The following is a 70,517-nucleotide window of genomic DNA, read 5'->3' as shown; positions in this document are numbered from 1 at the left end:
TCCCTCCAGTACAGGCAGCCTACAGTGTTATGTCCTGCACCGCTGCGATGAGCGTGGGGCTGTGCACAGGACACAGTGCCCTGCAGCGCTTTCATCAGTGAATCACCTACCCTAAGTGCTAGTTAGTCACAAATCATTAATGGCCTAAAAGTGCTGGAATAAGCTAGCTTGGCAGCTGTGGAAGTGCAGGTTGTGTCTTTTTTCAGGAGTCATGGGAAACCCTCCTTAAGCCTGTTTTCAAACTTCTTGCTTTTGCTTCCGAGTAATGGCACTGACTCCATTTTCTAAAGGTCACAGGAGAATTCTCTTCTCCAAACAGCATGACAAATGTTCCTCTAACAAACTAACGAATCACTCAACACAATGCACTTAGCAATTACCTTGCCATAAAGGTATTTACAACAGGTACAGTAAGATAAACCAGTTTGTTTCCTATTGTTTTTTCAAAAGGGAAAAAAAAACCAAAAAGCTGTAGCCTTTTGTGCTGAGTTTGAGGCATAAATATAATTTGATGTCTCTACTCCATGTTTTCATGGGTCTTAAAAGATGTTTTAATAGGCTTAAAAGTCTATTTATAGACTATGCCTTCTAAGATATTGCAAAACATGCACCTGTATGCTGTGTACCTATTTAAATTGCATCCACGTTTAAAGCTGTCCGTAAAACACTAATTCAGCACGTTTTTCTGGGTGCTCCTTCACATGTAGTCTTTATTTACACAATCCTAGGCTATTTTCTCCCCAGTATCATTCAGCCTCCTGCATGAATGGGGTTTTTTTCCCCATTTCAGGCTTAAATTCTTTTCCAAGATGGTGGGCAAAGGAGTCAGCCATGCAAAAAAATTAGAAGCAAAGTCTACAACATGTTACTGAAAATGAATCTGTTATTAGCACAAATCTGGGTCCATTTGGCAGGAGGGAAACAAAGCCTGCACCAGCAGCAGAGTGCTTGCTGGCTTAGGGGTTGGAAACACAGCGTTACTGCAGATCTGGTTAGACCAGTGTGCACCTGCCTTCCTGACCTCTTCCACTTTGGCAGCCTTTTCTTTTTTTGTCTGAGAGGCTCATGTGGGAGTGAACAGTGGAAGCCAAACTGCCCCTCCAGCCCTCAAACTGGTCCCAGTACATCCTGGTGCACTGGCTAGGTGAGGTGAAGGAGAGGTTTCATCACTCTGACATGTTGGTAAGTACAGTCTGGTTCAATCAGCCAAGTGTTTTTCACCAGCATGAAATAAAAATGAGGAGAACAGGGAGACATAGCCACATTTGATGTAAAGGATGTCTGTGGCTCTGTAATGGGCAGATGATCGTATCTACTTTTGTTGCAGAAGAGGAGGCAGAGGAAGTGTAACAGCACTTTGGAGGTCATATCCCAGGGAAAGAATCCTTTTTTTTCTTGGGGGTGGGGACTCAGAAGTAGCCCCAGGCCAAAGTCAAAATATGCACACAGGACTTCCACTTCAGTTCGAAAGTCTGGGTGACCTTCAGTGCTTCTGCTATGCCTGTGCAAGCAAAGCTGCCCTCTGTTAGCTTTCTTTGGTTCACAAACAACTAACAAGAGGGAAGGTGTTGGTAAAGCATCAGAAACGAGTGCAAAGGAGAAAGGATCAGTGGCTCTGCCACCAACTTCTTGTGCAGTCTCGTGCATCCATTTGGAACCCAGGATGTGGAAACAGCAGTACTTTGCCTCACCCATGCACTGTTGTCTTAAATCTTCCAAGGGATAAAACTGCCTATATCCAGGTTAATATTACAGAGTGTAGCCCCACAGGGCACTTTTTCCTCTTGCTTGTTTCCTGACGTTGCATCCAGGATTTGCAATGACTGTTCATGCAGGGTAAACCATGACATCTTTGTGTTACGTGCATTTGTGTCCAACCTTTAAATGTTATTTCATTCCCTGGGGGGTGTGTGTGCTGTTATCAGGTGAATGAAATGTCCCTGTCCCCTGGTAATTATTCATTAGGTAAGAATTAATGTGTGTGTGCGTGCAGGGCTGGCAGCTGCAAGCGGATCTCACAGGAGAGCTCTGTGAGCCAGGCTTATGTCAGCTAGGGATGAGTGATTAACTGGAGTAAAAATAACAAAGAGCTAAGATTGGTAGCCCAAAACATAACCCAAAACCTTTTCTGCTCATCCCAAGGCCAAAGTTACCATTCGGATCAGAAGTCTATGAGTGGATTTGCACCTATGTCTTGACCAAATCACAGATCTGCACTAAGGCAGATCAGCCCTATTTGGAACCCAAATCCAGCTGCTCCTGCTGACTGTTCTACCATACTCCCCCAAGGGCTGAAGAATGATTTCAGCTTCTTGTGTTTCTTACACATTTGCTTCCTGTTTGGTACCTGCTCAGAAAACTGTCTCTGCAGTATTTCCTGGCTGAGTGGAGTGGCAGCTATGGATTCACCAGTTCTGACTGAAGAGCATCTGGAAGTCCAAGTGATTATGGGAACAAGCTAAACAACAGCACAGAAACACATGGTGGACATTATAACAAAGAAATCAAGGGAGTGGAAAGATATATGGCTGACAGCTAAGAGTGGGTGATTGGTGAGACCCACAAATCTGAGACAAAACTCTGTTCCTCTGGGCGTCCAGGCCTGTCCTAAGCAGGTTGATGTCCTGAGCTACCTTGGCACTGGTGGGATAGGCTGCACTTTGAGGCTTATTTAAAATGTGTCTGATACAGTACAGGTGCAGAACGGAGCTGCTTGGGGTTGCGCAACCCCTTTCTTGCAAGCTCCAGCAGCAGAGACAAAAGCAAAGAACACTGATGACACTGGAGCAATCAGGGCTCCTGAAATTCCACCTGTTGGGCTTTTCTTGCTTTCCTCCACTTCTGTTCAATTCGTCTTTGTTGGTCACCCTCATAATTATGTAAGATATTATCAGCTAAAACTACATCTGCCTCCTTAATAGATGGCTCATTATCTAGGGAGGGAAACAGAAAGGGCAAAAGCTTTTATGTGCCAACAGCACTGCTGAGATGCTCATGTGTGTTGTAGAAGGAAAGGGTGTAACCTGGCTGCCCTAATTGATTGTCAGATAGGCTGAAAGGGTCAAGGTGTAATGAAGGTCAGTGTGGCTGGGAATGGGGTGAAGGCCATCCAAGGTTACTCTCCTGAAACAGAAGCAATTAATTTTCCAATAATGTCCCTCTGATGAAGCAGAGCAGAGTGAGGCAGTTGTCTTTGTTATTTAACACAGCTTTGATCCTTCCCTCTTTTCTGGAAATGTAAGCCAGCAAAGAGGGTCTGGCTGTGTCAGGGATGATGTATTGAGCCATGTGGTGCTGGCCATGCAAAGAGGTGTAGCCCAGGCTGCTGTTCTCCATCCTGCATCATTCTGGGAAAGGCTCTGAATAGTGTGGTTACTGCTGTGATGCTGGGTACCCTGGCAGCTCAGGAATGCCATTTCATCACTCTTTCTCATAACCATGGCCTTTGTTCACTTTTGGCCATTCAAGATATTCCACTATGAGTGAAAAATTAAACAGCAAATGAGAAAGAACAAGGTCTCCTAGGAAAACTCCATTTCTAAGGACCTTAAAATGTAGACATATATAACCACACTAGCTGGAAAGCAACCCTTCAACCCTGGATATTCTTCAAGTGTCAGATACATCTCATCCAAATCAGTATCTTGTGGCAACCAATGCTAGGTAATTTTTTTCTCTTACTGATGTTTAAAACAAACACTTGTTTTGAACTCAGGCCAGAGCTGTACTGGTGTCAGGTACCAGGCCCAGTTTCAGCAGAGCTTGTGGCAGATATGTACAGATCTAACTGTGTGCTGGTGGGTTTCATGCTGCTGCCTATGCTAGCAGGAGACCAAAATGTTGCTTTGGGGTCCTTTGGTCATAAACATCCATGAGGTTTGGCAGCTGTGGTTTCATTTCACTCTTACTAATCTTTTTCTCACTTCATTTTGTGCATTTCCAGCAGACAAAAGCTAAGATTCCAAGCTTCATTTTGAGATAGTTTTAAGATTAACTTCTCCATTTACGTGAGATGACCCTGGGTTTTGGTAGTAAAATGTGCCAGGTTGGAGGGAGAGGGAAAGAGAAGACTTCTCAGCAGGGGGTGAGTGCTGATGACTTTAACAAAGTCAGGGTATAATATGCTGTTCTGCTGACTTCTTCCTTCTTTAATTACCTTCTCAATTCAGAAAAGCTGAACCGTGCCTCACCAGCTCATTATGTCCCCCAGAGTTTGCTCTCCCCAACAAATAGGTGCTTTCCCTGCAGCCTCTGGAGGCTCTTTGTTGCTGCTCTGATACATCAGATGTGTTTGTTTTGCACATTGATGTTTGTGTTTTCCGCACTGCTTGTGTTTTCCAATTCCTAGGAGCAGTGATGCTGCTGCTGAATTGTCAGAATCGTGGTAGGCTGCTGACTTGAGGTTACTGTCAATGGCCTCATTATGTTAACAAGGGATATTTTAGGAAATACAAAAGATGTGGCATTTACTTTCTTGAGAGAGGAGGGAAGAGAAAGAAAATGTGTGTAGATGAACTGATTTACACTGCAGATCTCCCCTACTGTTCAGGTTAGAAACGACTGAATGGCTCTCTCCACAATATTTGCTAGCAAGAGCAATGATGGCTTCTGGTTCATATTCCAGTGTGCTTGGCTCACTTGATATGCAAGGCAATGGCACTCTTCATATTGAAGAGCTCCTCATCTCTGTCATGGGACATCTTGGTACCTGAGCCTTTACAGGCACAGCAATAGGATATGAAGCATCACAGCCTCTTCATGCAGTTGTAAGTCAGGGCTGTTGTGGTCTTGCTCCCTCCTTAAAGCTGGCATTAGCATTGGTGTGGCTGGACTGCGAGTCAGTTTGGGAAAGTGAGCTGGGAGAGAAGTGATACAGTGAGAAAAAGCTAATCCATACCTCATACACTTGCCTTCTGGAGGAACATAGCTAAGCGGGGCCAAGACTAAGAAGAATTTGCACCCTAGTCTTCTCTCCTCAGATTGGCTTTCTCCCTCCCAGTATTCTTGAGAGAGAATATCAAAGAGGAGGATATTGCCTGCAAATCTGTCTTAAGTGAAATGGAGACCTGTGCACAGTCCACACCTCTGAATCAAAGGAGCAAGTTCATTCTCTTCCTCTCCGTAGTCAGGGTAGTTGGCATAGGCATTATCAAAGGAAATGTGGTCCTTTCCTTAAGCTTGTCAGCTCAGTGGTGTTGTGTAAACACAGATCAATAAGGTGACACAAATCCTATCCTATTACCAGTATTCAGGAGCAAATGAAGCCCCTTTATGCTTAGCATATTATCATTTCATGCATTTACAATTAAAGTCTTAGATAACATCAACTCCTTTCAAGGTCATTCTTAAAATTGTCTCTTTTTAAGAGTTTGCTAGCAGTGCAGTGTGGCTTTGTCACTAAGAGAAACTGCAGGTTAACAATTGGACAGAATATTTCCCTTAAGAGAAAAATAATCTCTTAGGCACACTGAATACTGACAATGAAGCTGATAGTGAACTGAGCACAACTGGGATTTTTACTTTGTTCTTATTGCTCAAAATGTATTTTAGGTACCCTGTGCTTCCAGAGACACTGAGTAGATGACAGCAGCAAAATTACAACAGTGAAGAACCATACATGCTGAATGGAGTGGCCAGATTTCAGTACCTGTCTTTGACAGACTTTTTTTACATACAAAATGCTGAGAGAAGCAGAAAGAAAGGAAACTTGAGATTTTACCACAAAACATCACCTGTGATGTTATTTATTTATTTGTTACTTTGCCTTATGCCCAGCTGTCAAGAGACCAGCTGGATCCAACAGGAATGCTGTCCCCTCAACCGCTGGAGGGCTTGCAAAGCTAAACCAGCACTCTGCAAGGAAGGGGATGCAGAGTTGGGTCCCCTTTCGCTGGAGTAGGTGCCACTGCCTGAGAGCTCATTGACTCCTGCTCTGCCGAGGAGTGGACGGGCCCCTTTGATCTGCTGTCACCTGTATGCCTCAACCACAGCTTGGTCAGAATGGCTAAATGGATTATATGCTTGTGCCTGACCTTACAATATACAGACCAAGAAGCATTATCTTTAATGGTACATCCTAATTCATCCCACAAGGGACAATAATTTCTATTTTTCTTTTCCAAGGCAGCATGCAGGCAGTTGATTAGTACTCACCATAACACCAGTCACTGTGCCTGGGAGTTACAGCACAAGCAAGAAAAAGCCCTTAGCTATGTCCTCAAAACACAAAAAAGCTGAGATTTCAGGGGCTTTTGGTGAGTGGCCTGTTTCTGAATACTAAGGCTTCCTACTGCCCACGTTTTTCAGTCCTGTCAACTAGAAACTTGTGCTTTTACTTTTGGTATTAACTTTTTAGGGTCTTAGATATTGTTCTGACTCCCAAGAAGATAGGCTTCCTGGAAAACACCTTATATCACGACATCTGTGGTAGAAACATTGTTTAAGCAACTGAATGACAGTGCAGAAAACCACAGGAGTTAGGTGGGAAATGTTGCAACACCCCCGTAATCCTTTCCCGTTTTCTAACAAGCTCTCATTTGCTCCCTGGTTACAAGATCATGAAGCAGTTTTCTTCTTACTTCTGAAATATCAGCAAACCCTCCTCCACAGAGCTGAAAATGTTTTGAATAATAAAATGAAGGGTGGTATTTTTCAAACTTGTCTGAGAGAACAGAAAAACTCATCCCCAAGGCAATGAAAAGGGACTGGATCTCTACATCACCTGGGCAGCATCTGCTGGGATGTTATAGCTGGGAATTTTCAGGCCATCACATGCCAATTGAGAGCCTTCCTGGGAATTCTCCATCCTTGTAGTAGGCTTTTAGGTTACTTTCGCTCAGGTTTTGGAGGGGCCTCTTTGGCATTTGTGCAGCTTTTCTGTGACTCAGTCTGCCTTCAAGCCATCCAAGCAGTGGTCAGGTTAGCAAAGACCATCACAGAACTCAAAAGATAACTGTCATTGCTGTATGAAGACAACCCCACTGAGTCATCAGATATCAAAATATGGCTGGCAAGTGGGCACCCCAGGACAGAATTCAAACAAGGTCTTGCCTGTACAGTTATGTTTGCTGTCAATGTCTGCACATATATAAGAAGGATATTGAGGTGCTAGAGTGGGTCCAGAGAAGAGCAATGAGACTGGCAAGGGGGCTGGAGGGAAAGTCTGATGAGGAGAGGTTAGGGGAGCTGGGGGTGTTCACCCTGGAGGAGACTTAAAGGGGACCTTATCACTGTCTACAGCTACCTAAAAGGAAGCTGCAGTCAGGTGTGGGTCAGGCTCTTCTCCCAGACAACTTGTGACAGGAGAAGAGGGCATGGTCTGAAGCTGTGCCAGGGGAGGCTTAGGTTGGCTATTAGGAAACACTTCCGCATGGAAAGGATAATGAGGCACTGGAATGGACTGCCCAGGAAGATGGTGGAGTCACCACCCCTGGAAGCCTTTAAGAAAAGAATGGATGTGGCACTTGGTGGCATGGTTTAGCTGATGTTGTGGTGCTGGGTCATGGGCTGGACTTGATGATCTCAGGGATTTTTTCAAGTCTCGATGATTCTGGTTCTGTGATGTTAGCTGAACCAGGAGCCTTGATGGTGAGGAAGGTTTTAAGCAGTCCAAATATAAAGCGTATCCTTGGGGCCCTGGCAAGGATGCAAACTTCTCTCCCACACAACCTCACTCACTCTTGAAAAGCCAAGTTCTTGCATTTTAAAAGGCAGAAATATTAGAGCAACAGCAACAACAAACATTAAAATCAGATGTTAAATGATTACTAATGATGTTAGCAATGTGTTGTTTAATTAGGAGGGAGAAAGGAGCACTCAGCACTCCACTTTTTAAACCATTCAATGATTATTGATGGGACCAAAGCAAACTAACAAAAGGGTTTTGCAGAGAGGTTTCTACTTTATAATAGAGAAGGCATTGTGGTGTTAGGAGGAGGAAGGCAAATGACTCCTGCAGTACAAAAGAAGCCAAAGTAGGAATCAAGTACCATCATATTTTGAAAGGTCATGGCAGACTGGTGAAGTTCCTGCTGACTGGAAAAGGGCAAACATAATGCCCATCTTCAAGAGGAGAAAAAAGGATGATCCCTGGGAGCTACAGACCAGTCACTCTCACCTCTGTGCCTGGCAAGATCATGGAGCAGACCCTCCTGAAGGCTCTGCTAAGGCAAATGGAAAACAAAGCAGAGGTCATTGATGGTAACCAGCATGGCTTCACCAAGGGCAAATCATGCCTGACACATTTAGTGGCTTTTTATGATGAAGTCTGTGCTAGTTTGAGGCAATTTGGAATATTTTAATGAGAAATTATAGGCTCTGAAAAGGAAACAATGGTGATATATACTTTATTTGTTGGCTTACTGAGATGTATAAAACCAAGAACACAAAACATAGATAGGACAGAGCAGGGGTGTCAGTGTGTGTGTGTCTGTGTCATAGTGGGTGCCTGTGGTGGAGGGTAGCAGAGCCCTCTTGCAAAACCCTCATTTGGACAGAATTGTGGCTCAAGGCCTTCCATCGCAGGCTTCTTCTGTGTAACTAATCCTTCTGCTTTCTCACCCCCCTTGCCGATCCCCCAAACTCACCTTGCACATAAGGCAGGCTCTGGGATAAGGTAGAGGGGCAGAAAGAAGAAGGGTGGTTGGGAGCCCCTCCTAGGGACTCTGATTTCTGGGAGGGGTGTTGTGTTTCTGTATTACACTTAAGTTGTGTATTTCTGTATATAGCTGTAAATGTTGTAAATATCTGCTTGTATATTGTGTTAAGCTGTAAATATAAAGCTTCATTCTTTAACTTCTAGCCGGCTGAGTCTAGCCTGGGTGATTTTGTAAGAGTAGGGGGGCAGGTAATTCCCAAACCATCACAAAGTCACAGCAACAGTGGACAAGGGAAAGGCAACTGACATCATCTACCTGGCTTTTGACTCTGTCCCACATGACATCCTGGTCACCAAACTGGAAAAACACAGACTTGATGGGTGGACCACTCGCTGGACAAGGAATTGGCTGGATGTTTGCACACAGAGTGGTGATCAAGGACACAATGTCCACCTGGAGACAAGTTACAAGTGGCATCCCTCAGGGGTCAGTGCTGGGACCAGTGCTGTTTAACATCTTTGTCAGTGATATGGACAGAGGAATTGAGTGCACCCTCAGCAAGTTTGCAGATGACACCAAGCTGTGTGGCACAGCTGACTTGCTAGAAGGTAGGTATGCCATCCAGAGGGACCTGGACAGGCTGAAGAAGTGAGCCCAGCCAACCTCATAAAATTCAACAAAGCCAAGTGTAAAGTCTTGCACCTGGATTGGTGCAATCCCAAGCACAAACCCAGGCTTGGTGGTGAATGGCTGGAGAGCAGCCCTGAGGAAAAGGACCTGGGGGTCTGGGTTGATGATGAGCTCCACATGAGCTGGCAGTATGCACATGCAGCCCAGACAGCAAGCGGGTGCTGGGCTACATCAAGAGAAGTGTGGCCAGCAGGGCAAGGGAGCTGATTCTCCCCCTTTGCTCTCATCAGAACCCCACCTGGAGTACTGTGTGAAGTTCTGGAGCCCCCAACACAAGAAGGACATGAGCTGTTAAGAGTGAGTCCAGAGGAAGACCACAAAGATGCTCAGAGGGCTGGAGGAGCCCTGCTATGAGGACAAGCTCGAGAGTTGGGGCTTTTCAGCCTGGAGAAGAGAAAGCTTCAAGGAGACCTTATAGTAGTATTCCAGTATGTGAAGCCTACAGGAAGGCTGGAGAGGGACTGTTTACAAGGTCTTGTAGTAACAGGATGAGGAGTAGTGGGTTTAAACTGGAAGAGGGGAGATTCAAACTAGATGTCAAGAAAGGGTTCTTTACAGTGAGGGTGGTGAGACATTGGAACAGGTTGTCCAGGGAGGCTGTGGATGCTTTCTCCCTGGAGGTGTTCAAGGCGAGGCTGGATGAGGCCTTGAGTGACTTGTTTTAGTGGGAGGTGTCCCTGTCTATGGTGGGGAGTTGGAACTGGATGATCTTTGAGGTCTCTTCCAACCTAAACCATTCTATGATCTGTGGAAACACAGCCTCTGCCTGGGCAGATGATTTTAGTTTTTTTCTTAGAACCCAAATGCCTGGAGGTTCTTACAGCAGAGTAAAATGTGTACTGGTGGGCATCCCAGTGCAGTACCCTTGGGGTGGACACTGGCAGTGGCCACTCCACTAGCAGTGCTCCTGTGCAGGTACCTGCCGTGTGCTCTGCTGGAGCAAGCAGAGATGTGACCACCACGTGAACATGTTACAGAGGCTGTGTACATTCAAGTCTCCAGAAGTGATCCGGAGAACTGATGAGACATTGGGAGACATAGCTGCTGTGGTAGCCCAGGTGGGGCGCAGGGTATTTGTAGGTGACACAGATGCAGCTGGGAAATTGGAGCAATTGGTGCTACCTCTGTGCAACAGAACCAGAGCACAGACCCCACCAGTGCGTGTGCTACTGGAGCTGTCTGTGAAAAGCACTGGACCTAGGTGGTTATTTAACTCAGTTGTGAACTTCATCCTTAACCTTTCTGAAAAAGTCCATATTTTACTCTTCCATTGGGAAGCATGAAAAATGCAAGTCCCCCTTTCTCACGCCACTGCAAGTCTCCTTGTGCATCACTGTGTCAATTTACTTAACTCTGCTCCCAAATATTAAGATTTTCAGGCATTTTTTTCCTTTTACTCTGCTCTTTGACAGTCTTAGTGGTCAGTTTTTGTTGAAAATTCAAAGGTTGGCAAAGGTCCAGTGAAGCAAGTAGGGAGGGAATCACTGATTCTGGGATTCTGTGGTTTACTGGGAAAGCCACATGCAGCCACTAAATGCACGTATTTAGGCAGTAATTAAAGTAGACTTTAGAAATTACAGAATCACACAGAAACATCCAGGTTGGATCAAGATCATCAAGTCCAATCTTCAACCCTACTCTACAAGATTCACCTTAAACCATATCACTAAGCATCACATCCAAACAACCCTTAAACACATCCAGGGTGGGTGACTCTACCAGCTCTCTGGGCAGCTCATTCCAGTGCCTGACCACTCTCTCTGTGAAAAACTTTTTCCTAATGTCCAGTCTAAACCTCCCCAGTCTCAGCTTGAGGCCATTCCCCTTTGTTCTGTCTCAATTTACCTGTGAGAAGAGACCACCAGCAGCCTCTCCACAATGTCCCTTCAGGTAGTTGTAGACAGCAATGAGATCTCCCTTCAGCTTCCTCTTTTTCAAACTAACCATCTCCAGCTCCCTCAGTCAGTCTTCATAAGATTTATTCCCTAGGCCCTTCCCCAGCTTCTTTGCCCTCCTCTGGACCTGCTCCAGCACCTCCACATCTCTCTTGTATTGCGGTGCCCCAAACTGAACACAACACTCGAGCTGTGGCCTCACCAAAGCTGAGTCCAAGGGGACAATCACCTTCCTACTCCTGCTGGCCACAGCATTTTAAATACAAGCCAGGATGCCTTTGGCCTTCTTGGAAGTCACTTTACTACATTGTGTGTGCTCCTCTAGGTCTGACTTGTTTCCTTCTGCTGTTAAGAAGAAATCATGCCTTATTTGCTGCAAAAAAAACAGGCTCGTTTGGGATCGTTCCACAGGTGGTGCGTCCAGGCCACCACTGCTTCCTTAAGAGATGAAGCTGTGTAGTGCTCTAGCCCTGAGCCTCGTTCTCACCTTGCCCGCCCCGCTGCTGTGCCGTCCCCACGCTGCGCAGGGCAGCTGTGCTCCGACCACAGCTGCTGAAATCACCAGAGGGCTTTATAAGGTTTTAGAGTGGTTTAACCTGGACTCACAGGTTGTCTCAGCGACGGGAGAAAACCCGCGCAAGGCAAACAGGTCCTTTTCTGCTGTATTAACGAGTTAATTTAGGTCTTAGGAACCCCATAGCCAACACAAAGGAGGCAACGGGAACCTCTCCTTTGAGTGGGGATGGGGACAGGGACAAGCAGGGGGTAGTAGTGTGAAAAATAGTACCCGTGTCAATTAGAGAATGGCAAAGCAGAATGTAAGAATATGAGAATGTGTCACTAGGAGAATGGCAGGGCAGAGTGTGTTGGAGCTAACTAAGCTGGAGACGTTGGAACCTACGAGCGATAACAGAAAGCACTGTGAAGAGATAGCCCCCTGTGAATAGGGGACATGAACAAAACAGGGGGTGCAGAGCTAACTGAGCAAGGCTAGGGATGAACGACAGCAGAAAACGCCATGAGCGTGGCAGGTAAGAGACCGTAAAGCAGGCGACTGTGAAGACGCAAATAGCCGAGTCACAAAGACACCTGAGGAAGACTCGTTCCTTCAGCCTCACGGCCACCAGAGAGACCCCCAGGAGGATTAGCAGGCATGCACAACAGCTCCAGGTAACTCCACAAACTCCTCGGAAGTGTTTGTGTTATTAAGCTGCTTTGTGAGTATGTGTCTGAGCGGGAAATAAAAACGCTGCAGCTGCATGTGCACAGTGCGCAGCTGCGCAGCTAAACTCCCCTGCGCCCAGCGCTGCTGCTTGCTTGCCAAAATAAAACTCCTTAAACTTATCCCTACGTTTTTGGTGGCTTAGTTTTAGCAGTAGGAGGAAGGGCATTTCCTGCCCTCACTTGCAGCAGCTCTGCGGTGCCGTGTCTGTCGTGCTGCTGGGGCTGAAAATAGCCCTGCTGAGCAAACGGGCTGTGGTTTGGGTTTGGATGTGTGCGCCAGCCTGGATCAGCGCCGGGGCACAGTCCCACCGCCGCTTGCACCGACCTCAGCAGAGGAGGCGATTTTGGGCTGGAGGAAGCAAAGGGCGACGGAGCTGGCTGGCAGGGGGGTGTTGAGCAGCCGGGAGGAGGGGAATTCCTCACCTCCCCCTGTCAAAGAGTCCTGACATCAGTGATGGCGTACAGACCACCTTCCTGCCGCGGAAGCCTGCGGGCCGCCTCGGCGCGCCCTCGCCGGGGCCAGAGGTGCTTTGTGTCCGCAGCCGCAGGGTGTGACGCAGCCGTTGCGTTCTCCCGGCCCGGCCGCGCTATTGCGGCGGCAGCCTGCGGCGTGCCCTGCCTGGCGGCTCGGCTCCGCCGCCGCCGTGACGGAGACAACGCAGACGCTGATGCGAGCCGGGCTGCAAAGCGTGTGGCTGCCTCTGGCAAGTGCAGGCAATGTCCTCCTCCTCGAGTGACAAGTGCAGGGACCCGAGCCGGGCCGCCGCCTCCCCGCTCACAGAGAGCGGGCGCGACCCTTCACACCAGCGGTAGGGACTCGTTCGGTACATTAAGCCGCCACTTTCTGGAGGCTGTGCTTTAGTCAGTCTCAAGCTGCAAGGCTTGAGAGAAAACACTGGGTTATGCATTACAGCTTACACCCTACAGGAGACCACATTAATGATCTGACAGGCTGCTTGCCTTCAACACGAGGCTGCCAAGAGAGTCTGCCACGAGGTAGCCAAGAGAGCCAGTGGCATCCTGGCCTGCATCAGGAATGGTGTGGCCAGCAGGAGCAGGGAGGTCATTCTGCCCCTGTACTCTGCACTGGTCAGACCACACCTTGAGTACTGTGTTCAGTTCTGGGCCCCCCAGTTTAGAAGGGACATTGAGATGCTTGAGCGTGTCCAGAGAAGGGCGACGAGGCTGGGGAGAGGCCTCGAGCAGAAGTCCTACGAGGAGAGGCTGAGGGAGCTGGGATTGTTTAGCCTGGAGAAGAGGAGGCTCAGGGGTGACCTTATTGCTGTCTACAACTACCTGAGGGGTGGTTGTGGCCAGGAGGAGGTTGCTCTCTTCTCTCAGGTGGCCAGCGCCAGAACGAGAGGACACAGCCTCAGGCTGTGCCAGGGGAAATTTAGGCTGGAGGTGAGGAGAAAGTTCTTCACTGAGAGAGTCACTGGACACTGGAATGGGCTCCCCGGGGAGGTGGTGGAGTCGCCGTCCCTGGGGCTGTTCAAGGCAAGGTTGGACGTGGCACTTGGTGCCATGGTCTAGCCTTGAGCTCTGTGGTAAAGGGTTGGACTTGATGATCTGTGAGGTCTCTTCCAACCCTGATGATGATACTGTGATACTGATACTGTGATACTGCCTTCAACTCAAGTCTGCTGGCCTTCAACTGGGATGTGGGAGCAAGCAGAGTGTTTTATTGACTGCTGGTTGCCACAGTGACCTGTCCCCAAAGTGTTTCTGTCACAGCCCTCCTTGCCATTCAGGCATTGAGGCAACTGAAGTTTGAAGACATTTGACCCTACTTTGCTGCTAAAAATGATGTTGAATTCTAATTTGTGATTCTTGGCACTACTACCAGTCCTTGGTCCTTAATACCTAAATGCAGTATCAGAATGGTTTTGGCTTTGTTTGTGAGAGAGGGGAATCCTTTCCACCCAATTTGATTGGGAAATGGAGGCATAGCCAGACTGTCTGAGAAATAAGCTGAAAATGAACTGCAGCTCTAGATTCAGATCACCACTTGACTACAGATGTGCTTCGTCACCTCATGTGTTTGGCTTTTAATCTGGTCTTAAATGGCTACATATGGTTTAAGGTACCAGGCTTTCACAGACCTTGTGTTGTGGAGGGGATTCTCTTATTCCTCCCCTGTTAGGGGAGCCACCCCCAACCACTATGACATCAGGTTCGTAGTGCAAGTTTATGAAAACAGCTTGGGATATATTCACAGGGATTGATTCTTAAATGGAAATATCAAATTATCAACAACTATAGACAGAGAGAAAGATTCCCTTAGGCTTAATGCCTCTTAACAACTATACTGTCTGCCCAGCAAGGGCTGAAACTGTGTCTGCTCTTCAGGTAGAGATGACTTATAGTACAAAGGAATTAAAGCTTGCTTAGATGTGTTGCTCTTAAGTATTAATCATTAATCACCCTCCCGGGATCCTGTCACAGCGTGTGCCCAGTATTCGGGTCTTGGTGAAGGCTGGAGTCTGTCCTGGCTTACAGGGGAATGATAAAGTTCCCAGTCTCTGGGGTAAATAGGATTTTCTGACCTTCTCTCCTGGGGTGAACTGGTCTCTACCTTGATGCTGCTGCTTCTGGATGCCGTGTGTGTCCAGGGATGGTCAGCTGGCAGGATTTCCAGGTGCAGGAGAAGGATTTGTCTGTGCAGCTTCTAACACGGTCTCACAGCTAGCAGGCTGTGTTTGTGGGTTTGCAGACAGTCTGAAGGTCTGCTGGGCCTGGATCTTTCCAGGCTTACAGGACAGCTGGCAAGCAGGGTCTATGCCGTGCTGCAGGGAGACTTGAGCTCCATAGATAAATGCAGGCTAGCAAGCCAGTCTGTACGGCTGCTCTAGGCTCAGGCAGGGGGCTCTCAGCTCCCCATATATGTATGAAGTGCAGGTGTGCATGCGCTCTGCTTCTCAAAGGGTTCGCAGACAGCTTAACTGCGCCTTGAGATCAATGCAAGAGGGCTGAGCCTCAGTAATGTTTGCAAGCGAGGCCTGTTCCTGTGTCCAGGCCATGCAAGCAGGTCAGGGCAGCAGGGTGCTGCTACATGGATCAGAGAGCTGAGCTTGAACGCTCTGAATGCTCTGAACTTCTGAACCTCTGACCACGTGGTGCTCCTTTGCACCCCTCTTTATAGGCTCTGAGCTGAGATTCGTGGCTCATTTGGACATCTAAAGTGACCAATCAGGCTGGCAGTAAGCCAAACCTTACCTTAATAGGCAGTAGCTGTTTGCCTGGACCTTCCCAATAGGGGATTACCTGGGCGGACCCCAGGGGTACACGGACTGGGTGTGTGTTTGTTGCACAACCTGTTTACTGCCATGGGTTCTGGCAGAAAAACATGTCCAGGCATGTAGAGGCATAGAGAAGCCTCTGTTTTGGGGCTGCTGCCCCTCCACCACACCTTGTATCTCAAGACAGTTTTTAGGGGTATATGGGCACTTTGCATAAAGCACCAGATGCTTATTTTGTGTTCTTAGTGGAAAAAGTGAGTCAGAAACCAAACTTTCTAAGGAAATTTGTGGTCCAAGTGAGAAAGGACCGAGGTTTCCTGAGCTCCAGCCATTTACCCTTTCTCACCCACCCCCAAGCCTGTCTGAGATCATGTGCGTGGGCCTGCTTTCAGGTCTGCATGCACAGATCTTTATTCTTCTCCCTTCTGGGAGGTCATATATGTTTGGCAGGGAAGTCAAAGTAGGTATATTTGACTAAATACTTGTAGGTATATTAAGATACCTTATATATTTAATATACCTTAAGTTACCTTATATACTTAATATACCTGCTCAGTGAACGAAGATGAAAGGTTGGGACCGTGACTGAGTGTGTAGGTATGGGGACAGAAATTCTGTCTGTGCAGCAGAGCAGGAGCTTGCTTTTGGTCATCATTTTCCCCACCAGCTGGTCCAGATAATTACATAATGTATCAAGCCAAGTAATCCCCCTTAGTGTAATATGTAAATTAATTTACAACTGTCTCTTAAGGTAAAGAAGGTACTGTGTGCCCTCCTTTACCTGTACTTCTGGTTAGGTTAAGAGCCTTAGAGGAAGCTGTGGTTGTTTTCCTTCTTCCCAGACCATGCAGCTCACTCCTGGGAATTTCTGAGTTCTTGTGTCAGGATGAGACAAGAAAGTAGAATGAAAAAAAGAAGTAATGATAACCAAGCTCTGCTTCCCCACAAACAGACATCTTAAGTTATGAAGGCAAAACCCCAGGGAAGGGAGGACTCAACAAGAGGGGGGCAACAGGTGGAGGAAACATGAAACACATCCTAGCTAATCCATTATGGACAAGTATTAATGCTTTATCTGCAGCACATGACATTGTATCACTGCTCCAGCTGTGGAGGCTTTGAACCATCTTGTGAAACTTGTTCAAAACTCTGGAGGAGGATTTAGCTCCTAAAGCTCTCCAACCTGTTTCAGTAGGGGGTTGGGGGCAGTTAATAATTGTTAGAAAGACAAGGCTGATAACCTAAAGCCTGTGCTGGTGTGAAGGACAGAATTAGAGGTTGAGATTTAGGCCTCTTTTTATGAGCTATTATCCAAGGGAAACCTGTTTGCCTTTTTCCCTGTGAAATACAAAGTGAAGGTGCAAACCAAAACATACCCACACATGGGTGACTGACTTGTTTGGCTCTTGATGCCAGGCACTCACTTGTATAGCTCTGACACCAGAGGTGCCTTTGGGATTTTATGTACTGCAAATATAGATCATGTGTTGTCTGACATCCTCAAGAATCCCCGTGCTGAACAGAGCAAATGCAAAACAGAGCAGATGGAGTTAGGAGTTAAGAGGATGGGAAGGAGAAGAGGAAGGGGAAAGGGAAAGGGAAAAGGAAGGGCTTTCGAATGCCATTCTAGATAAGATGTCTGGATAGAGACACCATGGGATTATTTAAGAAGGGTGAGAGGAAAGCTGGTGAGAGACCAGTAATGCTGTGACAGGAAGCTAGTGCTGTTTGTAAGCTTGGGGAAGTAGTGTAAAGTCTTGAACCCAATGCTGTTTCCTCATGAAAAAGAGTTTTTTTCTACCTTAGTAGTACAGCACTCTCCTTCCTGCCCAGTCCTCAGACTCTAGGCATCAGCCATGTGATCTTTGCAGAGAGAGTTAGAGGTGGTCTCATCTGATACGTGCAAAGCAAGAGTGAGGCATGCTCTACAGGTGAAGAGATGGATGGCCAGACAGGGCTTTGACATCTGTGAATCCAAACACTTCATGTTGGAATGAAATGCGAGCTCACAGGTGGGTTTCTGTGAGACAGGGGAGAGAGTAAACTCCAAGGTCCTGCTCTGGGAGGAAAGGGTCCAGGGAAGCCCACAAGTGCCAAATGCAGATCGTTAGTAGAGCAGTGTGGTGCTCCATACTGCCTGCTGTGAAATGAGAGCCCCAGAGGACTGCCAGCTGCCAGGAAATGTGCTTGCAGTAACTCTGGAGTCAGCCAGTCTTTGAATAAAACTTTGAGCTAATTGTCCTTCACTGACACAACTCAGCATGAATATCATTGGGGGATTCCTGTTTTCATAGATCATCACAGTTGCTTAGTCACGTTGGACTTCTTAGGCTGAGGTGCAACTTAATTTCCTATCATATGTGCCTGACTGTATTCTTGATGTGCTTTCCTCCCTTGATTTCTATTTTTTAGAGTAGGGACGAAGAGAAACAGATTCCATTTCACTGACATCTCTTCCCCTTCCCTTTCCCCTTCCCTTTCCCCTTCCCTTTCCCCTTCCCTTTCCCCTTCCCTTTCCCCTTCCCTTTCCCCTTCCCTTTCCCCTTCCCTTTCCCCTTCCCTTTCCCCTTCCCTTTCCCCTTCCCTTTCCCCTTCCCTTTCCCCTTCCCTTTCCCCTTCCCTTTCCCCTTCCCTTTCCCCTTCCCTTTCCCCTTCCCTTTCCCCTTCCCTTTCCCCTTCCCTTTCCCCTTCCCTTTCCCCTTCCCTTTCCCCTTCCCTTTCCCCTTCCCTTTCCCCTTCCCTTTCCCCTTCCCTTTCCCCTTCCCTTTCCCCTTCCCTTTCCCCTTCCCTTTCCCCTTCCCTTTCCCCTTCCCTTTCCCCTTCCCTTTCCCCTTCCCTTTCCCCTTCCCTTTCCCCTTCCCTTTCCCCTTCCCTTTCCCCTTCCCTTTCCCCTTCCCTTTCCCCTTCCCTTTCCCCTTCCCTTTCCCCTTCCCTTTCCCCTTCCCTTTCCCCTTCCCTTTCCCCTTCCCTTTCCCCTTCCCTTTCCCCTTCCCTTTCCCCTTCCCTTTCCCCTTCCCTTTCCCCTTCCCTTTCCCCTTCCCTTTCCCCTTCCCTTTCCCCTTCCCTTTCCCCTTCCCTTTCCCCTTCCCTTTCCCCTTCCCTTTCCCCTTCCCTTTCCCCTTCCCTTTCCCCTTCCCTTTCCCCTTCCCTTTCCCCTTCCCTTTCCCCTTCCCTTTCCCCTTCCCTTTCCCCTTCCCTTTCCCCTTCCCTTTCCCCTTCCCTTTCCCCTTCCCATGATTGAACAGAAAATATCAGTTATTTGTATTGGAGATTCCTGTTGGAAGCAGATCAGGGTTTGTCCTTTCTATTCCAAAATATAGCAGCCTATTCAAAAATTAAATTACATTGAAACCTGAGGAGCAGAAGCAGTCTCTGGTTCAGCAAAGGTCTCCTTTTGCAGGGCAGATAAAAGGGGTAATGAACAAAGACACTCAGCCAAGGCTCTGAAACAGGCTTATGTAGGTGAGGGAAGGGCCCTGTTGTGGCTCAAGTGGACTTGAGATCCTCTGGACTTGTGTTCACCCTCTGTGGTAGGAGCTGCCACATGCTGAAGCCTTTGAAAAGCCAAAGTGCATTTTATTCTCTCTGATGGAAATCACTGCTTTTCACACATGCTGATTTTGCATGATCAACAAACGCTGTGGGTTTCTGAAGTGCTAGTGGGGGTCCTCATATCAGCATATTTGTCACAGCTCTGAACAGAGCATGAGCATTGAGGCTCCTCAGGGTCTGGGTGAAAAATAGCAGACAGAGGGTTTGTCATTACCAGTCTGGTAGCAGTTGCTTTGTCAAGGCCTGTGTGTCTGATAGAGACATGGACTGGCTGGGTAGTCTTGAAGCCTAAGGAGACAGAACAGCTGAAGGACAAGGACTGACTTACAAGCCTCCAAACTCCTCCAAAGAGGGAAATGTGTCTTTATCCAGATAAACTCCTTGCTTTAACAGCCCCTTGCAGCAGCAGCTCAGCCAGAGCTACTCATCCTCAGAGAGGGTCCATCCTTGTCTGCTCATGGTGCCTCCATATCTGGGCAGACAAGATACTGAGCTGTCTTGTTCCCTTCTGCAAGCTGTACCTCAGGTGCAAGACAGGAGTTGTGTCCTTGATAGAGAGCCAAGCAGTACAGTGCCTGTGTAATGAGCTGGGCATCACTACTTGCTGGAGATTCAGTGCGGTATTTCCTGTGGTTGGAGAGCAACACAGGTGATGAATCCCGGATTTGTTCTCTGGATTACGTTTTCTGTGCCTGTTGCACCTTCCTTTCTCTCATCCATTTCCTCTTTGCCGCCCTCACCCCTGCACATGGGGATGCCCCAACTTTGTCTGGTGCCCCAATAGTATGAGTATGTGGAGCAAGTCAGGGGCTTTGTGCTGGCACAAGCAGAAACTCCTTTCTCATTGGTCCAGATGATTCAGCGGGTGATGTGTCTCCCAGCTATGCAGAGTGGGAGAGCAGCTAAGGCAGTCTCTGGTGAGCTGAGACTGAGGCATGCTCTACCTCCTCATAGCAATGTTGGAAAGAAAATGTTAAATGTGAGACATATCCACCAGCTAAATAAGAGCCATTCTGGGAGGGTTAAATTGTGTTGTAGCTGTGTGATTTTTCCAGATATGACTTTATGCTACAGCACTCACTGCACGTGGGCATTGCCACAGCAACAGCAGTGGCATATGCCACTCTTTCTGGTTTATGAAATGCAAAGCCTTGTCCCTCAGAAGTTCAGACATGCCCTGGCTGATGGAAACTGCAACCCTTTGCATGGTGGTTTTAAAATAATGCTTGCACACGTGGAGCAGGCTCAGACACAAGACCTGCTTTCCCCTGCTCCTGCAGTTTCCTGAGAGTGCAGCCAGATGTTTTTAGTCTGTGTTAGGGATGTCCCAGAGAAAGAGGCTGTGGATGAAGTAGCAGAGGTGGGGCTGATCACTGGAGGTGAAGGGAGAAATGACTAAGCAGCAATCAGTTAGGAGGTGGCTGCCATATCAATCTGTTACTGCACATTTGATTGTCTGCTGATGATTTCTGTCCTCATTCTGGTACTCATTGGAAAACAACAGTGAGAGGCTATGCTGATTTGAAGCCTTACTCAATGTTTTTAAGACCTGACCAAACTCAGAGGAATCAGAGAATGGTTGCCTGTATCTGCATCTCGTATTGCTGTGGTTACAACAAGCAGGTGCAGTCAGCTAGGATGGGGCTCCAGGATCTGTCACATCTGGGGTGGTACAGGAACAGTGATGAGGAAGCTGTCATTATACTAAGGAGAATCAGACTACAATGTGAGGTAGCAGCTTTTAGAACAACAGAACATGCTTTTTCACACAATTTACTTTACACACAGTGGTGGATGAAAAAAACACTGAGAGCTATTAAATACAGAGATAGTATCTCTGGTTCAGGAAGTCTCTGGTATTTCTGGGGAAGTGTCACTACAGGCTTTCCTGGCATTTATCTCTTCCCTAGGCATCTGTTACGGGCCACTGTCAGAGACAGGATGCCTGGCTATGACTGTCAGATAGGTTTAACTGCCCTAGGGACAGCCTGTCCCTGACACAGGTCTAACACTGCCACAAAAATATCCCTCTTTCTGCAGCTCATTTGTGGTTCTCTGACTGGGTGGAAGTTTTCAATGCAGAATTTTGCTCAGGGGTGGCAAGGAAGCCAGTCACTCACTGAAATCTGGAGTGCTGGAGTGTGTCCAGAGAAGGGCGATGAGGATGATCAGAGGGCTGGAGCACGTCTCTTGTGGAGACAGATTGAGAGAGATGAGGCTTTTCAGTCTGAAGAGGAGAAGGCTCCAAGGAGACCTTATTGTGGCCTTCCAGTGTCTGAGGGGGCCTACAAGAAAGCTGGTGAAGGACTTTGTTGGATGTCAGGTTGTGATAGGACTAAGGAGAATGGAGCAAAACTAGAAGTGGGTAGATTCAGATTGGATGTTAAGAAAAAGTTCTTCACCAGGGTGGTGAGACACTGGAACAGGTTGCCCAGGAAGGTGATGGAAGCCCCATCCCTGAAGGTCTTTAAGGCCAGGTTGGATATGGCTCTGAGCAACCTGATCTAGCTTGAGGTATCTCTGCCCATGGCAGGGGGATTGGAGCCAGATGATCCTTGAGGTGCCTTCCAATCCTGGCAATTCTATGGTTCTATGATCTTCGTGCTGTTGGAGTGGGATGATCAGGGTCTGGGAAAATCTTGCTAGACCATGTGTTGACTATTTCTGCATGACCTGGTCCTGAGTAGGTACTATCCAAGTAGTCTTGCCCCTAATATGTGAAAAAAGCAATGTTTCACTGACACATCACTTTTCATATGTTCACATAGCCCTGGAGTTTTCAGACAATGGAGTCTGTTTTGTCAAGGGCTGCACAGAAGCTTCTAGGACAGTGTTTGGAAATTTGCTAGATTTTCTGGCAAAAGATTTAGGTTGCTGAAAAAGGCAACTTGTCACTTGCATCGCCAGTGCTACATGTTACTGATAGAGATTGGATTTCAAAATGAAACTGGGGAAGGCATTCAGAGAACTCTTAGCCATCCTCCAACCTTTCTGGCCTTATGTTGTCAAAAAGAATGTACAGGAGTGGGGAGGAGGTGTAAGAGAAAGTGTACAGGGTAGATTGTTTGCAGTTCAAACTCGTGTCCAAGCTATGATACTCCTCAGCTGCAGGTATCCATGCCTGACACCGTAGAGGTGCTGCTGGGCCAGGCTGCAGCCTTTCACCAGCAGCCTTCAGAATTTATGCTCTAGAGGCTACAGTGAACAAGAAAATATTTCCTTTTTCATTAACAGCACATATACTTGTAAGGGCAGGAGGATGTGATAGTGTCTTAACAGCATTAAAGGGGAATTCCCATGAGGAATTCTGTTGCCTGAAGAATCCTTGGAATTTTTCATCGTACCTGTGGGCTAAGGACCATGAAGTGGCAATATGCCCTCCTTGGTATCTTCATGTGGAGGTGTGAAACAGCACAGCCTGTGCAGAAATTGTGCAGTATTCTGGGGTGCATTAAGAGGAATGTGATCAGCAGGTCGAGGGAAGTTCTCTTCCTCCTGATGAGGCCACACCTGGAGGACTGTGTCCAGTTTTAGGCTCCCCAGCTCAAGAGGGACAAGGAGCTACTGGAGAGGATCCAGTGGAGGGCCACAAAGATAATTAGGGGGCTGGAGCATCTCTCTCATAAGGAGAGGCTGAGAGACCTGGAGCAGTTTAGCCTGCAGAAGAGAAGACTGAGAAGGGATCTTATGCATGTATATAAATATGTAAAGGATGGAGATCACGAGGATGAGGCTGGGCTCTTCTCAGTGGTGGCCAGTAATAGGACAAGGGTCAGTGGGGTACAGCCCAGAACACAGAAGGTTTCTCTTGAACTTAATGAGAAAATTATTTACTTTGAGGGTGCTGCAGCACCAGAACAAGCTGCACAGTGAGGCTGTTGAGGCTTCTTCTCTGGAGACTTTGAAAACCCTCCTGTGCAACATGATCTAGGTGTACCTGCATTAGTAGAGGGGTTGATCTCCAGAGGTGCCTTCCAACCGCTACCATTCTGTGATTCTATGATCATGATCTCAGAGGCAGAACGCAATCAGTAACAAAAAAAGAACTGCTTTGGGAATATATGGGGTGAACTCTTAGTCTGGGGGATGAGCATGATTTCTACTCTCTCCCATCATTTAGGTATCAGACATGAGTCAACCTCAGAGAAGATGAGTTGTGCAGCCATAAAAATGTAAACGATATGATCTTCCTTACAGATGAATACTCTTCCCCAGGGAGCTTTAAAGAGCTGAGAACTCTTCTTCATGATATTTTATTTGGATTTCTGCTCCGGGCTCTCATGGCTGCTGCTTGGGCAGCTTTGCAAAAATGTTATCTCTGGAGCAGCAACAGGACACTAACTAATTGCAAGCATAATTGAGAAATCATTTTCTTTTAACAAGAGGACAAATTGCAACCAGGAAATGCTCGATCCCTTGGGGAACTGTGTGCCCTATGGGTTTGGATTCAGAGGGAACAATTTGGTGCACACAAATCTATGCCAGTACCACATCTCTTTTAACATGTTTGTTTCTTCTGGACTTCTCTGATATCTCTGTTCTTCACAGGCTCTCAAGATTGAGTTGACATTCCCATCCTCCCGTACCAATCCTCTGCATTTTGGGACTCCTTAAATATGGGCATTTGAAGAGGAAATGAGCTGCTCCACTGCCAGCTGCAGCTGCTGTTATTGCCTGAGGAACAGCAAAAGATGAGCTAGCACTGATGAACCACTACTACTTTTAGACCTGCACCTACAACAAGATCCTACATAGTTTACTCTGCTGCTCACAGAGCTGCAGCAGGGTCAGTAAAGCAGTGGATGTTTAAGACAGGTGATGTTATAACCCCTGAACCAAGGCAATATTCTGCTGCAAGTAACACCTGCTGACAGCCTTAACTGGCAACCAGGCTGCATCTCAAGTAATTTCTATCTGATTTCCTGGCAGGATGGAAAAGGTAAACTTCATTTTCTTTAAAGTTGAAAGGACTTTAATTTTTTTTATTGTTGTTTAATGTGACAAATAAGCTCCACATAGCCAGTGAAAAACTTGCTTTAAATGTCAAGTCATCTACAGACTTGAACACCTAAAAGCTAAAATGTATGCTGATAGTCTTGTTCCAGTACACTTGGCCATCAGGCCGACCAGCCTGATACTGATACTCAGCACTTCCAGACGTCTCAGAGCTGTTTGTGAGTGCTCAGTGGACGTACATTTAATTAACTAGGGAATGGCAGCCAAACCAGAACAACTGCTGGGTGTGACCTGCTCCTTTCTCGGGACTCCTTGCGGGAGAATCAGTCGTTAAAATGCTCCCTTTCTAAAAACAGAGGGGAAACAAAGAGCTGGCAGGGGTGGAGGGAGGACACACGGCACACAACACAAGAAACCAGCTCTAAGCCAGTTTCAGTTGTCTCTGTGCAGCACTGTCATCAATGGTTGCACAGAACCATGGAGCAGTTTTCTGGGTGAGCTGAGCAAAGACGAGCTGATGGATTGTTGCTGGCCAATGCATAACTGCAATGGCTGAGCTGCACAGAGAGGTGTGAGCCAAGGAGAGAGTTGCTTTGGACAGTTCCCACATCGTCTGCATGGGTGTGGGAAATGAGCAGAGCTGAGGATAACATGGAGGGATGGCATTGGCAGAGGAGTGGATTTGTGTTCATGAATGCTACACATAACCCAGGCTGGTGAGCTCCTTTAGTGAGCAGCTGGGCTGGTTCCTCTGATCAGTGAACTGTGGTGGGCTCCACAGTGAACTGTGGAGGCACACACTGCAGCCAGTCCTCCGAGGTTGCTAGGCTTGTCATACCTGTTGGCCTTGCATCTGTATGTACACAGTATATTGGAACAAATCACAGCTCTGTCCCTTCAAAACCCAGCTGGGTGGCTGTGGAGGGTAGAGAGGATAGGTCTCCTTAGCCTTCCTCCCAAACACTCTGTGCCACTGCAGTGGGAATCATAGAATCAGTCAGGGTTGGAAAGGACACTTGGCTTCATCTTTGCAAATGCTGTTGTGCTAAATGATGCCTCTCAGCCCTCCTCCTCTCTGGTCCCCCTGCCCTGAGTGCTCTGGGGTTGGAAGTGCAGAAGTTTGAGCTGCAGCCAGAGGCAATCTGGTGAGACCTCAGCAATCTTCCCCTAATTATTTATGGAGGAAACAGAAGGCTCCTTAGGCCACTATGCACAAGATGAATTTACAATCATTTAATATATACCTGCTGCTGTGATTAATGTTGCTTGGAAAGAGTCTTTATCCACTGTGAAAATGGAAATGAGGGCTTAGCTCCTTACAACAGGTCCTGAATGGAGTCAGATCTCCTCCAGCACTGGGAGTGCAGTTAGAGCATGGCAAGGATCCACACTGGCTTTTTGGCAAGGATGGGGAGGAAGAGGAGGATTAGCTGAGAAAGGGGTGAAGAAGAGCAGGCTTGGGATCCTGCCAACACAGCAGGAGTCAGTCTGGCTGAGACGGTGTTCTTGCTCCCAAGGAAGATTTTGAACAGACTCAGTAGTTTGTTGCAGAAATAGGATGGATTTACCTTGCTGAGGAAAGAGACAGGTTTGCTTGGGTTTCTTCTACCTCTGGTTCTCCCACTCTCAGTGGAAAAGATGCAGTGGTTGGCCACCGAAGAGGCCACTAGGTGATTTCTGTCTCTGGCAGGTTGGCTGTTGGTACTCATACATTGCCTAAATTCCTTGGGAGTGTCACACATCAGGAACTCATGTAAGAGGAAGAAAATATAAAGCTAGTTGAAAACACTGCTGCTACCTGGGCAGGGTCAAAGACCACTGCTTTGGTCACACCAGTCTTCTCTGGGATTCCTTCCAATGCTGCTTTCTTTATGACATTGAACTGGGACTGCTCAGACTCAGCTCCACCCGCTCTCACCTCTCTCTCCTGGCCTAGATTATCAGCTCCTACCTTCCTGTGCTGATGATCCCATTACTCAGTAGTTAAATCCTTAAGCTAGCAGTATATGTTTCTTTTCCCAAGGTGCTTCTCACTATGTGCACTGCAGCTAGTCTGGTAGTTCCTACTGCCTCCTGATATTTCCTGAGGCATCTGTCCATCTGTATCCATCTGTTTTCTTTCTGTCCTAAATTGTAAGCCTAGTGAAACAGGGGCTTGGTGTTCCTTGTATACCTGGAAAACCTGAGGACAAAGGGTCCCCAGCTGGATCCAGGCCCTACATGTGGTAACAGATGATTTTTATTTCATGGCAGCAAAGCTGGTTTGCCTCTTGGGAAAGTGCCCTCCCTGCATTAAAGGCCAAGTCCTTGTTACCTCACAGTAAATAATCAAATGAGTAAAGGAATCTGAAATGTTAGCCTTTAATCAGAGGATTTTCCCAAGGGAGGATAGCTCTGGTTTCCCATGGCCAGAGGTTTTCATGCTCTCCTTCCTAAAACAGAGAGATATTTTCTTAACGATGGACAGGTCTGTAAGTGACCTTATTTCTCCCATGCATATGGAGCAAAAAGAAGAAATCCCTTTAAGCGCCTAGGTGAGGAGCAAGGAGAGCAGTCCTACACCCTTGCTGTCCGAGGGTCACCTGAGCAAAGGTGACAAAGTTCAGCTCCACAGCAGGTGTTTCCCTCTCCTCAGGTGGGAGCAAGCTGAGCAGTGAGGCCACAGCATGGATCACCTCTGCTTCCCCTTCTTGGCTGCCCGGGCTGCTCCCCGCTGGCACACACCCAACCGAAGCTACAGCAGCGCAGCATTGCCCTGCTCTTGCCGTTGCCCTCCCACACACCAGGCACCTCCGTATGCCCAGCTCACGGGAGTCACTCCTCCCACGGCTGTGACCCCCAGGTGCCCACGGATCCCGATGAGGGAAGTGGGCTGCTGTCTGCAGTGGTGGCATTGCTAGAAGGGCACCTGCCTGGTTTCAGTGCCCTGAATTTGTGCACGCAGTAGTTCAGCCGGGCCGCGCCCCGGGGATCCTTAGTGCAGCGTTAATTACTGCCCATCTCGGTGGGGATTGCGTTAGGCGATTTACAGATCAGACTGGTGCGGGTCACTCTGCCAGGGCAGCTGAGCTGTGGTTAGCAGGACGCCGTGACACACTGCCCCAAGCAGCGGCTGCCGGTGTTCGGCAAGGCTGCCGGTTCTGAGCTGTGCCAGGGCAGTGCCGGCAGAGCCAGGGCACGGCCGGGGAGTCTGCCTGGGTGCCGGCTCCGTGTTCCCCTGGCACAGGCTGTTAGAAAATAACTTCCCGGGATGTGCTTGCCTAAACAAGCCTCAAGGGCACAGCGTTCCTAGAAGCTTCTAAAGAAAAGGGATCTCCCCTTGCCAAGGTGATCTAACTACGTCATGGTGATGTTTTTGTGAGCCCTGAGACGGGGTTCGTGCCATGTGGGTGTGGTACCATCCCTGTCACTGCCTTCTGTGAGACCTCAGGCAAACTCCTTAGCCTCTCCAGCAGTCTCTACACGGGTCTGGTTATGAGGGGGTCAGGAGACTGTGGGGCCCTTTGGAGTTCCCCAAGGGGGAGGTGGCTCATGTGTTCTGAGAGGACTGATTAGTAGGTGGCATATATTTCTTGGCAGATATTCTGCTGGACTTGGCTATCCAGGCATTGCAGCTGGATGCAGCACTGCCTGTTTGTGTGAGCTGTACATCACTTTCTCAGGGCTTGCCAGTCCTTGGCCCTTCCCCTGACCAGGGAGCCACTGGGAGAGTGACTCTGGCTTCAAAACCCAGCATAGGGCAACTGCAAAGCTCTTTCTTTTCTTTCAAGAGCTTACATAAAATGCGATGATGAGCTAAATGTAGATCTATGCAGCAATTATGTGGGATTCCAGGCCTTGCACCTGTAGCATACCACATAACAGAGGCAGATAACTACCTCGTCTAACGATTGCTCTGAACAGCACACAAATCACATTATGCAGAGTGAGCTGCAGTGGGACCTTGATTGCCTGGACAGATGGGCAGAGTCCAATGGGATGGGGTTCAATAGCTCCAGGTGCAGGGTGCTGCACTTTGGCCACAACAACCCCATGCAGAGATACAGGCTGGGGTCAGAGTGGCTGGAGAGCAGCCAGACAGAGAGGGATCTGGGGGTGCTGATTGATACCCACCTGAACATGAGCCAGCAGTGTGCCCAGGTGGCCAAGAGAGCCAGTGGCATCCTGGCCTGCATCAGGAATGGTGTGGTCAGCAGGAGCAGGGAGGTCATTCTGCCCCTGTACTCTGCACTGGTTAGACCACACCTTGAGTACTGTGTTCAGTTCTGGGCCCCCCAGTTTAGGAGGGACATTGAGATGCTTGAGCATGTCCAGAGAAGGGCGACGAGGCTGGGGAGAGGCCTTGAGCACAGCCCTACGAGGAGAGGCTGAGGGAGCTGGGATTGTTTAGCCTGGAGAAGAGGAGGCTCAGGGGTGACCTTATTGCTGTCTACAACTACCTGAAGGGTGGTTGTGGCCAGGAGGAGGTTGCTCTCTTCTCTCAGGTGGCCAGCACCAGAACGAGAGGACACAGCCTCAGGCTGCACCAGGGGAGATTCAGGCTGGAGGTGAGGAGAAAGTTCTTCACTGAGAGAGTCATTGGACACTGGAATGGGCTGCCCGGGGAGGTGGTGGAGTCGCCGTCCCTGGAGCTGTTCAAGGCAAGGTTGGACGTGGCACTTGGTGCCATGGTCTAGCCTTGAGCTCTGTGGTAAAGGGTTGGACTTGATGATCTGTGAGGTCTCTTCCAATCCTAATAATAATACTGTGATACTGTGATACTATTTTTCGGCCAGAGCTGATGATCTTACAAAGACTTTCTTTGCCCAGCTCACTCTTACTGTGGGTTCGTCCTCTTCTCCTTGGAATCCTTCCTGTTATTTTTTTTTTACCTTCCTGTCACAGGATGCAACATTCATTACAATAATAGATCAGACTTTGAGTGGGAAAGCTCTGCTTTGCACTTGTCAAGATTTCCCAGTTTGGTTCCTGTTTACTGAGCTGCAGCCCTGACCTCTCATCTCACCCTGCCAGGTACAACGTTGTAATACGGTGGCAAACCCAAAGCCAGCAGGCTGTGTGCATACCCATAATCAGCAGGTAGAGTGCTTTCACAGGAGACTTTGATGGACAAAAGACAGAGCATGATGCTTTTAATGTGCACAGCACTTTTCAGTCACGTATCAAGGCCTTAATATGATTAGGTTTTTATTCAGAGGGGTGTGAAATGTTCTCATTCAGTGAGCTGATGATGGCTAAGAAGAAACAATGCATACCCCCCACATGCATCAGGGCCGCCCTCTGGGGAAGATGTAGGTGCTTTATGCAATGCAGGTCAGGCACTGGGACAGAGTCCTGGAGAGGTTGTGCAATTGCTGTTGTTGTTCAGAACACACCTGGGCAAAACCCCAAAATGCAAGATTATCCCCGCTTTGAGCAGGGTTTGGGACCTCAAGAGACCTCCTAGGGTTTTTAGAGATGCTGGGTACTCCATCAGAGCTCTTGTAACACTATAGTGGTTGCAGCAGGACTTCCTGGTGAGTTGTCACCTCGATGGTGATCAAGCTGGAGAGAGGAACCTCAGTGCTGCATGAAGGCATATAAAAGGCATCAGGTGTTCACACAGGTTGCTGAAACACACGGAGCAGGAGGGAACATTGCTCTGCTGCAGTCACAGGCTTGTTTCCAAAAGCATTTTAAAACAAAAGTCTCCTTTTTAAAAACAAAGTTATCTGGAAGCACACCTGAAGTCCTCGGTACTTCAGTCGCATCTAAAACACAAATATGGGCGTCCAGTAATGAAATTCTTACCTAATATTGATCACCCAAATGTGAAGTGTAAACTAGTTGTGTAATTACTCCTATAGTCGAAGGAGGTAAATACCTGCAAAAGTCAGTTCCCCTTATCCTCTTAGCTGGCATCTTAATGTCGGATAAGTCATTCTCTGGAGGTACCTTTGCATAGAGGCTTAGATAACTGGGAAAGACCAAACTCCTAAATATCAAATGGACACAGGCAGAAGAGGAATCCCACTGTAATTATGGAGCTTCTCAGGGAGCTCCACACAGGCTTCAAATTTCAGTATGGTTTTCTTAAGCTGAAAAAGTCAAGTGCTTTAGAAACCCTGACTAGACAGCCTGCTCTGGCAAATTCTGCTTTTGAAATTGGACCAGAGGTGGTCCCAGCAAAGTGCACCAGATTCTCTAGTGAGATACACAGAATTCTCTAGTGACATACAGGAGGAAGTTTGGAGGAGGACGAGCAGCATCAGTGCCAATGTTTTTGAAGAGGTTTTTGTTGACTGGATTTCTGTGGGGTTTTAGCTTGTTTGTTTCCTGTTACTCTTATGTTATCAGCCTGGAAATACTAAATTATGTGACCAATGTTGCCAGTAAGACTAGCCACAACTATTATATAATGTCTGGTTGCAGTAAACATCTCAATGATTATTTCTTTGATTGCAGTGCCAGCATATCCTGTGTACAATATGTGGGTTACCAAGTAGAGTTATGTCATGACTCAGGATGAGCCAATATCATAAGCAGCTGCTAATGAGTGATGGGATTTTCATCAGTTTCTCTCTATTGACCTATTTCAGGTCCTAACAAGGTGGCAGCTGAAGAGGGAGGCTCCTGGGAAGGGAAATATCAGGTTATTTATGCACTTGCTCATGTGAGAAGGTGGGGAGCAAATGCAGGAGAAGTGTATATCACAGCAGAGGCTGGGCAGCATCTCACAAATGGAAGTGGTCTTGCACTCACACAAAAGTGTTGCCCTCATGCTTTTACCTCCCTGTGTATTGCATCACTCTAACTCAGGCCCTAAAGGGATGTAGGTGTGGAACAAAACCAGTAACTTTTCAAGGGTGGTTAGACATAAGCACAGTGTCTGCAGTGCAGGAAACCCTTTGGCCACGGAAGGGGAGAGTGTGCAGGGGAAGCTTTGCTGCCTGTTCAACCTCACACTTTTCCCTTAGGCATCTGCAGTGGGCAACCACTGGAGACAGGATATTCTGCTGGAGGCAGCTCTAGTCTCCCCCAGAGTGGCTGTTTTCGTGTTATATTCTATTAGACAGTCCAAGGCTCCTTTTCTGTTAAAAATAAAACCCTTGAACCTTCACATATTTCCTCATGGAAAAAAAATTAGTTATCTTGGGATCCTGCTTATATAACTGGAATAACTTTTGTTCTCTGTCCCACCAAAAGCAAAGCAAAAGGCTTTTATGTTGTATAAGATGTTAATGAACAGGGCTTCCTCTGAACAGAGGATGTTTGGAGCACTGCTGAAATCTCCGCTCGGGAGACGTTTGGTTCCTTTTGCTCTGGGGATGAGTGATTTTATGCAGCCTTTCTGAGCCAATACAAAACCACATCCCTCTGATTTTAGTAGCAACCTTTGCAGACTTATCATCTGGCTTTTCCTATTTTATGATGTTAGGGTTCGTTTTTCTTTCACAGAAAAGAGCACCCAAATCTCACAGGAGGAGAATTAAGAGGCTTTATGACATTTTAAAGGGAGGGATGTTAAATTGTGCTCCAAGCTCCACCTTTCATCTGAAAAGGGAGAGCAGCAAAGCATTTTCCAGGAATCACAGCTCAGAGCTGTTAGGAAGAACAGAATGTGAAATTATTTAAGCCATCTAAAAAGGAAAATTAGTCAAAGCTGGCAGGAAAGAAAAAAATAAGAGGAAAAAAAAAAAAGACAGGTAAAAAGTGCCTTGCAGACAGGGAGATAAAAATTACAGCAAGTCACGAGCAGATTCAGGAACAAAGTGCTGGGCTCCTGACAGCCAGTCCGCCCTCTCTGCAAATATTATTCATCAAGTAACAAAGTTGTTCTCGTGAATCATTGCCTTGTAGGAAGTATTAGAAGGCTTGCAGCAGTGATGGAGTAATTGACTGGATTTTGAGCTTCCCTGCTCAGTGCTGGGAAAGCCTCACATGAAAGAGTGAATTGATACCTGAACTCCTCAAATGCCCTGCAAGCAAAGAGAGAACATGAGAGGTGGGCAGCACACTGGTTCTGGGGGGGTTTCTTAATGCTCCAAGAGATTTTCAGGAGTTCCTTTGTGACTGAGAAGCAGAAGTGGTTTGGATTTTCCTCTTTTGAAGTCTTCCTGTCCATAGTCTAATTTTGAGTGTGATTAAGGGACGTTTTAAAGAAAGTGCACCCAAAAGAACCTAACAACAACTGGTCTCTGATCTGTCTAGTACTGGAACAATGCCAGATAGTGCCATGGATGAAACAGGAGCTTTCCATCTGTACAGTTTCACTGCAGTACATACTTAGTTCTGGTAGGTAGCTGCCTGGTTTACTAGTGTGGTTCATGCACTGCTGGTGTGAACAGAAACTGGAAGGGGCAGGTAGGACACCTCTTTGTCTGTCTGCTTTGGCCTATGGGCTAAGAGGAGTTCAGTTCACTCTGCTGTGCAGGGGGTAGCTCCTTACCATTGCTGTGCTGGGGGGGAGCAGATAGGTATCAGTGCAGCTGCAAAACTGCCCCCTAAGGTGTGTGTCTCCTGCATCAGCAGCCTCGTGGGTAGGAAGGATGCCTCTCTGCTTAGCTCAGGGCTTGCTGGAGTGGTGGGAGGGCAGATTGCCTGGCTGAGCATGTTCTGCAGGAGGTAGATGCTAAGCAGAGTTACTGAAAGGTAAACTAGAGCTATTCTGAGTACCCTGGGAATCCTGGGGTGTATAACCACAGCTTGGGAAGGATGCTGGATCCATCCTACACTGGCATTACAAAGTACCATTAGCTTTATCACCCAAAAATTCTTCACTGTAATATGCAAAGTTGACTATTTTCCACACTCATTCCACATAACTACTATGCTCACCACTGCATATAGGGTTCCTGATGAGGACCTTAGGTTATAAATGCCTTGAGAGAGAAATGTTTCTTTTGGGGTCTGCATTTATCCAGTATCTGCCTTCCTGCCAGTCTGGCCAAAGTCTGGGGTCCCTTAGTACCTCCACAGCACAGAGAAAGATCAATCATAACATTCCTCAGCTTCTTGCCTATCTGGGTAATGAATCCTTCCCTTAGTGCATACAGGAGATCTACTGGCAGGGTGTGACTTTACAGTGCCTCAGTACACAAAGTCAACATACTTTTTTTTCATGCATATTAAGCATCAGGTATGATGTGCCAGTTTCAAAGTGCACTAAACCATCTCCTGTGCTGTGATTGAGCTTTCCACAAGAAGCACTTGGCCAGTGCTTTGTTTGTGCTCTGAGCATTGCTGGCCCCTTTGTATAGGTGGGAAAACTGAGGTGCAGGGCAAGGAGAAGACTATTGCTAGCATGCAAGTGAGGGGAAAAAATGCACTGTTCAGACCTTTATGCCCCATTCAGGGCAGCCCCTGTGGCTCTCATCAGTGTCCCAAGTCCTTGACGCTTCCCAGGTATAGTTGTGGTGAGTGTAGTGGAGCCTTTAGCTGCTGCTGCAAGCAGGCTGGTCAGCAGGATGTGTCATAATGGAGCTGTCAGGATTGACTTCCCTGCAGCTGCATTGCCCCAGCTGAGAAGACCCTGCTGGCAGTGCTGGCAACAGAGGTGTCGGTGGGGAATTTGAAGACTCAAGGAATGAGGAGGTTTGTTGTTGGGAAGGCCTAACACATGGACTGACTTTCTTTTGGAGGGAGTTCTTGATGTGGGTGTTGCAAAGACGCTTAGTCTGTTTTGTGTTACTTGAGTCACGAGGGATCAGGGCTTGCAGGAATAAACGTGCCAGTAGTAGCACGAGTGGGTGGGAGAGCAAAAATATTTGGGGTTGGTGCCTTCCACCTCCGGCTGAGGCTTGGCCCTGTCACCTCCCCCCTCCCTGTTCCTCCCGACCACAGCAAAGGCTGCTTGGCTGCTGCTAAGGGGGAGCAGGTGGAGGCGTTACCTCAACACATTGCTCATGTGCAAATTAAGCAGCACCATAAACAGGGAGGCTGCAGTAAATGTGCTTTATCTGCTGTGACAGAGTCCCACTGAATGGAGTAGGAGCCAGGTGAGAAATGCTCAGTCCTGAATCAGCTGTCTGGCAATTCTTTCCAAGGGACTCAGGCTGCATCTTGCCAGTTTGGGTTAATGGAGTCGCTGCAATGCCAAATTTAATGCCTGGTTGTGGTCCTCCCTTTCACTCTTTCCTACACCTCCTTCTGAAATGTGACACGCAGCACTGAGCACTGTAAGGGCTGTGGGCAATGTTGATGCATGAAAGCCTTGGTTGTCTTGCAGGTCCTGAGAGTGGCTGGGTGCATTCCTGGCCCTAGTTTTTGTTGGGGTTTTTTTTGCATTTTGCATCATTTTGATCTAGTTCATCTACATCCACTTCCCTTTTCCAAGATCTGGGGGTTTCTGTAGTGTGGAGAGCCAGGTCTGTCATCATGTTATGGGATGTGGGTAGAAGCCACAACCAAACCAATGCAGCTGCATTAGCTCCCTGTCCACCCTGGGAGGAGCAGCTGCTATCTTTATATAAGAATGTGGGTGTCACTGGGAAATCAAAGGTCATCCCCTGTTTTGGGAGGTGGAGGCTCAGGTGGAGGAAGGAGAAGCTTACAGCCAACATCTGACTCTGCCTGCTTTTAATTATCTAATGTGTCAATGCACAAATATCAGCTCTGCTGACCTCAGACATGCAAAGATTTCCATGCAAAGAAGACACACTGGCATTCTTCTTTCCTTCTTCTGTCAAAGCCTTCAGGGAACATCGTTTGCATTTGTCTTTAATCAGAGTAACTGCCTTGGGGTAACCTGTAGGGCTGCAGGAGCTGGGTTTGAAGAGCACCTCACAAGCTACTAGAAAACTGAGTCAGGTCCTGCCAGATGGATCACTGGGATTTTGTGGTAAAATACAGTCACAGAATCCTGCAGTAGCAAAAGAACTAGGAGTGAAGCACTCTGTATGAATGGAGATATGATGGTGAGAGAGTTGGGCAGAGGGGTTCAGTATGGCTGTGAACAACTCACTGGTAAGATTGCAGCTTCTTCCACTTCATGGCCTGGCCACTGCTTCCCTGAGAAGGATGGATAAGATAATATCCCTGGGTGTGATGGCAGGAAGGCATCTGGATCTGGATGTGTTGAGTGTTTTTCTAAGCAAGGATTGCTGGCACTTGCAGACCCATGTCAGAAACTTCTCTCAAATAGGGCCTTTGTACACTTTGCAGACACACAGAATTAGAAGGGTGGAAGAGACCTCTGGAAACCACCTGGTCCAATTCCTCCACCCAGATCAGGTTGCCCAGGACCACATCTAGGCAGGTTTAGAATACCTCCAGAGCCCAATGCTCCCCTTTATTTAATGCCAGCTGAAATGTTTTAAACAAAGCAGAGAGGCTCAGCTCCCTTGTACTGGTTGGAGAGGTGCTGTGAATTAGTTGGCAGATTTTAATCCAGTAAAGCCTAGTTAACACTGTCCTTGTGCAGTAAGCTGATTATGATAAATAGGCATGCTGTGCCTTTGCAGACGCCTAAAATCAGATCAACCAAATGCAGTGAGACTTGCCAGGTGACTTTTTCTTTTGTTCTTCTTCTTTTTCTTTTTCCCTTTCAGCTCCCCCAGTGGTAATGCTCCCTTGGTTTTGCACTGAGGTCTGCTCAGGGTGCAGGGTTGGCAACTGGCTGCTGTCCACCCACTGAGGTCACTGAGATTAGAGGAGCTTCTGGAGGAACCCTGTGAGCTCACGTGAACCCTTGGCAGCTGCTGAGGCAGGGGATGACAGCGGCAGGAGGTGGATGAAACTGAGAAGATGTAGCTGCAGTGAGCCCAGGTTCATCCCTGGTGCCCCTCTTAGCGATATACCCTCTGCCTGGAGGGCTGGGGCACCTCTCCTCTGAGGACAGGCTGAGAGATTTGGAGTTGTTCAGTTTGGAGAAGAGAAGACTCTAAGGAGACCTTATTGTGGCCTTGCAGTATCTGAAGGGGGCCTATAAGAAAGCTGGAGAAGGACATTTTAGGATGCCAGGTAGTGATAGGACTAGGGGGAAGGGATCCAAGCTAGAGCAGGGTGCCCTCACCGTGAGGATAGTGAAATACTGGAACAGGTTACCCAGGGAGGTGGTGGAAGCCCCATTCCTGGATGTTTGTAAGGCCAGGCTGGATGTGGCCCTGGGCAACCTGATCTAGTGGAAGCCCATAGCAGGGTGCTTGAAACTAGATGATCCTTGAGGTCCCTTCCAATCCTGGCATTTCTGTGATTCATATGCATGAGACAGGGCATAAGTGGGTGCTTTGCCCTGTTTCTTCCTGGTTCACAAGTGTAGGGAAGCATCTGGCTTCCTAGAAAGTAAAATGTCCTGGTACATCAAAGGTCACATTCCTGGTTTTCCCAGCTGGTGCTAAGAATGTCCATGTGCTGCTGCTCTGATGTGCAGGGCATGAGTGGTATACTACAGTTATGCCCATGAACAGGGAGGCTCAGTAGGGCTTGGGAGTCCAGGACTTGTGTGGAACCTCTGGAACCATCAACAAGATGGATTCCTGGTTTGGGATGTCTTGTCCTCATGGTCTTCACAGCCTGTCAGTGTGAGAGTATTTTCTGCAGTTCTCCAGGTGTGCTCTGGGACACACCAGGCCAGCAGGGAAGGTTTCCAGTCTCAAGTAGGTCTCCTGAGTGAGTATTTTAGCATTTCATGTCTGAATGCAGGCTCTGTTGAGCAGTGTGGAGAATAAAGCTCCCATTTAGGATATTGCTGCTGCCTAAGAGGCTTTAGGGATTGTTAAAACTCTTGTCTCTCAGGAAACAGTCTGGCTTCATCTGTTGCAAATTAGAGCCACGGGACAGCACAGAGGCCCAGGGTGAGTGTTTGCAGCTTGCAAACCTCGCTCCTTTCCCTTTGGAGCTGTGCATGAGGGTAGCACAGAAAGGGGTCAAGGCCCCTGTGAGGAGAAGATGCCAAAGCCTGACAGAAGCCATGGAGTGATCAGGATGTGGACAAAGGACTGGGCATCGTTTAGCTCAGCACTGGCCTGAATTAGGTCTTCCCATGTACACATGGATGGGGACTGAAGCATCATCCCACTTTCCAGATCTGTTTGCCTCAAGGGTATTAAACCAGCCTTTAAACAGGAAACAGGACATCAGCTGGCCAGTGGGAGAAAGCAAATCCTGTCCCTTCTGTTGTACTCTGTGGGGTGTCTGCCTCTGCACACTCCCAAAGAACAGGACCCTTAGGGTAGTTTGGGTGTGAATGAGACCAACTTGTGTTTGGGGTTTGGACTTCCAGCAGCACTGTGGTGAGAGGGTGTCTGTAATCCCTTAGTATGAAAGAGCACTGAGGACTCACCAAACAGGAAATGTAAAACAAATTCCATCTTCTGCAAGTCTCCAGGGGAAACCTCCTCTGAAGTGGTTACATTCCTGCTTTGGGTTATTGCATAGCACATTGTTGGCCGTGCTGCTCCTGAGGATGAGGAGCAAGCAGGGCATCCAGCTCGATGTTCAACTGCAGACAGCTCATGGAGGTGGAGCTGCATGGAAAGCAGAATATCTTCAGGTTCTGGACAGGGTTTGACAGAGAACCACTGCTCCATGTCCCCTGTCCACCCTGCTCAGACAAACCCTACCATCATATGTGCGTGGAGAGAGCAGCACAGAATGTACTTCCAAGCCCCACACTTAGCAGACCAAGAGCTGCAGCTGTGGTTCACTTCCTCCTACTGCAAAGTAAATGGTGGGGTTTAGTTTCCAGAGCTTTTTGCTGCTTGGGCCCTGCAGTGTTTGCACAACACTGACCTAAATTAGCATTCACCTCTCTCAGAATGCCTCTGAGCACGTTAGGAGTTGGTAGACTCAACTTCCTGGAAACCAGGTACCCCCAGGAGCTTGTTGACTTTGCTTTGTTGTTCATTTTGGGTACGAAATTTGAAAGGTGACCAGTGGCTTTGTATTTATTCCCAGCTTCTGTTGACCTGCCACATTATTCAGACTCCAGAAGTTTGTGTTCCATTCATCTCAGTCTTTAAGTCTCCAGGTGACAGGCTTGTCCCCTGCCAGGCTCTCCCTTGCTCTGATGAGGCAACACTTCCTCTGCAGCCATTTGTTTGCTCTGTGGCATCTGCTTTCAGGTTCAAATCCCCAGTACATCTCCCCTGGGTCCTGTGTGGCTAGTAAGTTTTGACTCATCTGTGGTTTCACTCCCATGGGTTCATTCTTTAGAAAATCGAGGCAGGCAGAATGCTAGACCACCTAGGAGATGGGCCAGCTGCCCTTGCAGCTCTGAGTGCTGCCCTGGAGAGCTATCAGTGCAGTGCAAAGGGGGCAGAAACCCCATCTCGTTACTGCATGCAGCTTTGGGAAGGAGAGCTCTTTGGAGGAACTTGGTTTTTATGGTTTGTTACCCTGCTTCTTCTACTGTGCTTCACTGAGAAGCAGGGAAAACCAGGGACAGATCAGGGAAGGCACTGAGGTGACAAAGAGACATCAGATGTGTATTTAAAACTTTGCAATGCCTGGGTGCCAGCAAGGTGGCAACATATTCTTGATGGGTTAGGGAAAGATACTTCTCTGTGCAAAAACACCCTTGGGAAGGGGGGTCCTATGGTAGATTTGTAATGCTAGATGCCAGGGCTTTGCTTCACCTAAGGGCACAGCCAGTGAAGTCCACATGAGGCTTCACAGGGGCTTGAATGGAAGATGAAGAGTCCTCACAGATGTCTGGTCTAAACCAAAGTCACTTCTCACCTTTATTTCTAGTCACATCCATGAGAGAATCAGTGAGCAGGGGAGGGAACCATCAGTGGAGTGTTACACAGGCAGTGGAAAAACAAAAATCACAGCAAATCCTGATACAGGAATTATTGAAGGAGAATGTAAAATGTGTTGGGGTGCTTCAGTGCTGGGGTTCTTCAGTGCCATGTTTCTGCAGCTAATTAATTTCCCTAATGAGGGTGAGGCTTTTATCAGATCCAGGGAGGAGTCCACCCCAGGAGAGTGGGGGAGAAAATGAAGGGTAGATTAACATATAAAGAGTGGTAGTGAGAGGTAAAGTTTGCTGTTGACCACAAGCAAATTCAATCAGGCTGTGTCCTTTCCTCCTCACTTTGATGTTGAGAGCTGTTTGCTTGCTGCAGAGTCGCTGGGAACATTGCTGAAAGCTGAGGAGGGTAGCAGAGTGCACAGCTCCCTCCCACACTCCCAGCACTCGCTCGGAATGCCATGTCTGCACTGCTGATGTTACCTCATCTCCTCTGTCTGGAAGCAGGAGAGACATCCCGGGAGCTGAAGGGCTGGCAGTTCCTGTTAACGAACAGGTGTGAGGAATGTTTCTAGTCCTGAGCTGTAACAGCCAAACTTGTGATGCAGAGGCTCATCCACCGGATGTGCACTTATCTGTGCTTCACAGCAAGCTCTGTGACTCCCTGGCAAGGGAGAGCAAGAACCAATTCTCTGCCTTGAGAGACAGAAAGCCCAGGTATGAATCATGCAAGCACTTTCCTATGTCTTAGGTAGCTGCTTTCCCCCCACCCCTCCAAAAAAAAAAACCCAACCTGACTGACTACAGATCTGTGCAGCACCAGAAGATGCATCTGTGGGTGTCTAATGCTCCCAAACCTGCTGATGTTTGTCAGTGCTGCAGGTGTGCTGCTCCTCAGTGGGTCAGGGGCAGAAGTAGGTGGCAGGTGGGTGTATAATGAAACCCCTGCAACCTTCATGCTGCTGTGGGATTGCATCACGCTTCAAATCAGACAAATAAATCAACAGGCTGGGAAGCCCAGCCATTCTGCCTGCTGACTAATCTCCCCTCCCCATGCCTCTGGCTGCTGAGCCCTGCCGTGGGCTTTTGGCATGGATGAGTCCTTTGGTTTGGTTTGGTAGGAGCTCCAGATGGCTTAAATGGCAGGAGCAAACCCAAACCTGGAGACCCTTCAGCAAAACTTTATGGCCACAGTGTTTCCAGCAGAATATAGCAGCAGCAAGTGACTCCATAGCTCATGATGCTATAGAATAGAAGTGTGGGTGGCAGGGGATGTTAACACACTGGCAGTCATTCCCAGCTCTGTGACAATGAACTGCTGATATCATCACACATGCTGGGCCAGATCCAGCATTCCTCCTCTTGCCTGAGACCCTGATGAAAGCAATGGGAATTGCCATCTGACATAATGATTGCAGGATCAGGCAGATGATGACACCCTGATTTTTTATCTCGTTATCTCTGGCATGGTCTCTCCCTATCTGTGACTCTTTCCACTACTTGTGGTGTTTCATCCTGTGCTCACAAAGTGTAATGCACATGATCCCTGGAAACTCCCTAAGCTTACAGGGAAAACCCTCAAGCTTTTTTTCCCAGCAATTAAACTGCACCAGAAGAAGCTCAAATCCATGTAGTCGCTTGCTGCCTTTACCCTTGACAAGCAGCTTCTCCATGGACTATAGTTAGAAGCAGCAAAGGATACGGACTTTACAGCAGCCCATGGAGAGGGAGTCCACGGAACCTTCTGCAGTAGGATGTCCTGGAGATCACCTTTGCTTGAAGACTGCTTTCATTAACACCTTTAAGACTTCACTCTTGACAAGGCCCAGTGCAGATTACATGCTGAAGAAATCTTATCAAGCATGTTTAGCCAATTCAAGTGTTTGTGTGATTACTGCTGCCTCTGCTCTCATGGCCTGATAGGACTTCCTATGATGCAAGCCACAGCACCCTGATTCTCTGCAAGTTGAGCTACTCTAGTTCTTTCCCAGTGGATGGCAGAGTTACTTTGTCTCTTCTGCACGTGGGGAAGAAATGTGGTAAGCATGGCCCATACACACTGTTCAGTCTTCAGCCTTCCTGCAGCCTTGGGGAAAGTGAAGCAATTCCCCTGCCCAGCAGGGCATGTCTTCCTTGCTGACAAGCACCCTGAATTCAAGTGGGAAGGGTTGGTGTGATACTGTGATACTGTGATATGGCCCAGGGGGCTGATACAGCTCTTTAAGTAATGCTGAGCACCAGATAAACAACAAAGCCCTTCTAAATGTGCTTGAGTGAAATCAAATGTAGCTGAAGTATCAGTCGTGGCCTGAATTGGAAGAATAGCTATCAAAGCTGCTGGTGCTGAAGAACCCACATGCTAGTGCCCCTGAGCTGGCATTACCAGCCAGAGTAAGTCACAACCTTTGCTGCTGACAGGCCAGGCAACACAGAGCACAGTGACCCCAGGGCAGGTGACATGCACCTCCATTCCAGACAGACTGTCATGCACGCTGCCTTTTGTGAGAGGCCAGATCCCAGTGCAGAGGTTGCCTGGTGGAGAGGGATAGAAGAGGCAGAGTCATGCTGGTAATGAGTGGACATGAATGTGGCAGGCTGCTCTCCCTCTGATGAGGAAGTCAGTGGCAAGCCCACCAGGAATTCATCATGTCCATCCTGTTTGCTTGCTCATGGATCTTCGAGGCACAAGGACCTTTGGGTGAGTTTTAGTCAAAGCAAAGTTACTCCTTCATCCTGTCTACTGGCTAAGGCTTGACTGGAAATGCAATCCAGTTGGGTTTTCTCTTTGTCTCTAGTATGGCAGAAGGGCAGTGTCTGCTGCTAGCTGAAGGATTTGACTGTGCAACAACCCCAATCATCTGAAGTTTAAAATTAATGCAGATTCATTTAATGGTTTGTGCACTGGTGATGTCCCTGCCCATGGGCAGGCAGGAGACGTGTTCTTATAGTTAAAAGCTCTTCACACCAGATAAAAGAGGAATGAAGAGAAGTTGAAAAGCATGACCTCCCTGGCTTGGGTGGAAGCAGAGCTGTACTTCAGAAACTGATTTGACAGCTGCTAGTCTTGAGTCGGCTGTAGCCACAACAGACATAGATACTCAGCTTTCTTCCCATTTTTCTGTGTTGCCCAAGAATCAGAGCCACACTCCTCATTTTTGGGCCCCAGGGCTGCAGAACCCTAGAATCCACTACCACAGTGGACCAAGAGGAATCACACAGATGGAGGCCTACCAAGGACAAATTTTCCATCATTCAGGCATGCTGAGGCTGGAAGCGTTTTCCAAATCAGTTGGGTCAGCTGTGTGTAAGCCTCATCTTTCGAAGTGACAGTGGCCATAGCAAGGTGGATCCTGCCTCTGTCGTGACTTCAGGAACCATCATGAGGGCTGGGGAAGTCTTCTCTCTCCTGCAGAGAGCTAGTGGCACTGTCCTGCTGTGCCGCTTAGGGCAGACTCCAGCCTGGAGACCACAAGCCGTGGGATTCCTGCCTCCAGCTTCACACATAATGACACCAGGCAGCTCTGCTCCTCCCCCTCTCTCTGCAGCATGACAGACATCTTTTCCTTCTCCATTCCCCTTCTGCAGGTGCTTTGATCTCTGCGTAGATTCTGTGCAAAAGCCACATGATCTCGTACACCTTGTTTTCACTTGCCATTGCAAGTGTCAGTTGCTTTGATGACAAGTCCCAAGCTTGTGTTAAAGGTAATATATTTAAATAGAATTTGGTTTAGGGCTGGTGCTACAAATATGCAGGGAGATGTCCTTGTCAACTTTTAAAGACTTATAGCTGTAAAATAGCTGTTTTCCCAGGAAAACAGACCTACTCAGCCATCAAAGGATGCATTCTCCTGCTTACTCCTTTCACAGCAATAAAAGGCACAGTCTGAACTGCTACAAACTCAGCTTATTTGTAGCTACAATACAGCAAACTCTAATAGGTTTCACCCAGTGTGTCTGAACATGGGACGCCCACGTGATCCCTGCATCTTTACATCGTGCACTCTGTGCCATTGTTTTTGAGGTGTGACAATCTGATCTGGTGAGTCCTGCAGCAAATCCTGTAACTCCTACTTGGCAAGCATTTTTTGATTGGAAGACATAAGAGCGAGAAACTCCACCACTTCCTTTGTTAGTTTGTACCAGTGGATAATCATCCTTGCTACTAAAACTGTGAGTCTCATTTCTCACTTTATTTTGGTTGATGTTTGCTTCTCATCACTGCCTTTTTTTGTGCTGTTCTTATCCACCATGCCCCACGGAAGCCATCTAGCGTGTCCAGAGAAGGGCGACGAGGCTGGTGAGAGGCCTCGAGCACAGCCCTACGAGGAGAGGCTGAGGGAGCTGGGATTGGTTAGCCTGGAGAAGAGGAGGCTCAGGGGTGACCTTATTGCTGTCTACAACTACCTGAGGGGTGGTTGTGGCCAGGGGGAGGTTGCTCTCTTCTCTCAGGTGGCCAGCACCAGAACGAGAGGACACAGCCTCAGGCTGCACCAGGGGAGATTTAGGCTGGAGGTGAGGAGAAAGTTCTTCACTGAGAGAGTCATTGGACACTGGAATGGGCTGCCCGGGGAGGTGGTGGAGTCGTCGTCCCTGGGGCTGTTCAAGGCAAGGTTGGACGTGGCACTTGGTGCCATGGTTCTAGCCTTGAGCTCTGTAGTAAAGGGTTGGACTTGATGATCTGTGAGGTCTCTTCCAACCTTGGTGATATTGTGAGACTGTGATAGGTGAGTGAGAGCATTTCAAATTCAAATTCTAGCAGTACAGCAAATTTTTCTCTAGGGCTGCAACTTATTTTCTCCAGGGAAGTTGTGAACAAAATATTCTGCAGAAGCTGGTGAGAAATAACCCTTCCGACTTAAAAGAATTGACCTCGACACTGTCCTCCGTCTCTGCCTTCAGTTTTTCTTTTGCAGCTCATTAAGAGGGAATCCCCTGCTGGAGAGACAGAGAAGAGAAAAAAAAAAAAACACCAAACAACAAAGAAAACACCAAAAAACACTAACAGAAAAATCCCTCTTCAGGAATAGGCACTTGGGTAGCTAATCCAGCTGGCATTTAATTGTTAGGAGAAACCTTTCACAAATCAGGCCGTCAGCAACCCGCAGCAAGAGCATCATTTTTAGCTCTGCAGAATAAGCTGGCTGACAGCCTGCCATACAGCTGTGATCCAGTTCTTATGTGTGAAAGCAGAAGAAAATGTCTCAATGCGAGTTTAATTACAGCTGGTTTTGTAAATCCTTTGCGATGCACATTTCAGTTGGAGCAACCTTGCAATTAATCATGTAGACAGAAGCCTGCTGTAACCAAAATCTTACACCGGATCTGTCTCTGCTTCTGTGTCCTTTCTTGAACTCTGAATGAAGCAGAGATGAAAAAATGTTTAAGAAAGAATTCCCGTATCTGAATGCTTTTGCAGTGTGGTAAGGAGGCTGAAGTTAGGAGCTGGATCTATCAGCATTTAACAGCAAGGGAGTACCTGCTTGCTGATGGGCCAAGCCTGCCACTGCCCTGTGCTCACTGCAGAGCTGATGGGCACCGCACTCGTAACGTCTCGTCATCCCAAATGTCAGGGTCAGAATTCACGTCAGGCATTCCTCTGCTCTGTCTCTAAAGTATCTGGCTGACATGGATGCCTGAACTGCCTAGAGGGAGGGAGGAATCACTTGCAGCAAAGTGTTCAATGAGTGTCCACCACAAGGCCGAGTTTAGTTCAATCTGCGTGGTCATCTCCTTCTGGACTGAGCTCAGCATGGCACATCACCTCCTGCCTCCATGGACCACCTCTGCATGGTAGCCAGCGTGACAGATGCTCACTGCACCTTCTCCCAGCATGTCCACAATGATCCAATTTAGGCTGACAGCTACAATACACAGCAATGAATATGTAATGTAATGATCCTGTGAGTTGTAACTGGGCTGGAGAAATGCTCAAGTACTGAATTTGCAGGCAAAGAATGGAAGCTGCATGAATGGATAAAATTCCATGGCAGGTGCCAAACCCTGTCCCCAGTTAAGTGGTTTGGATTTGAGAATTGAGGTGATTTTTTTGTTTGTTTGGATTTTTGGGGGGTTTGGGTTTTTAGGATTTTGGTTAGTTGGTTTGGGTTTGGTTGTGGGAGGTTTTTTGCATGTCTATATGTTTATGCCTAGCTACAGCAGCCTGGAGGATGTCAGGATCAATCTGCCCAAGACAACATCCAGTGAGCTAGAAACTTCCCTATTTATGGCTTGAGGAAGGCATTTCTCACAACAGGTTCAACACTCACTTCAGGTCAGATGTCTGTGTGGTTCCCATCACTGCCTGCCTTGAACTCCTCCCTCCCTGAGAGGTACAAAGTGATCTCTGGCTCCGTGTTCCCACCTTCCCTCAGACAATGTCATATTTTTTTTGCCGTCTTAATTCCAACCCTTTTTGCCTCATTTAACTCTGAGGTGGTAGAACAAGGGATCCTTTCCATCCTCCAGGAGGACAATTGAAAAGTCTCACTGATGTCACTGGATGGAGTGACTTGTCCTGGAAAACAGAGTCCTGTTTGGTCACAGGTATCTGATGGCTTTGGCATGGGTTCCCTCCTCTGTCTGCAGGACCTCACATGCATTCAGGAGGATATTTGGGTGTTCTCTGTAGTTCCTTTTGTAGTTAGTTTGCTGCATGGCTGTAGGCTGGAGTTTCTGGACTCTCTTGGAGTGCAGAAGCATTTTGGAAAGAACAATACACTGTGTCATATCCTCTGAAACAGACAGAGCATTGTCAGCATCGAAGGGCTGGAGGATCACAGGTGCCTTTTCGAGACATCAGGTCTTGTCATACTTCTTGTACATTAAGTTAAAGCAGAAGGCTTTAACTTAAACATAAGTGAAATGCAAAATGGGTATGTTTGTGTCTGGCTGCAGAGTATCTGGAGTGCTTCTCTTGCTGATTTATGCCACAGCAAGTGGAAAGGATGAAAGCAACAAGGCCCCAATCCTCTTCCTACTTCCATGCTGCCCCAGAGCACTTCCTGCTTAAAGCAGGCAGTGCTGAGCCCCACTCCCTTGTGCCCACATCTAATCACCCCATTGCACCAAAATCCAAAGTGTTTCAGATGGGGAGAGAGGGCTTTGGCTGCCTCTGGCCTCTTCTTGGTTTCCAGCTCTTTCAGAGCATAAATTGAGCCTTTGTCCTGCTCAGCATCATGAGGCCAGCTTCCTGCCGGTGGGGACAATGCCCTCTTGTTAAAGAATAAGGTAGGGAGTTGGCTGTGCCTCCCAACACCTTCCAGCAGCAGCCCCTGAGGCCTGATCTAAATAACGTGAAGGTGAGTGTTAAATGAAGGAAGGATGTCTACCTTCTCCTCCTTCCGGGGAGCCACTGTCCCCTAGTATCCACACCACCACCTTCTTGCAGGTTTCTGTCCCAATAGCAGGAGCAGCAGAAGCAGGCACAGCTACCTCTCACCTGATCATTTTTTACAGTCTGAGTATTACCTTAAAATAGAGCTGCCTATGTCCCACCAGGGTGGTTGGCCAGCACTCGGTGCACACGCCATTTGGTGTCTCTGGGCTTAAAGCTGCAGAGGACAAAGGACAAAGAAGGTCTAATGTGTGAACTGCTCAGGCTGAGTCCTCTGGAAATTATTCTTACTGGTGCCAATTAGAGTAAAATCTCACAGTGAAATGGCTTTTGCATCCAAAACTTACTGTAGTCTGCCCCGGCCAGGGAGGGTCTGTATCTCTGCTCACGGTCCCCATGAGGAGCTCTGCGCAGCTCTAGGCCACCTTGAGGAGAAGGTTTGGGCATGTGTTGGGAGAGGGGGGCAGATACTTACCTTACCTTTGGGACCAACCTTGGGTTATTGTGAGAATGTGCACATAGCTCTCCTGTGGTCTTCCCACCACAGTGAGGTGGCTGCTCCCCTCTTTGAACACATCAGTAGAAAAGGCATGGGCAGTCTGTTGCCTGACCTTGTGACAAGGTAGAGTCACCATATGGTGCCACCAGATGCTGAGTTGTGACTCTGCAGGCCTGCCTCTTCTTGCTGCTGCATTTCTGTGGCTACAACTTTCCTCTCCTTTTGTCTTCCTACCACAAGAAGTGGGTAGATGGAGTGAGTCCCTGGGAAGCCTTGTCCCTTCCACATCCCTGGCTGCAGTCCTTCCCTGTCTTGTTTGTGTCAGGAGGCATCACATCATGTGCATGCTTCTTAGTGAGACACCTCCATGGTCTGATGGTATTTCTGACTAGATGGCAGCACATGATCCATGGCAAGTGCTGATGCCATCCATGTTGGATAGGTATAGGAAAGAGGGTCCCAATCACCATGCATTCATATCTCATCACGGTGCCAGGTACAGCCCCAGCAGCACATTAGCAGTATCACAAATGTGTCTTATTCCTGGTGGAACTTCACTTGTTCTTCATGGCTTTTCCGTTCCTGGCGTTGTTAGGGTTTGAAAAAAGAGAGGCAGCAGCTTCAGCAGCCTGTTGTCTCTAGGCTCAAGTGGTGTGATAGGAGCACCAGGACTGATCTCCCTTGGTGGAACAGTTCCTAAAAGGAAAAGCCATTTTGTGTGTCTCTGAGTCCCATGGGTACAGGTGCCCAAAATCTTTCCAAATTGGTCCAAATAAATATTTTTTTTTCCCTTCCTGGTAGATAAGAGATGTATTATAAACAGCCAAAACCTGTCAGTGATTCAGACAGTGGAATATGTGTCAGATGTCCCAGTTCCCAAAGCAGCACTGCCAAGGTCTGAGTGATGGCACGTCCCAGTGATCAACTTTCCCAGCCAGGAAGCTGCCCCTCAAACCACACTGCACTACACCACCTCCTCCCATAGTGCTGCCTCTTGAGAGGTTCCTGAGAGGTCCTGGAGACACAGGGAATGAAGTGTGCATATCTGTACCACACTCCTGGAGGAGGAGGGTGGTGGAAATGAGAGTTGAGCAGTCATGGAAGGTCACTTCACTACCCCCTCCACTGTCACTGTGAGCAATACCAGACAAATGTTCTGGTGAAGCGATAAATTGTTTTATGGCTCAGCCCCACTGCCTTCCCACCCTTTGTCCCTGTGAGATGACTTCTGCCTACACAGATGCTCCCAAACCAGCCTGAATGCCTTCTTCATTGCATGCTGATGGGATGATGAGTTTGTTCTGATGAACAATTTATTCCCCTTGAATTAGTGGATTTTCCTGCATGTAGGCAGAGAGCAGTGTGATGCTGTGTGACTGAAGCCTCTGCTCACACTTCATGAATAATGAAAACTGCCAAAGCCCACAGCCCTATATCTATGTTTTATGAGGCCACCAGTACACATTCACACAGCAAACATCTGTGATGTTGTGAAATGTGACAGCCCTGTGCTCATCTTCAGCCAGAGGTAACATTCTCCATGTCCAAGATGGAGAGAGGAGTGGTGCAGGATGGGCTACTTCCTCCAGCACAATGACTTCTGGCTGGACTCTCTGCAAATTACTTAGCAAAGGAAAGCAAAGCAGAACCCTCTGGGTGCAGGAGTGATGGAGCAAGCAGCAATTTCTACCAATTACTTAGCAAAGGAAAGCAAAGCAGAACCCTCTGGGTGCAGGAGTGATGGAGCAAGCAGCAATTTCTACCATTAGCATTTTTCTCCTGCTCTGGAGGACTAGCTACTACTTGCTTTATCAGGACAGTAGAATCAGGCTATAAGGTAGCCCTAGAAATCCTTCACCATGAGTAGTCCCTGCAAGAATGGGCATTTCCCAGGAGGAACTTGGGAAGGGATAAGGGAAAGGCCTGGCTTTGATTTTTTTTTTTTTCTTTTTAATTAAACAAGAGTCTTAATAAACTTGGAAATCCCCCTTTTAAAAACATGATACATTAGTCTCTTCCAGGCCCCCAAGCCCTCAGGGAGGATATCATAGGAAGTAAGATTAGATGCACTTGAAGTTGAAGGACCAGAGAGATGGGGACCCGAGGCTTGTCTTTGCTTGTATAAGCTAAAGCATCTACTGAAGGCACTATTTTGAAAGTAAGCCCATAGAGGAACAGCCTCTTTCTCAGAGGAGACCACCCCTTCCCAGGAACGGGAGCTAAATAAAAGATGACTTTGTCCATATCTAGAAGGGTTTGTTGGGGGTGCAGCTTGCAAAGCTCACAGCAAGGCAGTTCCTGTTGCAAGAATTCCTGTGTATTTTGCCATATCTGTGGAGGGAATCAGCTATGTTACCCCCACAGGCTCTCTTCTGTCGGTAGAAAACTGTGGAGAAGACTCATACTACAAGCAGCAGCATTGTATTGGGAAGAGTTTCCAATACAAAGCTGGCTTAAGGGAAACAAAGCAGGCACTCGTTCAGCTGTGTGTTTGGTAATACTGGCATAAGCCATCAAACCTTCACCCAGGTCCTGCTGGTCTCAGGACAAAGGTGAGCAGATGTGTGGCACCCAATTTTTTCAGTTCTTTCAGCATTTGCTTGATCTTAAATGTAGCTGTATTTTATAGAGTGAGCATATGATCCTCTCTCACTTTGCCTCTGAAATTCAGGGGTGGAACACAGTCCTGCTGGCACAAACAGTTTGGTGCAGGAAATGAAAACAGTAACAGACTGACACTGATGGAGAAGATGTGTTTTATAAAGATGCTCAAGTGGGCTATGCCATCAGAAGGATACAAAGTCAAAGCCACATCCTGCCGATTTGGCTAATCCATAAAAGAGCTTTCAGTGTTTTCCCCTGAAGTAACAGCTTTAAATTTTAATAAGCTGTAGTGTACTTTCACCGGATGTCATAAGCTGATACAAAGTTTAAATGGGGTTAAGTAAGTAGGAGGAGCCTAGGAGAAATGAACATAAAAGATGTCAATTATTTCCTCACCTTTACAGCTTTAGTTCACTAGGTTTGTTTTGAAAAGATATATATATATATATTTAATTCAAATTAGTTTTTTCTTCTCTGAACGATTCAGGTGCCAGGATGAGGGAGACTGCACTTGTAACCACAGAATAACTTCATCAGAAAGGATATCCAATAGAAAGGAATTAAGCAAGTTGTTAATTCAGGTTATTTTGTCATTTAAAAGATCTTAGGATAGTTAGCAAATGACAGACTTCTGTGCCTCAACATGATCTGCACAAGCCTGTAAAAAAAGCGATTTGTAGGAAGAATCCTTGGAAGGTCATCCAGCCCACCCCTACTCCAGGGCAGGATCGACTTTATGTAAGTCTTTCCGGACAGACTTTTGTTCAGCCTATTCTTGGAGCCCTCAGCAGCAGAGAAACAGCCTGCCGGGGCGAGTGACCCCAGCGCTGGTGCTGTCTGCGGCCGAGAATCTTCCCTCCACCTACAGCAGATGTGACTTCCTTCGCTTTAAGCCCATTACCCCTTGTGTTACCACCAGTGAAAGAGGTGGTCTGGTTTATCTCCTTCCTCTTCACAGCTCCGGGCGGTCTGTTTTGCAGCCTGCCATCACCGCAGCCTCCCCCAGCCAACCGGTTCCAGCTGCTTCCTTCTTCCCCCACAGCTGCTTTCTAGATACCCTTCAGCAGACCCAAATGCCATCCAGAAATACCACCTAGGGTGATGTCCAGGTGATGACCCAAGCCTCGATCGACTTTTCTCACTGCAAGGGTGGGATAAAGAACTTTTCAAGCATCAGATATGCAATGCCGTGCTTGTGCCGGACCAGAGGTTTGTAGCCTGCATCGTGGTCTTTGTGCCTGTGCCATACCTGAGCACTCCTGAGAACAAGCAGGGGCTGTGCAGTGGATTTTTTTTCTGCTACTGGCAATGCTATAGAAAACAGAGATGTAAATGGTTTTTTACTGACTGTGTTTATTTTCTTTGTTTATATCTTTGCAACCCACAGAAATTACTCTAAAGCTGTCTCAACTAAAAGCCTGAATTGTTCTGGTTTGAGCTTAAAAAGTCGTTTCTGTACTCAGGAGCTGTACTCAATGGAGGGAGCGTAGTAGCACACACTGTGCAATGGATTATGTTTATGTGATTATACCTGCCAAGCAACAACCTGGTGCTTCAGAAATGAGTCAGTCAGAAAGACCAAGGCAGAGGGAATCAGATGCAGCAACAGTGAGATTTTCTTACAAAAAAGTAACCAGCATTTCTCCAAGAGATGCTTGCCCTAATAGTCAGTTTTATGGTATGTGTAAGAGTATTTTATGCCATTTGGTAGCTCCCAACAGTCTAAAGAAGCAATAATCACCAGGATTCACAGCACAAGAAGATGGTTTGGTACCTATGGGCAGGAGTAGCTGGGAAATGTGAGCAAAAACCCATCTGGGCTGACAGTAGTTGTGATAGATATATACCAGTGCAGAATAGATGCAGGTTCCTGGGAAATATACCCCGGAAAGGGGAAGGGACAGGACAAGAAGGAAAGAAATGCGTGCAGGTAACCAGCAGCAGGAAAAGGAAAGAACAAATGAGAGCTGGCAAGTTGATAAAAGAACAAAAGGCCTTTGTCTGGCATTAATGGCAGATAACTACACAAATCGTTTTCCCTTGTACACAACTAACTGCAGCTACTCCAGTGATAGGAGGATAGGACATGGTTGCAGTTGGGAGGATGGGTTCATAACTTGCATGTGACACATCAATATGGCTTGTGATGCTCTGGGCCATGTCAGGCAAACAGAGAAACCGAAACATGATTATGCAGATAGCTGGAATCTCTGTTTTAAAAATTGCCTGTCCATCTGTATGTGGGAGTAAGTCATCAGCTAGTGGAACAGAAAGAACAGTGGCTTCTAAAAGGAGATAGGACGTTTGATTTATTCCTCTTTCACTCCTGACAGCAGCTGTTGACAGCAGCTTGCAGCAGTCAGTGGAGTCACGTAGGCATGAGTCAGGTAAAAGCCAGATGTAGGTCTGAGATTCCCTTTCAGCCTGATTTTCAGAAACGTTGGGCACAAGTAACTCACTTTCTAGCCAATGCACCGTGCAGCTTAATTCTGTTTACAGAAGCAGAGCTGGGGGCATAAACCATATCTGAGAGGCACTGGGGCCACAATAAACTGAGATTTGGTTGGTTCTTCCTTATTATGTAAGTCATGGCACACATGATGCTTTAATTCTTTAGGAATGGTCACTTACCATTTTGGATTTGTACAGAATGTGGATTTAAAGTGAAAAATTAATGAACTGATTTTCACTGAAAAGGCCCAAGCAGTTGCCAACCTTTCAATTAGCTTTCTGTGGGAAGCAAAAAGATTCCAGTTTGACATCAAATCATGTCTATGGGGCCACAAAGTCAGGCAGGGAGTTGTCTCGATGCAAAGTCTGTGTCTGATAGTACTTTGCACCTTCTAGAGTAAGCTTTTAGCAATGGACTGTTCTGTCGAGACAGAAATTTGTAAGGAGGTTCATGGTCTGATCTGTTTCTGTTAGACCTTATCTCAACAATGACCAAGACATGACACCAATGAGGGTCTCAGCTTGGCATTCTAGTGCCACTGCTCAGCTGTCCTTAACCCTGGGTATAAATTTACTTCCCTTCCATCTCAGCATTTACTGGCACAAACTTATCTCACCGCTTGTGCTGTTAGTGTTTTGACATCAGCCACTCCAAATTTAGAAACTGATGTTATGGAAAATTTAATAACATTAAAGAAATGCCAGCCCAGCTTCTCTGCTGTCTTGTGCTATGCTTTGTTCATCTGAGGAATTTCTGCATTTCACAACTGGCCAGAGGATAAGGGCTCAGGATTGTGCCCCAGCAGGGATATCATGCAGCTCAAGACCCAGACTAGGACTACATGGCATGTAGCTTATTCTGTATACTACCTCCCTGACCCGCCTCCTGTGTGACCCTTGTTCTGCCTTCCCCCCAGCCTCCTTTCCAGCAGCCAGTTTCATGACCCTTTGGTCTTGCTGAGGTTTGGAGTTAATTCTTTGGGGTGACAAGAACACTTGTAGCACCCAGCATGAGTTGTCCCTTGCCTCAGCTCAGGCAGCTTGAGCTGTAGAAACTTGGCTGATTCTGTCTCTTGCCTCCCAAGTAATGGCATTGTATTCAACTAAGCCCCTGCTTAAAGCTCCTTTTGAGTTTTATTCTCTTCAAAAGGCAGCGTTTTTCTCTTGAGCATTACCCCTTGGATGTTACCCCACAGGTGCTGTGCCTTGGGAGTTATTATGTGAGACGTGGGTCCATCTGTGCCCCTCCAGGAGCTGGGGCTACCCCTTCACAGCTGCAGCAAGAGTTTGCCTTTGCAACACTGAGAACAGGCAGAAACAAAGAACCCGGAGGAGGTGGGGAGGGCAGAAGGGAAGAATGAGCTAGGTTAGGGGAAATACAGCCTGGAAGAAAAGGAAAGGAACAGCTGATTTAAAAGCCCCGATAAAAGCCTGCGACAAAGGACGAAAGAGCCTGGGAGATTATCAAGGGGAAGTGGGAGGAGGAGCAGAAAGATGCAGCAGAACCTAAGTGGGAATGATGTAAAGTGCTGCAGGGAGGAGGGGAGTTTCCTACCTCAAGCGGAGAGTGGTTTAAGTTACTCAACTAACCTCCATTTACAGGAAGGAATGGAGCCCCTTTCTCCCTTCTGACTGGGAGCACCTCACAAACGAAGGAACTGCTTCATCAGGGGAAAGTATCCATGGCCATTCTACAGCCCTGACAGCATCAGCCCCGATTGCTCATCTGTTTCCAAGTACGTCCGAGTCATTTCGGTGGTGGGCAGAAAGTCAGGGACACTCTGCATCCAGCACCCTGCAACGGAAGAAGCATTACTCCTGCTGCTGTTAGCCTTGTTATTTTCGTCTAATAAAAAGGTGGTCATGAGTCACTCAATTTAGAAACAAAAGAGAGCTGTAATCTACTGAAAGGCAGTTGTTTGGATGCTCAGCATTAGGTGTCTAAGAGGAAGGTCAGTTGCAGGTCAGGTCTGGGGGTGTACACTCTGCCACCAGTACAGGCCAAGCTTAGGGTATTCCCCAGAGAGCTGATTTTCTGGGCTGGTATGTTTTGCCCCTCTTTCAGACTAGCACTTCAACCAGGAGGAGTGGTGGAGGGGAAAGCTCTCTTTCCCACCCCTCCACATTTCACTTGGGTTTCCTGAGAGGAAATTATGCTCTCGTGTGACTGTGCTGACCCCCTCCTTCCTCCCGGGAGCAAGGAGTGGACCAGCATCTGCCGACAGCCCCCCTTCCCCTCCCTGTGCCGCGCTGGGACCAGTTCATCAGCCAGGCTGTTGCCGCGGTCAGACTCGGGGGGAGCCAGGCTGCTTCTCTGGGAGAAGGAAGCAGCTCCTCAGGCTGAGGGCTGTGAAGCAGAAAAGGCAAGGTCGTGCCCAGGTGCTGCTGAGGTTTCCTGTGGAAGTGGGTAGGAATAAGGCACTGTGCCCCCGTCTGTGCCAGAGTCCCCATCTAGTGATAAAAAGAGGGGAGGAATCACCCTGCCCAGAGGGTGACATGAAATTTGTCAGTATTGCTGTGGCAATGATGTCCCTCATGGTGAGGACCCTATTCTGGCACGGATCACGCTGGCACATGGGGATGCCATACAGCTCCAGCAGTGCTCTTCCAGAGTAGGTGCAGAAGGAGAGGAGCTGGGCTGCCATGACAGCAGTGGCCAGGTGAAGACAACACCCACACTAAGACGCTCTGAACATCTGCCCCTACCACAAGCTATTTCTATTTTTGTTCTGTCTCAAGACTGACTCAGAGGAGGGGAGCGAGAGGGGTAGGGTTAGAAGCCAGCCAGGGCTTGCAGGGGGTTTGAAAGAGGAAGAGGAGGTGGAGATGGTTCAAAACTAGTAGTTGCTGTTCTTTGAATCAGCATGAATCTTTCCCTCACACGGTCTCTTTCACGCTTCTCTGTTTCAGCTGCAGGCAATGTGAGGCAGGGCTGGCACTTCCTGCCCACTGTTGAGGTGAACATACTTTCAGGGCACCATCAGAATAAATGACACCTTGCTCTTAGAGACCTCCACTGTGTAATCTGCCCGGGCTGTAACAAGCTGGTCTGGACCTCATCCTTTTGCCTGACTTCTTCCAGGAATTTCCAGATTTCTCTATGGTCTCTTTGCAAAACTTATCTGTAAGGAAAGGGCAAGCGTCAGTTTTCCTAATTCCTGTGCACAGCCTGAGGTCTGTAGTGCAAGTCTCATAGGTCCTTGGGGCACAGTCTTGCAGCCTCAGTCTGCTGCAAGGAAAGGGACTTAAGACCCTCAGCCATGCTAGCAATATTTTCTGTTGCAGGTGGCCTTCCCCATCCCTGACTGCCCTCTCCAGAGCATTCATTGATTCTGCAAAATGGCAGATCTTGCTTCGTCCCAAGCTGCTATTCCGTGTTGCCTCCTTTGCTTCCAGGCTGAAATCCTTGCGCCTGAAATCCTGGGAGCTGTTCCCCAGGCAGTCCACAGCGGTGTCTTGATGCGAACTGCAGCTCAGGGAGGAGACCCTGCTCTGCCTGAAGGTGTCTGAGAGCCAAAAGCTCCCGTTCCCTGATCAGCAGCTGTCCTTGCAGGCAGGTGCAGGCGTGGGGTTGTGCCGGGGCTGAAGACATGCACGGTAAGGGGCAAATGAGTAGAACTGAAATCCCCTTTGCATCCTGGTGTGAGAAACCTGCCCCAGCGCTGCCCTTCCTTCCTCCCCTTCCTCCTCCTCCGGTATGCTTCCCGGTTCTGCGAGCTGACTGGGGAGGGGGCGCGGTGATGCTGGGCTGAGCCTCAGGCCGATGACTGGAGAATTTTTGCGGCGTTTTTCAGCTTCCTCTGCCTCCGAGCCTGACTAACGCGGCCTGCGCGACCCGGCCCCCTCCCGCTACCGAGGAGGGAGGGGATCCCCGGCGGGGGGCGGCGCGGCGAGCGGCGCGGGGCGGGGGATGCCCATGTTTGGCGGGCGGGCGCGGCGCTCCCCTATATGGGCAGTGTCGTCATGCCCGGCCTCTCATTCATAAAGCGCCCGGCGGCGGCGGCCGGGATTCCCTGCCCGGGCTCGGCGCTGCAGCTGTGCCTCCAGTTCTCCCGTCCCGCCGCCGGCCGAGCCCCTGCGGCTTCCGCGCTCGCACCAGGACGCTTCGGCGGGCACCCTCCTGCCGCTCTGCCCTCTCCTGTCCCGGCTGCCTCCGGGAGCGGCCTACGGCCGGCATGAAAGTCACGTCCCTCGACTGCCGCCAGCTGAGGAAGCTCCTGAGGAAGGAGCCCTCCCGCTGCCTGGTGCTGGACTGCCGGCCCTACCTGTCGTACTCGGCTTCCTGCCTCCGCGGCTCGCTCAACGTCAACCTCAACTCGGTGGTGATGCGGCGGGCCCGCGGCGGGGCCGTGCCGCTCCACTTCGTGGTGCCCGACGCGGCGGCCCGAGCCCGGCTGATGCTGGGCAGCGAGGGGACGGCGGGGAGCGCCCGCCTGGCAGCCGTGGTGGTGCTGGACCAGGGTACAGGGCACTGGCAGAAGTTGAAGAAGGACAGCACGGCCCAGATCGTCCTCAATGCCCTGCTCTCCAGCCTGCCGGAGGCCGGGACCAGGGTCTGCTTCCTGAAAGGTGAGACAAGTGGCAGGGAAAGGGGGGCAAGGGCTGGTGGGAGCAGGGCAGACCTTCCTTCAAAGACCCCCTGTGTGGCTGCAGCCCCGTTGGCTTTCCGAGCCCTCTGCTCCGGCACCACCGGCCCGCAGTTAACCTGATTATTGGTGCAGGGCAGAGAGGTAACGCCGGGATTTCGTTTCTTTTCCACCCACTAGAGCTAAATCCCGGATAGACTCTGTGGGCTGAGCCCAAATGCCTTTCCGCTCACCCCCGCCGCGCGTTTAAGAGGCTGATGGAAAACAAAGAATATTAGGGAGGAAGAGCAACAGTTTCAGATTATCAAAGGGAGAATGGGACGAGAGAGATCGGGGCTGCGTAGAGGTTAAAATCAGCCCCGCGGCTCAGAGGAGAGGCGAGACCACTGCTCATCGCCCTCCGCCCGGTGACACGAGGCGACATGTGCTGGGGGCTCGAAACCCGGTGCCTGGGATCGGTGCTGTGTCTCTCCGTCGGGTACACCGATGCTGGCAGGGTAAACACACAGCCGAAACTCCTCGGCTTGTAACTGGACAGAAACATCTCCTCCCTTCACGTGCCTTATAGCCCTTTGGTTGCAGTTCTTTGTTTTCCTTCTGTGTAATCCGGGGATAATAAAACGATAAAAAAAAGGGGGTCAGCCCGCCCTCTCTCTCTATCTTCCCATCCCTGCTTCCACTCCATTTCACCTGGCAGTGCCTTTGTCTTTTTGCCTTCTCTGTTTTCCGAGCCCCCCTCTTCGTGCCTCCCCCTAAAGCAGCGCTCAGCTGGCTGCCGGGGCCGCGGGGCACGCCGAAGCAGGAGTTCCGAAACACTCCCCTTGCCATATCCTGAGGTCATGGGAAGGCCATAAACGGAGGAGAAAGCCAGGCGCTATTTCCTGAATAAACTCTGCCCCTTTGTCCTCACCGGTCAGAGTTAATTGACTTTTATTAAGATTTTATCACACTGATTTTTGTCCTAATGCGCTTCCACTTTGTCACCTAGAATGAACAGTGCCCGGAGGGCATCCCTGCTAGGCAGAGATACCTCCAACTTGGACATTGCTCAGTGTTAAGAGGAGTGGAAGCTTGCTACCACCTTGGGTCTGTCTTGGTACCTTCAGCCTGCCCTGAGGTCTGACAGTTGCCCCAAAAGCGCCAGTTCTGCTGCTGTAGGGCAGGGAAACTTGCACTGTGCTGGGCCAGGCAAATCCTCAGGGACCCCATTAAAGAAGGGATGAAGAAACATTTTCAGGGATATGCTATGAAGCTGTGACAAAGCAAGGGCTGTATTAAGCTCTGCTGACTCTCAGTCGGCTCTTTTAGCCACAAGAACGTCCTTCCCTCCTCATGTACCAACCTCACACTTTGAAGTGGTGCCTGTGGGCAGTTTGTCTGGGTGGGGTTCTGATGTAGGCTCTGCCTTATACTTTCTGTGTATTGTGAAGCGCCTTATCTGAAAGCCTGTTGGTTTGAGACAAAAAAAAAAATCTCCCTTAGTGGATGAGAAAGTTTCCTCCTTTTCCTGCTGCTGTTTCCCTTTGCTGAAAGTGATGTGAGTCGCAGGATCAGACCCGTGAAGTCTGCAGCTCTGTTTCAGATCCCCTGTGATCTGAGGAGCCAGTGACTCAGTGGTCAGCGCTGCTGATTCACTGGGGCCACGGACCCCAGGAAGCTGTTGAGATCTGGAGGAAGATCTCTGAGACAGTGGGGATATAAATAACACTGGACACTTTCAGAAGAAAGGGGCACTTGGGGGTCTGTAACGTCAACTTAGCAATAATGAGCTGTAAAAGCACCTGGGGGGAGGGGCGGGGGAAAGAAAAGGAAAAACCCAAACAAACACTGCCACCATCACTAAAAAAAAAAAAAAACCCACACAAGAAAACAAAACCAAAACCCAACAAACCCCAAAACAACAAACCAACCCCCCCAAAACCCAGCACTTTGAGGTTCACTTTATTCCCGTTCTCCCTGGCTGCAAGGGAACTGGGAGGGGGAGTTAGTCTTGACTCAGAAGTTGCAGTGATAAGATATGAAGAGTTCATGGGATGACCTCACCAGGTTGCCAAGCATCCTGGAGATCCGGCCCCAGGAAGGCCAGCTAGCATAGAGCAATTGCTTGTCAAGCTGCATGGCAGGCACCGTTTCTTCCCTTGCTTTCTGGCTTCCAGGAGTTGTGTTATGTTGTGTTACATTCTGTCTGTGTAGGTGCAGCTTCATTCTGGGTGAGCTCAGCCCCAGCACGGTGAGAGTGGTTGTGTGGCAGGGAGAGGTTGCAGAAAGATAAACCAGCCAGTCCTCCCTTGGCACTGACAAGGCTTCTATTATTTATTGATTAAAACTGAAGCACAGCCCAGCTCTGTGATGAGCAATCGAGTGTGTGCAGAAATGACCTCAGGGAAGCTAGGTTGAGTGGGGAGGGGGAAGAGAGGAGATTGCTGCAGGATGGGATGAGAAGATGACTCACTGTAAGAATGGCCTGCAAATATCCTGATCCCCAAGGCTTGTAATTAACCGTTCACCAGCTGCATGCATTAGCTGCCCCAGAGACATGAGACGTGCATGTCTGTTTAAACTCACATGCTGGCTTGGCTTGAGCAGGTTTCTGTGTTCATTCGAGAGTAAAAACAACAATGCTGGGCAGGGTCTAAATGAGCATAATGTCTATTTATAACATCTGGACATATTTTTCCTATGTGATGGCAGTGGTTGGGGGGCAGGGGCGAGGTAAGGTCAACTATGCAAAACAAGAGGATTTTAAAGTCCATCCCGCAAAGGGCAGCTGGAGATCAAAAGAGCGGAGGAGTCTGGAGAGCTGTTTGTGTTTGTTGGCTTTTCATGCTGCCAGTTGTTAGGGACATCACTTTATCAACCCACTTGTTGTGGAGATCATTTTATCAAACCCTGCTCGTAGTCTCCACAGTCACTTGCCTGCTTGACCTCTTGCCTCGCACTGTGAGCTCTGGGGTGAGTTGGCTGAATGTGACTGAGACCCAGGGAGTAGGAGGAAAGGTGCAGGTGTTGAGTGCCAGTTGACTACAAAATCACGCTCCTGCTCTCCATCATGGGAAACGGATTTTCATCGTGTTCAGGGGGCTTTGGATCATGCAGTCCACTTGCAACATGAGGACTCCATGGCTGGACTGTGTGGGCGACAGTAGCACGTCATGAATTTGAGCAGATATCTGCTCAAACATTGCAAACAAATGAGCCACCGGCCTTACAGGGCTGAAATGTCAGAGGTAGCTGCACCAGGCAGCGAGGGTGGCGGGGGCCCTGTGGCTGCTCAGATCTTCAGCACTTCCTTTGTTTTGAAAGCCTTCCTTGCAGCCGGGCACCCACACTGACAACGCTTATCAGGGTGAAAATGCTGCAGGTGAATGAATGGCATGGGAGGGTTTGCTTCCCAGCCTTGTTTACTCGAGGACCAGGCTCTGAAGGATTATCGAATCTAACTGTTCGAGCGCTTTCGCCATTCATTCCGGCTCCGAAGAAGCACAGGTGGTAGCCACGTGGCGCACCGCTGACCTTTCCAGGCTGCTAACATTACCTGCCTTCATTCACATCGATTGTGGAAATCGTGTGCTTCCGTGCAGCGTGTTCCCAGCCTGGAAACAGGCAACGACTTAGCTGACGACAAATTTTGAGTAACGATGTAATAATAGGATTAATTCCTTTTCATTAGCAGTGCGCTGAACGAAACAAATGTGGTACTTAACCATGCAGAACAGCTCATGTGGGGCTATTCAGTTGTCAAGTGCTGTCACAGGATTTCATTAAGTTTTATAGTTGCTATTTAATAGATTGGTCTCCGTGGGGCTGTCTTCCTTACCTCGCTGTTTTGTGCGTTGTGGTGATTAATGACACAGTTGCCAGCGTCCTCCTCTTGTGCTTGTGTCCGTTCAACAATGCAAATAAAATATTTCTTACGTTGTCACGACATATATAATAATGACAGACTTAGAGAGGATGACTCCTGATTGCCTGTATTTCAAACGCGGAGAACAGGGCTCATATATAAAACCCGGGGGAGGGAGTTTAGTCCCTGCTGTACTGGAGTTAATGGTTGCTAGACTCAACGGAATTACAGTCATTAACAATTTTAATCTGGATCCACCAGCTTTTGGCAAGTTAATAATTGTCAGCGGTATCAGAGGTTTTTCCTCGGGTGCCCGAAGCCTTTTAAACAAAGCCATTTCACCGGGGGAGCACTACCCTGCGTTAACCCCCTGGGGGCATTGCTGTGTGGCACTATCCCGCTGCATTGTAAGCACCAGAGCTCCATTTCTCTTCCACTTTAATTAAACCAGTTTTTGGAAGCGCAAACATTCTGTATTCCCTCCTCCCCCCCTCCAGGAGGATATGAAACCTTTAACTCGCAATATCCTGAGTGCTGTGTGGATGGAAAACTCATTTCCCCAGAGAAGACTGAGGCAGAGAGAAACGTTGCCAGCCACTGTGAGAAGCAGAGTGCCAACCACAAACCCGTTTATGACCAGGTATGTATCATGGCTGCAGGGGGTGACCTTCTCCTTGGATTTCTCCCTCCTGCCTCTGGGCTCTTTTGGAGCCTGGCAGGGTGTTGGTGGCCTCCATGCTTGTGCAGGCTGCCAAGGAGTTGTTACAGTCCAGTCTGTCAGCCTCCGTGTCAAACAAGACATTCTGTCTGTGCTGCTGGTCAGTGTCACCTCAACCTGGCTTCAAAACCAGGCACCGGCAGGAGGGAAAGCACCCTGTCTAGCCTCAGAATTGTGTTTGCAACTCGCCTCTCTCAGACAGCCAGGCAGTGTGAGATATGAGCAGCTCATGCCTCCTCAGGAGACTGAAAATGAGCAGAGGAGAAGCCGCCAAGGGTGCAGTTTCTCCAGCAGACGAAGGAGCACACTTTGCCTGTGCCTCCGCTGAGACCCCAGGAGGAGATCTGAGGCTGGCTGCTGCTTCTGAGCAGTGGCACTTACTCTGGAGAGCTGCCCTCGGGCAGGGGCAGTGAGGTTTCTGCGGGGGAAGCTGGCACAGCCCTGTGCCCACCCAGCCTGGCGAGTACATGTGCTGCGGAACGTCACCTTGCGGCCAGGCTGCTTCCGCCGGGGCTGCGTTTCCTGGCACGGGGGGAACTCCCAGGCGATGCCCCTCGGCTCCCCAGGGACCCACCCCCGACTGGCTTCCGGAAGCCCCTGGTTCACGGGGACTTGCCAGATAGACAGTTCAGTGCGGCGGAAAGCTGATTTCTGACGGCTGGGGGCTGGCAGCGGCTCTTGTGCATCATGGAAAGTTACCTGTGGTCTCTGGAACCCTTGTGTCAGGTGGTGGCTCTCTTTTCTTTTGCGGTCTTGTCACCCAGCCTCTGCTTGCACTGAAAAGGAGGAACCAAGATGACGTCTCAGGGTGGGTGACGCAGGGGTGCTGTGCCTCAGGAAGGTGTGGGGAGGAACAAGGAGCCTTGCTCCAACTTTTCTCTTTTCCTTCACCTTTGGATGTGGCTCCCTGCCTCACATGCATTTTGGTAAAGCCTTAGAGAGGATGTGCCTAACCTGTGAAGGTGCTTCAGGTGCATCCTGAGAGACAGTGTTTTAAACCCAGAAACACCATGCACATGAGTGGCCTGGATCTGGCTTTGTATCTTGCAGATCTGGACAAGAAAATGAAAACCTTTTTCTTGTGTGGGATCAGCAGCACTGGGATCCAAAAATCGGCCAGGGAGAGCACCCACACAGGTTGCAGGTTCCTTTGCCTGTTGGATATCAGGACTCAAATATCCCCGAGAAGGAATTACATTTCTCTGCTCCTTTTGTTTTTTTCCCCAGGGTGGTCCAGTTGAAATCCTGCCTTTTCTCTACCTTGGTAGTGCCTATCATGCTTCCAAGTGCGAGTTTCTTGCCAACCTGCACATCACAGCCCTCCTCAATGTCTCCAGAAAAAGCTCAGAGTCCTTCAAAGACCAATACTGCTACAAGTGGATCCCAGTGGAGGACAGTCACACAGCAGACATCAGCTCACACTTCCAGGAAGCCATTGACTTCATTGGTAGGTCCAAATGAAGAGATTTCTAGATCTTTGTGTTTTGTTGCTGTTGTTGTTTTTAATACATATTGTTGGGAAGGGCATGGTATTTTCCTCTGTGTTCCCACTTGGCACAGCAACAGTTTAGGCTCCCTCCCTTCCCCAACATCTCTCCTGGCAGAGGGTTTTCTGTGCAGAAGAAAACATGACCTTCAGAGCAATTTCTCTGTCCTCCTCTCCAGGCTGGGAGGCTGACTCCTCTTGAGTGCCATCAGACAGACAAGGCAAATGAGCTGGTTAGCTTTATTTTTCTGTTCAAAGCAAGTGTAGGTTCAGCATGGCAAGGAGCAAAAAAATATGACTGAACAACACCAAAGTCTATTGATTTTTAATTTTTTTTTTTTTGTAAAGGCAAAACCCCCACATTGGTTCCTTGGATTTGCATGCCAGACCCTGTAAGATGCAGGAAAAGCAGACACAGCTCACTGTCTTGCTGTGGTGAGATATCCCAAAGCCAGGGAGTTAGGAACTCAGAACCTCCGCTTATAGCAGAACTGTCTCTATTTCTCCTTTTGATCATGCTGGTATCTCACTCTTTACTCAAACACTCCAATGCAGGGTAACCTTTAGAAAATTTGGGAGCATCCCCTCCAAAATCTTCCTGGGCTGGGCAGGTGAGCAGCACACTGGCCATGACAGTTCCTGCATGGGAGAAGCTTCTCCCTGAGAGGCACAGGGCTGGTTAAAGGAGGTAGAGCAGCCTCAGCCTGGGTGGAGAAGGTGTTGAAATGGGCGCTGTAGCTCTCCTGGAGTGTTCAAGAGAGAAACAGAATACAGCTGCAGTTACAGGCTTGCTGGGCTCATTGCTTAGCTGAGGCTGAGTCCCTTGACTGTGCAGGCAGAATTGTGAAAACTTGCTGTGAGGATACCCTCTAAGCTCTTTCCCTTCCTGGTAAGAGGCTTCTCACACCTTTCAGGGTACCAATAATTCATAGCTCTCCTCCATCTCATCCCAAACCCTTTCTGATAGTTGTTGAATCACTTGGAAATTTCCCAGATTTTGAGGATGACTTCAGTTTTCTTTCTCTTTTATATATATATATATATGTATTTTTTAATCGGGGTGTGTGGTGTAGATGCTGGGCATGACTCAAATCCATGTCTTACTTATTTTGTGCAATAGTTATATTTAACTGGTGGTGGTGACACCAGTCTCCTGTCAGACAATCGAAGACAGGCAAATGATAACTTGCTCAGCTCTGTGTTGTTTCATTGAGCACTGTGCAAAAGGCAGTTATCCATAAATTGGGGCTTGAACATGTTGCTCAAGGCAATAGAGCACAGAACTTCTATTTTTGAACTCTATTTTTTGTGTGGAAAAGGCTTATTTTAAGCATGTTCTCTTTAATCTAATAACAATCATTGTGTTGTGTGAGTAACCACAGTGGCTCCTGTTGTGCAAAATGGGTGCTTTGCATAAGCCTTTTATATCCTGACTTAAGTCCAAGCATCCTTTAACCAAGCTGTAATTAGCAACTGCCTCCCGGTCCTCGTGTGCTTTGTGGTGAGGCCCCAGGGATCGAGCTCAGCATCTCCACCCAAGGGTACCCACCAAGGGTTCAACTCCCGATGCTGCTGTTTGCTGCTAACTGGCCAAGCAGGGCGTTGCATTTGGACTTTAAACAAAAGTCTTGTTTTTCTATCAAAGCTGGTAGAAAGAAGGCAGCCCTGCAGCTTTTGAAAGACCTGGGAGGTGGGAGATCTGGCACGGCTGAACTTGGGTCAGCACTTTGAGCCACAGCGGAGAAATGCAGATATAGCAGAGGAGAAATAAGGTACAGCAAACACAAGCTGGTACCTGGTCTCTCTTGCAATGCTCTGCAAAGTCAGTTGATCCGAAGGAGAAATAGGTACATAGAGAGGAGGCAGGAAAATACTTCCCTAAGAAAGAAAATACTTTGACCAGCAAGAACCAAATCAGGATGCATAGATTCTGAAACCATCACCAGCTCAGCTCCATCTCAGGCTGGGCTTCGTCCTCCTTCCCTTTTAATATCAACATTAGCCTTGGTGCCCAACAGAAGAACAAGCCTCTCCTTGCTGGTGGCTGTGTGCCATGCTTCACCTACAGTGCTGTGTTTCAGTGTCCCCTTCACCCCCAATAAATGATCTCTGCAATGACTCTTTTGCCCTAGATTATGTCAGGCGAACAGGAGGCAAGATCCTGGTGCACTGCGAAGCAGGGATCTCGCGCTCTCCCACCATCTGCATGGCCTATCTCATGAAGACAAAGAAGTTCTGCCTGGAGGAAGCCTTCGATTACATCAAGCAGCGCCGGAGCCTGATCTCACCAAACTTTGGTTTCATGGGCCAGTTGCTACAGTACGAGTCAGAGATCTTGTCTTCCACTCCCAGCCCTGCTGTTGCCTCATGCAAAAGAGAAGCCGCATCTTTCTTTGCAGAAGAACTGACATTAGGCAAAAACTTTGAAGGCTCCTGTTTTGCCTTTCCTACCTCAGTGTTAAGTTCTGTGCCCATCCACTCTCCTGTCCATCAGCTGAAACTCAGCCCCATGACAGCATCTTCATCCTGCTGAGGAGACCAGAACTGATGGGACCAGAGCTGATGTGGTCCTCTGATCCAAAATGTGACCCCAACAAGAACATTTCATGAATGTGCAATAGAGAAACTTCATCAACTTAGCCTGAGATGGAGAAGTTGTCGTGGGTCATACCTCCCATATGCTGTGACTGTAAGACACAAGTTCTCTAAGTGTGGCAGGTTTTATGATCTTTTATTGTCCTTTTTTTTTTTAAGAAAATAGAAAGGAAAAGAAAATAAAAAGTGCTTTCTTTTTTTAGAGGTTTTTAACCACAGAGTGTGCACCCACTACTGTATTTCCAGATTCCTGAGGAGCAATGAGAAATCTATTCAGTATGTTCTCAGCTCCCATCTCCTTCCCTCCTCGTTTTTTAAAAGACCCTTATTTAAATTTGCAAGCAATAAACAGCAGCAGCAGGGAAGAAAGCAAAATGAAAAGCACCACCTTTGCAGCTGCAGAGATGGTGGGAGTAGTAAATATTTGTTCTGCTTTTGCTTGGGCTTTCCTCCTCCTCTCCTGTGTCATGTTTCAGGGAGCAAAAGGCTAGGGTGCCAGGAGAGAGCTCCTTTCCCAGGACACTGTTGCATAACCAGGTGAAAATCCCCTTTTCTGCTTCATCCTCTGAAGTGTCTGGTACTGGCCACAGTGTAACTGGACACCAAACCGTTGGGGGATCCATTCAGGTGTGGCATTTCCTGTACTTCTGCGTTTGCCTTTGTACTGGATGTACTTTTAACTAAAGCAGGGGACTTAAACGAAGCTGTCAGGCTACCCTGCTGAGTTGTTATCCTGCCATCTGTTATTTAAGAACAGCCCTAAAATACTTGAATGTCTCCACAATCCTCCCATAATATAACACTGTAACTGCTGGATTTACACCAAAAAAACCTGACGAGCTCGGCTCCAAGCCAGCTCTTCCTCCATCCCTCCCCAAGTGTTCTTGATGTGTATCATGTGTGGTTAAGTGGTCTTTTTCAATGTTATCTGGCTTGCTCTGTGTGTGTGGCCACCTCTAGCCTGCCTTTGTCTGCAAAAAAACCCAGTTTCTGTCTTGCTCACGTTGGTTTCTGTGTCTGCAGGGAGTTCAGAATAAGGAACTATCTTTATCTGTTGACCATTTTATTATTGTTTCTTTTTTTTTTTAATTATATGTAGTATGTATGGGAAATGGCAATAATTTCCAGGAGATCTCGTGAATGTGAAAGAAAACCTGCCATGGTTTTTATGGAGTGTATAAAATAATAAAGAAAAAAAAAACATGCCAGGAAAGGAGGCTTTTTGTTATACTTGGTACGAGCTGCAGAAGTGCTTCGGCAGAGTTTGGTGGCAGAAAAGGTCACCTGAGGAAAATGCAGTGGCCAAAAAGTGTGGTGTAAGGGGGTAGAGGAGGAGGGTAAGCATCGCTAGGCTCTGTGCTGAAAGCCTTCAAGGTGCTTCTGTATGGAGGGGAGAAGGTGAGGGGGAGGATGGTTTTAAACAGAATGACATGAGTCATGATGGCGTCACTTCCCAGCAGCCAGGCAGGCAGTTCTGTTTTGATTCACCCATGTCTTATATAAGATTTGCCATCTTGCTGAAGATGAAAATGTGAACTAGGCATGGGCTTCCCTTCCCTCCTGAGCGCACACCCATGGCATGCTGCATACCCTGCTCCTTGCTGTGAAGTTTGCAGGTGGCTCCTGGCACCCTCCAGTGCTCCACAGCCACCTGCAAGTGTTAGGGATCAGGGTACCTGGGGAATGCTCTTTTTTTTTTCCCTTTTGTAATGAAAAATAGTTTGAAGTGCCAGCATCTCTGAGCCATTTCATACCCCTCAGCAGCTGGAATTTTGGGCTTTTGGGCTCATCGTTGCAGCACATTTATAATCTGCATTTTTCAAGTCAGCAAGTTGAAAAATTTTTGATAGATGCCTGGGTTACAAAGCACCTATGCCCCACCTGTGAGGCTCATCCACTTGTACCTTCTTACCCACAGGGAAGCAAATCTGTCATTGGCGATGGGCCTTGGATTTTGTCCCTGCATCAGGGCAACATGGCAGCAGTCCTGTCTGGGCTCTGGGAAGTCTGAACATGGGGAGCTGCCGTGGTGAAGATGAGGCAGTGCTCTTTGGTAAGCCATAGCCACTACCAGAAAAAAGCCTCTCAGCCCCCACAAGCTCTCCCAAGCAGAAAGACTAAAGGGCTTAGGGCGGGGGACTGAACCCTGACCACAGAGATCTGTAGCCTCCATTGGGCAGCCATCAGCAGTCCCACTGCAACAAGAGAAGCCCTCTCCTGCAGGAATGACCAGTTTTCTTCCTGAAGGATGAGGAACATGAAGCCCACTGCAGAGCTGCTGCTGTTTACCGTGGGAACCAGCACACCATGAGGCAGCAGGCTGAAGGGGTTAACAAAGAGCCTGCTGCTCTTGGTAGGACTGACCATAGCAGGTGGAAAAGAGGCTGAGGAGCCACAGGTATTTATCTGGTTTTGGAGAGAGGCTCTGATTATGGTACAGTGTGCTGGTAGACAGCATTGGCAGGGGGCATGCTAGACCGGGATTCAGCAAGGGAGCCTGAAGTGGAATCGTTGTCATGCCAGGGCATAGGCGGTTTACATTCCAGCCCAGGACGCCATCCTCTCTGCTTGGCTGCTCCAGTATCCAGGGCAGAGCAGAGTGTAAATGCTGCCTCCCAGAGGGATATGCTCCCCTGCTAGCATTTGTATCTGCTTTGCTATTTTAGCGGCAGTGTAAAATCTCTGTCCCCAGATTCCCTGGCCAGTTTGGCAGATCACATATTTCTCAGGGCATATCACAGCTAGCTGACTGCAGGGCTCTGAGGGGAAAGTACTCCTCCCTCCCCGGCCATGCAGCTTCCACGGGCAGGGAGGAGCTGAGGACCCAAGCACCAACGTGTGAAAGTGAGTGTGACAAATCATGATGCTGCTACCTGGGCGATGGGATGTGTGAGTTTGGACTTGCATGGGTAAGGCAGGATCTTTGGTTTTCTGCTTCTAAACACTAGCACACCTTAGGGAAAGGAACATGTCTGTGGTTTGTGTGCTGAGCAAATGTAGGACAGTAGATTTCAGGGGCTTTTATAACCCAGATCGCTTGGGTTTGGGTATCTATCTGCTAGGAATGGAAGTTCAGTTCAGGCAGGTGCGTGGATTATGGCAGTGATGGGAGCTGGACCGGATGGTTCAATGTGCCTGTGTCCATCTGCCAGCTAAGCTTGGTGGAGGAGTAGGGATAATGAAAACAAAATTCTGATGGAAATTAGAAACGCATGTAGCTGTAACAGCAAGGGGAAGGCTATAGCAGGATGCTTTCAGAAGTCAGAAAAGGCAAGTAAGGGAGAGATGCCAGGAATGCTGTACCTTTAGGCAAAGCTTTGATTAGAGCTTATCCGTTATGATACCTGAATCCACAGAAGATGAGAGGAAATGTCACAGGAAAGGGTTTTTTTGCAGGTTCTGCTGCCTATGGAAATGCTGGTCCAGGGCTTCCCTAAGACATGAGCATCTCATCTGTCTACACTGACACTCCTGATAGTGTACCCCATGTCCTAGACTCCTCGGTGTCACTTGGGAGCTGTTGCAGATCGTGGTGCAGGATGGAAGAGCTTTTGGTCTCTTGCTTTTAGGCTTACAAAGAGCAGTCATGTTGCAAGCATGAGTGCTGTTGCTCAGCCCCTGTCTGTGCTTTGCACATGCTGCCTTTCCTTTCTGCCTCCAAGACAAACTCTTCAAAAAGCTACTACCAGATAAAACACATGCCTTTACATAGTTGCAAATCAGATTGTGAAGAAATCTGGGGTGGGGGTGGATGGTGTCCTTAAGCGTCCCCATGTGTTCTTTTTGTCCATACATTTGCTGGTGTGATTTGCAGACTGTGCTGCTTACAAAGGCTGCTCCTGCTTCTCTCATCAAAGGACTTTCTAAAAGGCAGAAATGTCGTCCTGACCAGTAGAGCCTAGATAAAATTCACCTGCTCCACAGGGAGTTTATACTGAGATGCTCATCCTCAGTCCTCGCACAGCACCAGGTAGGTAGTTCCTCATAGCTTCTCACTCTGGTTGTGTGCTGCTCTTTTCAAAAGACAGTATCAGTGCAGAAGGTATCCTGCAGGCATTGTTACTTGTATGCTAAAAACAACACTTCCCTTGCTGGGAAGTCAAAGATCCAAATGTGTCTGTAACATGGCAAAAAGAAGTGAGGCTCCAGGCACGGTGAATTTGACCCTCCCTTTCCTCTTTTCATGGCTTCATGCTAATTGGAGAGGAGACACACTTGCCAGCTCATTCTCTGGGGAGAAAAGGCAGGAACCAATTTGCAGAGCCACATAAATATGGAAGTAGGATTTATTTTGGCGTGGGAGGTGTTGCCAGCACCACACATTACGGTTCCTTGGCTTTATCACATTGTAGGCTTTTACCAAGACATGAGTAAGTTCTCTAAATAAGGAAAATGGAAATAGCTTCTGAAATAGATTGAGTCATCAGAGAAAACCAAATGAAGTTCCGACACCAAGGACTCAGTTGTAAAATCCTACTTTGTTTTGCCATTGCATTATAAGCTACAGGACCATTCCAATCTGTTTATTTCAGCTTCAAAATTCAGATTACTCTGACAGCTAAATAACACTTGACAAATGGGTTCATTTTTCTGTTAGCAGCAGTGCTGCAGCCCTATGCATCCTGCCTATGAACACTTGCAGGGAACATAAAGGTTGCCATGAGAAATGGCTTCTGAGGTTATAGATGAAATGCTCAGCACTTCTTCCAGATTGGTTATTAAATGAGATTTATGGCCCTTATATATCCCTTTCAAGTGACTGGCTGTCACTTGCAGCTCCTGGGAATCCCAGCAGCACCAGTTGTGCTAGGAGCCAGTAACTCAGGATCAGGAGTGACTATGGTAGATAGAAAGGGAGAAAGATGGTCAAAGCTCCTGTGGGACAGCATTGTCCCAGAAGTCTCATATTTCTGTCAGGGACTTTTTGTATACACCAGAATAGGACCCATGCTAGGGACACCATGGGTGGAAAGCATCTCCAGTGCATATGAGATGCATGGGACCCATTAGACATGCTGTTCATGAGCAGAAGTGGGAAACACCTGCAGTATAAATCCCACAGCTACATGACACAGGGGTCCCTGCCTCAGCCTGCGCTTGCTGTGGTTACAGCTAGGATTTTAGGACAGGCAGCACATAAAGGTGTCTGATCTGCTGGGACTGACCAGCAAACTGAGAAAGACTTCAGGTGCCTTTGCCATAACCACTTTTCCAGATTTGGTTTTACTGAGTTATTGATGCTAGTTAAGCTACTCACGTGAGTAAGCATTCACTGGACCAGGGTAAATCTCCCAAGTGGAACGACAATGTAGTTTTTTCATGTGCTCTCTTTTTGTGTGTGTGTGATGAATAGTGGTTTATTTCTGTCACACAGATACTCCTTTTCTAAGGTTCCTTTGTAAAGCAGACAGTGTTTGATAGTGACTCATCTCTCGTTATTAAATTGCTCATACACTGTGAGCTGCCTCCAGGCCCTGATCAAGAGCCTGTTGCCTTCGGCTTCTCAACACAGCAGCTTTTGGATCAGGCCCTGGATGAATTTTTCAGTTAGATCTTTATTTAAAGGAATTCTTTGTT

The 70,517-nt window shown here is 48.2% G+C and overlaps 1 protein-coding gene and 1 long non-coding RNA gene across 4 annotated transcripts; both read left to right on the top strand.

Moving 5' to 3' along the window:
* Positions 1-11,774: 11,774 nt before the first annotated feature.
* LOC135175941 (uncharacterized) lies at positions 11,775-55,562 on the top strand. 3 transcript variants are annotated; one of them, XR_010302511.1, is made up of 4 exons: positions 11,775-12,352; positions 23,746-24,136; positions 53,314-53,447; positions 53,777-54,278. It is a non-coding gene; the product is annotated as an uncharacterized LOC135175941 (long non-coding RNA). The 3 variants fall into 3 exon arrangements; XR_010302510.1 differs by lacking the exon at positions 53,777-54,278 and adding an exon at positions 54,997-55,562 and having other exon boundaries at positions 11,776-12,352; XR_010302509.1 differs by having other exon boundaries at positions 11,777-12,352; positions 53,314-54,278.
* Positions 55,563-55,684: 122 nt separating this feature from the next.
* On the top strand, positions 55,685-66,153 carry DUSP5 (dual specificity phosphatase 5). Its single transcript, XM_064144415.1, has 4 exons — positions 55,685-56,280; positions 60,639-60,781; positions 62,087-62,306; positions 64,478-66,153. Exons 1-4 carry the CDS (start codon positions 55,887-55,889, stop codon positions 64,876-64,878), a joined length of 1,158 nt encoding a protein of 385 aa, XP_064000485.1. The 5' UTR covers positions 55,685-55,886; the 3' UTR covers positions 64,879-66,153.
* The last annotated feature ends 4,364 nt before the right edge of the window (positions 66,154-70,517 follow it).

This window comes from Pogoniulus pusillus, chromosome 6 (genome assembly GCF_015220805.1).
Source record: "Pogoniulus pusillus isolate bPogPus1 chromosome 6, bPogPus1.pri, whole genome shotgun sequence".
Taxonomy (NCBI): domain Eukaryota; kingdom Metazoa; phylum Chordata; class Aves; order Piciformes; family Lybiidae; genus Pogoniulus; species Pogoniulus pusillus.
This window is presented reverse-complemented; position numbering and strand designations above follow the sequence as displayed.

Excerpts from the sequence above, each read along its gene's own strand:
- DUSP5 (XM_064144415.1), top strand. The coding sequence starts at position 55,887 with ATGAAAGTCACGTCCCTCGACTGCCGCCAGCTGAGGAAGCTCCTGAGG. Across the intron at positions 60,782-62,086 it reads ACAAACCCGTTTATGACCAG|GGTGGTCCAGTTGAAATCCT; the intron begins GTATGTATCATG and ends TTTTTTCCCCAG. Across the intron at positions 62,307-64,477 it reads GGAAGCCATTGACTTCATTG|ATTATGTCAGGCGAACAGGA; the intron begins GTAGGTCCAAAT and ends CTTTTGCCCTAG.